General features: G+C 47.3%; 7 protein-coding genes and 1 long non-coding RNA gene across 8 annotated transcripts; 4 read left to right on the top strand and 4 right to left on the bottom strand.

Moving 5' to 3' along the window:
• The first annotated feature begins 5,851 nt into the window (after window positions 1-5,851).
• Window positions 5,852-10,235, top strand: LOC131207898 (thioester-containing protein 1 allele S1-like). The gene is made up of 8 exons (XM_058200532.1): window positions 5,852-6,857; window positions 7,098-7,139; window positions 7,215-7,376; window positions 7,447-7,580; window positions 7,637-7,932; window positions 7,992-9,586; window positions 9,649-9,802; window positions 9,875-10,235. Exons 1-8 carry the CDS (start codon window positions 5,874-5,876, stop codon window positions 9,910-9,912), a joined length of 3,405 nt encoding a protein of 1,134 aa, XP_058056515.1. The 5' UTR covers window positions 5,852-5,873; the 3' UTR covers window positions 9,913-10,235.
• Window positions 10,236-10,656: 421 nt separating this feature from the next.
• Window positions 10,657-11,584, bottom strand: LOC131210156 (probable NADH dehydrogenase [ubiquinone] 1 alpha subcomplex subunit 12). Its single transcript, XM_058203360.1, has 4 exons — window positions 11,401-11,584; window positions 11,138-11,315; window positions 10,982-11,066; window positions 10,657-10,825 (listed from the first exon to the last, which is right to left on the bottom strand). Exons 1-4 carry the CDS (start codon window positions 11,493-11,495, stop codon window positions 10,752-10,754), a joined length of 432 nt encoding a protein of 143 aa, XP_058059343.1. The 5' UTR covers window positions 11,496-11,584; the 3' UTR covers window positions 10,657-10,751.
• A 279-nt stretch (window positions 11,585-11,863) lies between these two features.
• On the bottom strand, window positions 11,864-13,205 carry LOC131210155 (serine/threonine-protein phosphatase 2A activator-like). Its single transcript, XM_058203359.1, has 3 exons — window positions 13,100-13,205; window positions 12,531-13,039; window positions 11,864-12,469 (listed from the first exon to the last, which is right to left on the bottom strand). The coding sequence occupies exons 1-3, from the start codon at window positions 13,110-13,112 to the stop codon at window positions 11,945-11,947; spliced, it is 1,047 nt and encodes a 348-aa protein (XP_058059342.1). The 5' UTR covers window positions 13,113-13,205; the 3' UTR covers window positions 11,864-11,944.
• Window positions 13,206-13,410: 205 nt separating this feature from the next.
• LOC131210152 (cryptochrome-1) lies at window positions 13,411-15,729 on the top strand. The gene is made up of 2 exons (XM_058203357.1): window positions 13,411-13,649; window positions 13,719-15,729. Exons 1-2 carry the CDS (start codon window positions 13,411-13,413, stop codon window positions 15,151-15,153), a joined length of 1,674 nt encoding a protein of 557 aa, XP_058059340.1. The 3' UTR covers window positions 15,154-15,729.
• Window positions 15,240-30,276, bottom strand: LOC131210154 (synaptotagmin-5). Its single transcript, XM_058203358.1, has 7 exons — window positions 30,154-30,276; window positions 18,020-18,287; window positions 17,742-17,923; window positions 17,363-17,673; window positions 17,157-17,277; window positions 16,620-16,810; window positions 15,240-16,535 (listed from the first exon to the last, which is right to left on the bottom strand). The coding sequence occupies exons 2-7, from the start codon at window positions 18,220-18,222 to the stop codon at window positions 16,071-16,073; spliced, it is 1,473 nt and encodes a 490-aa protein (XP_058059341.1). The 5' UTR covers window positions 18,223-18,287; window positions 30,154-30,276; the 3' UTR covers window positions 15,240-16,070.
• Window positions 24,116-25,447, bottom strand: LOC131207897 (proclotting enzyme-like). The gene is made up of 2 exons (XM_058200530.1): window positions 25,444-25,447; window positions 24,116-24,864 (listed from the first exon to the last, which is right to left on the bottom strand). The coding sequence occupies exons 1-2, from the start codon at window positions 25,445-25,447 to the stop codon at window positions 24,116-24,118; spliced, it is 753 nt and encodes a 250-aa protein (XP_058056513.1).
• On the top strand, window positions 28,806-29,489 carry LOC131207896 (protein-L-isoaspartate(D-aspartate) O-methyltransferase-like). The gene has a single exon (XM_058200529.1). The coding sequence runs from the start codon at window positions 28,806-28,808 to the stop codon at window positions 29,487-29,489; it is 684 nt and encodes a 227-aa protein (XP_058056512.1).
• Window positions 30,277-44,848: 14,572 nt separating the features above from the next.
• LOC131211380 (uncharacterized) lies at window positions 44,849-54,309 on the top strand. Its single transcript, XR_009156894.1, has 3 exons — window positions 44,849-44,944; window positions 47,353-47,433; window positions 54,279-54,309. It is a non-coding gene; the product is annotated as an uncharacterized LOC131211380 (long non-coding RNA).
• Window positions 54,310-56,885: the final 2,576 nt, after the last annotated feature.

Below are 56,885 nucleotides of genomic sequence, written 5' to 3'. Positions count from 1 at the left end.
TACTTTAATACAGTTTTCAGCTAATTTACGTGTTCCGGAAACCAACCAGCTGCATAGGCCACTTTCAATACTAAGACATCCACTTATCGCACAAAAAATGAAAACTTGCATTCCCATCACGCGCACCCAGAATATGGATTCGTAATTACTTTCTTACGTTTTAACGATGCTTAAGAACTCAAAGCAGGAAAAACCTGGTTTCTTAGGAAAAAATGGTTGTCGCACTCCGACACGGTTGACATTAAAGGATCTGTTAAGTTTTGCCGTCTCCGTAGAACAAATAATCGTGTTTGGCCAAAGGGACCCTCACTCGCTCGTGTTTTTATTCCGTCGGCCAGAGCACGTGTATGTGTGTATGCACTGCATGGCACCATGTTGTCAAGTAATTTGGAAGTTATTTTAGAACTTATTAAAACTCAATTAATTCCTTGACAGCTTCACGGCTCTAACTCAGTTCACCGCTACTGGCGGATATGATCCCGGCCCAGAGTCAGCAGACACATGCCCTCTCAGACGCGTGTCTAGCAACTTTCGTTGAAAGATATCCCACGAAAGCCAGACCTGGAAAGGGCTTTAAATTTTGCCAGCGACGCACATGCTACCGGGCAGCGGAAAATACTCTTCAAAAGCACATTAGGTCGGTTTTAGTCGCTTAAAGTGACAGGAAATTTCTAGAGCAAATACGAAAATTTCGCTATCGGCATTAAGCTCAAGTGTTTTGAAATAAGTGATTAAATATTTCTTCCGTATCTTGCCACCAAATTCCACTTCAGTTAACCGTTCGTCATCGAGGCATTTCACCAATTTTCCTTCAAGAATCCATTTTAAAAACAACAGGTATTCAAGAGTCTCCTCGTGAAATCGTGCAAGTTTGCTGCTGATCGTGTTATATTTCCAAAATCATACTAATCACACGGATTGAAGAATGCTAAGCAAATTCTCTACCATTATTCTACGGATGATCGTGACCAGTCATTAAAGATTATCTATAACAAAATCGTAAAATCAAACAGAAAAAGCAAAACGTCAAGAAGATGTCTTCCGTCAAGAATCATGAAATGACTAGAAAGGCGATGTTGGGGAAAGCAAACACCTCAAGAGCGAAACCACTGCTTGGAGAAGCAAGCAAACCATATGGCTACATTTGTTAAACGGTTTTTACTGAGCCAAGGGGTGCAAGCATTTTCCGACATTTTCAAGCGTGGAACCATGAGGTAAGCGGAGCTCAAAGAAGCACATTAAGAAACGTACACCGCAATGCTAGGAGGTATTAAATTCATACAGCAACAACGTCAGTCAAGAAGTAATCAGCCAAGAAATACCAAAGTTTTGAGTGTACATATATCTTGTAATTCAATGGTGAAATAATCGCATTCATTACTGAAGCAGACAAACTAATTGGTATTTTTAGACAACCCGTACAGTCTTTTGAAGCATCAGGTAAAACATTTTCCCTTCATTTTTCCCCATTTTCCAATAGTTAGCGAACAACACAAATATAACAATCATTGATACGCTTAGAAACGAAATAGTAATCACGGGCGACCTTTGTATTCGTTCAATCATGCTATTGGACACCTTGTAATGGTCTAATTGCATCATCTATAAAAAACTAAACTATGCAAAGTATTACCCGTGACACACTTAACCAACTCAACAGTTACATATGATTTAAACATGCCAACAGTTCCTTGATTTAATTTCGTTTTAACAAATTCACTACAATTTTAAACACAAACCCCTATGACTAATAATGTCTCTGTAAAGGAATAATCAGCTAACGCCACGACTTGAAAGCGTGAAAACTCAACACGCACTGCAGTTGGCAACTGTGAGGAACACCGAAAGCTATGCTTTATGGAAACACAACGTTTCGGCGAGTTCCTCGTGAACGGGAATAATACGGGCGACCCACACAGAAATCTATCTACCATCTCATTGCGTAATAAAATACAAGACAATAAATAATTTAATGCTAGATACAATATAATGCGGAGTAGTTGTCGAAGACGTGCACTGGATGTGGGATGCATGGGAACGCAATGTGCAGTACAGGTACAACACAGGCGAGCAGAGAGATAGTTAATTGAAAATACCTAAACGATCTATATAGCCTACCGATTAAATAAAAGTATTCATAAGAAAATGAAAACTACGCCTGATTAACAATTTCAAGAGAACGTCTTTTGCCGTGAGAATGGAATAGCGATCTGCGGTAAGTATGTGCCAGATTATGTAGTATATTTATAAATCAAGATCAAGACCTATTGATTTAAAAGGCCAATTTGATTAACACATATCGATGAAGTTACAATGCATCGTACTGTCCATATGATACTTACGAATTATCTGATTGATGTACTAAGCCGGTGCAAGTTTTGTTATGGAAATACATAGAATGCTGTATTTAGCATTTACGAATTCAAACGTAGTGCTTAATATTGTATTTCTCCTGCAATAATTAACCAGAGCTAAATCTCCATTCCTATGTTTCAGTGGTTCAATCAAGCGAATAGAATATATAATGTAAATGTCGGTTTTGCAGTAGTCTGCATTTTCAATTCAATCCAATTAGAGCAAACCGAACTAAAATGGCATTTTGTTTCTTCATTTTTGGTTGATTGAAACTATTGATTCGACTTTCAATATCCGTTTCGAATATGAAAAAAGCAAATTTTGTGGTACCAGTTGGCGAAATAATTAAATATACAGTCAAACATTCTCGTTATGGAAATGCATCTCGTCCACAGAACTGTCCGCGGAACACAGAAGAACCGGAAAAGCAAGGGAATTAGTCATTTTGTTTTACATTTTTTCTTAGAGCTTGCTCTAACATCTCAGACAGTTCGTAACGCTTAATAGTTTTTCAAAAATTGAATTAAAAATCTATTTTGCTGAAATTTTGACCTAATTAGCTGAGTTCGCTGGTGCTTAATTTATTATTATTTTAGACAACTTCAGTTTCAGCGTTGCCAATTTTGGAAAAGATTTGTAATTTAAACATGGTGCTTAACGAATAATGCCCAATTTCTTTCAAAAGGCTGATAAATACATTCGTTATTAAGTCTCGTAACACTATGCTAAGCTAGTCACACCGATTTACAGAAAGCCCTCAGCGAGCTGAAAGGATTTCCTTTGCATTGAGCTTTGCAAGTCAAACTTGTTACTGAATGTTACGGTCTGATACATGCGCTCTTGTAACAAAAGAATCGCACATTACTCCCCACGACAATACGACTTGCGAGGGACGATTTGAAGCATACTACGTAGCACCTACATAAAATGAAATGCTTCCCACAAAGGACGGGTTCTACGCTGACTGGTTTCTACTTAGCTTCACTCATCCATGCGAAACTCTCGTAAAGGATTCCCCAGCCACCAAAGTGCCGCCTTAATTGTAAAATTTTGACTCCTCGTACTTCCTACATTCCAGGACATGAAAATCAACGTATCGCCTAATACAGATGCTATTGACTACATAAACCATACATGACGGGTTTTGGGCATCGACAATAGGTTTATCAAATAATCTGAATTGAATCTTTGATAAATGTGCTTGCATGTGCACATTCGTAAAACCTTAGCAAACCCAATTGAACATATTTGGGCGCGGTTTGGTTCGATATGTCGTTCCAAAAGTTAGAGAGAAACGTTATTCTCATTTGTTTTTATTCGTGAATAAATCTGCCCTCAAAACTTCATTTTTCACTTCGTTCCAAAGCAACAGAAAATAATTTGAATCAATCGGTTCCACTGCAACATTCCAAGTACTGCTCCGTGCGTGCTAACCTCACAGCCCTTGCGTCAGCGATTACCATTTTCGCCGATCGCCGCCCTCGGTCAGCCATGTTCCGAGCAAATAAACTCAAATGGCCGCCAGGCATCGTCTGCCAGACATTCCACTGAACTTCGTCGACATGTTGTGCTAGCACTGCAAAGACCACAGCAAACAGCACAGCCACCACAATCAATAGAACAACTCGACGGTGGAGCGACGGCCACTGTTTTGTGTTGTGTTTTGCCGGCTTTGGGCAACTCCTGGCAACTGCTCCAAATTCGCCAATTCCCATGCACTTTGAACGCCTTCACCACGGTCGAAAACCCGAAAATGATGTACCACTAAACCGCAACGACCAACGTGAGATAAATCTCAGCCGCAGCTAGTTTGCATACGGCAAATCTTACGCAAAGAGCATTAGGATTGATGAGACAGATTTGTCCTTTTAGATTCCCGAGTTTAAAATCGGAATGTGTCGTTTGAAATCGATTGAAAGCCACGGAAGAGCCTGAAAACAAAAGATTCCAAAAGGGGACATGAATTCATATAGGCTTAATATTGTATCGAAACAGTTCTCCAAAGTTTGCGCAGAGTTGTTACAAAATTATTATTTTGCAGTTGCTATTTAAGGAAAGTGATTCAACAAAAGCATAAAAATATCTCTTGAAAATAAATTCGAAACATTGAAACATTAAATTTATAATTAAACAAGTTTACCAGTAAAGACTTCTATTAACAATTGCATATGATTTGATCTGTTTTTCCTTGCCGTCTGAAGCATTCAGAGAGAATTTAATTGTTCTGAAGCGATTGGCGTCATCAACCAATTTTGCTCTGTACTTTCTTCGCACAGGGTAGGTGGTTACGAACACGAAGGACGCAATGTTGGTCTGCGTAAACATCTTAAGACGAGCAAATATTGGATGTTTATTTTACAATTTACTAAATTTGTCGAGCAACTGGACGTTGCAGTATCATGCGGCAGGAGATCGATACGCTGTTCGATGAAGACATGTGCCAACAATGATGCTGCCGTCGCCGCACATGCACAAACATCGCCACATAGTGGTGTAGAGTTCACGTGCTCCTCCGGGTGTCCTCACGACAGCTTGCGGCGTAAGAAAGAGACCGTGGCCGAAGTGCTTACTTCGACGATGATTTACCAGTTTTTGCCATCCCCCGCCAACCATTGGTCGAAGAGCTGCCCAAATTGACGAGGGTGCGTGCGTGATTTATTGTTTGAAGGGCTAATGGGAGCTGTCAATAAATTAGACATGTTCTTTCCGATTCTTTGCCCGAGATGCTCTTAACTTCCCGTGAACTACTCGCGCTAAAGGAATGGGTCAGTTGGACAGAGTTTGGTTCACGGCGTTTGGTCCTTCGTTCAATCGGTTGACCACCGCCAAAAGATAAGTCAAGCATAGTTGTCAACGATTGCAAGCATTGTTCGACAACGTAATTTCTATTCAATTAAATAAACTTGTTTAAATAGCTTATTTAAAAAATAAAAATTTCCTAAAATAACAAAACAACGAATTTACCATACAAATACTCTAAAACGTGTTCCTCAATGGCACAAATACAGTGAAGATTTCTTTTAAGTATTTCTACCGATGATCATTGAGCATTCAATCAACACAGCTTCAGCAGACATGATAACCCCAACCAATGACACCGGGGAATTCCGTGTCCACCGCAATCATGGTTCGACCGGTTCATTTCAGTCTTCATCGTGCAGTGTAACCGTTTAGACCAAAATGTATTTAAGTGTTGTTGGTAGTTCTTTGTTGCTAGTTTTTCTGAACGCAGTCGCAGCTTTCGGGTACATATCGTTCCGGTTTATGGACTGCTCTCTACCAAATCATTAACCCTGCATACCTTCTCCAGAGATTACTTTGCTGTCCTGCCATCGAACGTAAACCCGGATCAGGAACTGAACGTGTTGCTGACAAACTTTGACACACCGGACGGTAGTCATTTCTCGATCGAAAATGTTGGTTCCGAGAATGTGCGTAAGATTACAACCTCCGTGGATGGCGGACAATCGACGACCGTTCCTATCCCTGCCGATTGGCACGCTGATAATGTAAACGTGATGGAGCTAGATATTGTAACGTCTGATGAATCACAACTTGCTGGGCAAATCCAAATGAACTACCAGCCCAAAGTATCGATCCAGCTGAGCCAATCCATCTACAGCCCGGGAGATTTTATGAAGTTTCGTGTTCTATTAACAAACGAGCAGTACAAACCCGTGCCTGGCGCAGAACGATCGTTCAATGCGACCGTGTATCTCGAAGACGATGCAGGTTTTAAGGTACTATCGTGGAGCGTTCCCATTACACCGGGCGAGATCTACTCCAGTGGGTATCTGTTTAGTGATCATCTAAATCTGGGCACCTGGACTCTGGCTGTCACTATTGACGATGCAACGACGTCCAAATCGTTCCAAGTGATGCACTACTCAGCTCCCATCCACAAAATAGTGATCGAAACAGACGGCATCAGTACGATCCAAGACAAGCGACTCGTGATGAACGTGTCGGCTATGTACAGTTTTGGCAAACCTTTGAAGGGGATGCTTACGCTGACGGTTACGGGCGATCGCTCGACGATCGAGTCGAGCACTAACATCGTTGGCGAGGCACAGATCACACTTCCTCTGGAAAAGTTGATTGCCGTAAACGATAGAAGTCAAGCTGTTCGGGAGATAAGCGTGAGAGCGACGCTGTTGACAACGAACCACATCACTAACCGCACCTATCAATATGCCAGGACAATACCAATCTACACCTTCCCCCACAAACTAACCCTGCAGAAGATGGTAGGTTACGAACCGGGACAAAATGCCACCATTCTCGTACAGCTCACGAACGCGATTGGAGAACCTCTGCATGGAACATCATTGCGAAAGGTGTCCATAACGGTGTGGTCGGAAGATGACCAAGATGTTACTTTTGAACAGCTACTGGATGACAAGGGCACTGCCGTAGTGTCCATCGTAACGCCAGAGCTAGCTGATCATGTAACGTTTGATGCTTCCTACGAAGGCGCAACATCATCGCTGACCGTCCATATGGTCAGTTTGCCCGAAATTTATATACATTTGATACCCAGTTCCGAAGGCACTCGACTGGCTGTTGCTTCTTCGTTTGCGATGAGTGAAGTAGTTGTGGTTATTTGCAGGCAGAAGGGCAACGAAATCTCGTCCCGTAGAAGCGAAACACTACAAAATTACGTACTGATTACAGACCTTACTCTGGAAGATAGCGTGAATAGCGTGTATGTGTTTGCTAAATCTTACGACACCCTCGTGCAGGCATCAGCCGCTTTCACGAAGCACCTTATAGCGTCCAATCAGGTGAGAGCTACAAACGATTAATAGCGATTGTGAACCAAATGACTGATCGTAACATTTGCTTTTGTGACGTGATAGCTACATATTGATGCCGTGAAGCGAGATCGACTAAAGTACAACGTAAAGGTACACGCCAATCACGACTTGCTTGTTGGGATAGCCATTTATGATGGGGTTCTGGATCTGAAACAGATCTCTACATATATGGATCTCTCTCATAACTGCACAATTGATCGGCAGGTAACACAAGCTTTTACTGACTGCTATTCCCGGCTGGCACGTAATGATTTGCTTCTGGAACCCATTTCAGCGTGATGATGTATCAGTGGTTTCAAGGTATGATCTGCTGAAAATGCCACCATTGGCCTCGAACACTTCGAGTGCTCCTGATGAGAGTGCAAATGATCTAAGATCATTGCTGCTATGGGAGAGCCGACATACTAGGTAAGAATAGGGTACTGTGTGATTTACAAGAAGCTAATGCGTACTTTTAACTACAGCAATGGGTCGGCAAACTTTGCGGTAAAAGTCCCAACGTACGTAAAATCCTGGACAGTCACTGCTTTAGCCTACAGTCCGACAGAAGGGCTTCTAGTGGCCCAGCCGAAAACGTATCATCGCGAGGACCCGCTCGAGATTCATCTGCATGTTCCCTACTCGGTAACCAGGTTGGAAGTGGTACCTGTGGATGTATACGTGGTCAATAACGATGATAGACCGGTCGACTTGGTATTCATAGAGCTGTCGAACGAAGCTAATGAATTTAGTTTCATGAACAACTCGGGCCGAACTGATGGTAAGTGCCTTGTAACTCGGATCGTTGAATAACACTAAAATGCTGCCCTTCTTTAACAGCCATATTCAAAACCGTTCGAGGACGGCTCGAGCCAAACTCAGTTCAACGGGCCGAGTTTCTCATTAGGCCCAAAAAGTTGGGTTCCATCATTCTCAAAGCCAACGCGTACGCCAGTAACGGCGCAAACTTCTCCTCTGAGACGATCCTACGCGCGGTGCCGGAAAGCGTGCAGCGATCTGGTCGTATAGTGCGGTACTTTAATCTTGAAAAATCGGACACAGTGTTCAAGAAGCTCAAAATACCAATTCCGCGTACTGCAGAATCGGGAACGGAGAGGATTATCGTTTCGATACAGGAGGAACAGAATCAGGTTGTTTCATTATCCGTCCCTATGCTGTTGGATACGCTCGTCGAAGCGGATCCATTTACGATGGCCACGAAAGCTGCGTTAATGCAGGACGTACTACTCGAGGGACAGGTCCAATGGACCGAAAGGTGGGCGAAGGCTAGCGAAATGATCCGCAGGTCTGTTCGAAAGATCGAGGCACTTGCCAGTCAGGACGGTTCTTTCGCCATTCCGGACATTCATAGACCCCAGTCAACATGTTGGGACACAGTAATCGCCACCCAGGCATTGATGTTAGCGGCTCGCAAGCAGCACAGTGCCGCCCGAGAAGAGGTCCTAATAAGATCTTTGAATTGGCTAAAATCTCAACAGGCAACGGATGGTTCATTTTGCAAAGATACCGGAGTACCGGATAGTACCGGAGATGAAGCATCAATCGCCGAGCTAACTGCTCATACTCTACTACTATTGGCTAGCATGGAAAGCTTATCCTGGCGATACGTGTCAACGATCGACCGTAGTAGAAGCTATTTAATTGCCATCTCATACAATCTGGTAGATCCGTACCAGCTAGCCTTGGTAGGGTACGCATTGCAGTTCACAAAAAAGCAAGGTAGAGACGAAGAGAAGGACAGTGGTCAATCGTTGGGCTTCATCATCAACCAATTGCTGGCTCAGAAAAAGAGGAGCCCTTCGCAAACGAAGCACTGGTGGCGCTCCAACGTGAGCACGGATCTGATCGCAACATCCTACGCGCTGTTTGTTTTCACCCAAAAAGGACTTCTCCTCGATGCCGGCCCGATCGTGAATTGGATCAAACAGCAACAGTACAGAGCGGAGACACCTTCCATCACACCAAACACTCATATTGCTCTACGTGCGTTGATTGCCTATGCGAAAAGAACCATATTTCTTACTCCAACATTCGTCGGGAATGTGATTGCAGAGGGCACGAATATGGAGCCCTTGGAAATCCCTTTCGATCATCAGTCAGACAAACGAAGCATTACGCTATCGCCAACGACAAGATCCGTGAGCTTCACCATTAACGGCACCGTAGCGGGTTCCTTTGAAGTGGGCTATAGCTACGCGGAAAACATTGTAGTACACGCAACGAAGTTCGACATAAAAGTGGTCAGGCTTAGTACCTCATCCGACGACTACACGGACTGGAATGTTTGCCTACGCTTCCTGCCGACAGGATTCACCGAAAAAACCAATATGGTTTCGTGTGAAATATCCTTCCCTACCGGCTACATTGCGCTTGATGATAGTGTCGCTGAGCTCCAACAAATGGCCAACATTGTCGTAAGTCGTTGGGAGATCGTCGCATTGGGCCAATTTTAAACACATTCTTTGGCTTTCCACAGACAACTACATTAAAAAATGAAGAGACGGTTCTCCTCGTCATCTTCGAGTTGATCGGATTGGACTGGGAGTGTTTCAACGTGACAGGATTCCGTCAAACGATCGCCCCTCGACAGCTGCCCGGAACGATCAAGGTGTACGATATTACGGATACCAGTAAGTGTGATCTTGCTAATGCGCAAGAAGATTGCAAACCACATTCACAACCTTTCATTTTAACGATTTTAGGTAAGGTTGCGTTCCAAAACTTTGATACCGTTAGTTAAGCAATACAAACGAATAACAAGGAGGTAGCTACGCTGCAAACGGTAAAATTAGTATGATGAAAGACATACTGCTTTGGGAAAATAGTATACCAAACTAAAAGGAAAATCAGAAAACTTACATTGTATGATGACTCATCCCGTCCTGGTGGTCAGAGGGTGCACTCTGGTATCCGATGGAATTCAGCGTATTCAACTCCGCTAAGTATATTGTAACATTGATTGTCTCTTGGTACTTTGGAGTATGAGCATTTTATATGACTCTTCCTTCGCTGCATTCTCAATCTCATAAAAGATCAATAAAACTTCTTTTATCAACACCATTCTGATCACTTATCTGTCAACGACCATCATTACTTTGTCTTTATGCTTTACCGTGACAAGTTTTCTAAAACAGAATTCTTGATCTGAGTAGCAAATGGGACACTGCACTTGGCTTAACCTAGGACTTTTGGAAAACGGAGCCCTTTTCTCCGATCGTTTGGCACCGTAGGTTTTGCAAATCAAAACGTTGTGATTCGCGACTCCGAAGATCAGAGAATGTTTACGAAACATTCGCACACGATGTCTACTGCGATGCGAACGTAATCAGTCATAACGGTGTGGCCGTACCTCGTAATGGCTCACTAAAAACTGAGATGATTTGTGTGATTTGTTTTTCGGATATCACTATCCCATCGAAAACCGAGCTTCCACTTTCAACCTTTTGGGCGTTATTCAGAAAAGATCCCCTGAAACAATACACTACCGCTTTATGCCATTGGCAAACATCTGTATTTACCGTTGGTTCCGGTTGCTTCTAACACTTATTTACAATCATCTCCTTACAGACTGAGACAATTTTAGTTTGACTGCGGTTTTTTGGGATCCCATGCCTCAACTTTCGGGCGCGTTGTTGAATACGGCATGTAGGCCTCTGTAAGAAAAAAAATAAAGATTGTAATTGAGCGATTGCTTATTGCATATTCAAACATCTTGGGCCTGGATTGATGCTTTTACAATTCGGTTTAAATCAATCTTTACTTTAAATACTAGCCCTGCCTTCAGATCGAGAGTCTCGTCGGTTTCATACCTTTCCTTCCCGACACGTTTTCGCTGTGATCCAGCATCCAGGCATACTTGGGACGATTGCCGTCTCGATTCGGAGGAAGATCGGTCTGAGACGAGACAACAGATCATTAATTTCTTACGATCAACAATGCACAACACCATCCCTTAGTCTGCGTACCTTGTAGTGCATCCATCCGAACCATTCAGCCGGGATTTGCGAGCCGTCGTACTCCATGTTGAAATGCGGCGCGTACTCCACCCAGCGGTTTCTGCCGTAGAATTGCGACGGATCTTCGTAGTATTTGTTCCCGTACTTGTCCTCGCCAACCATTCGTCCCGATTTCATTTCGTCCATCCTGCGAAATAAACAATCTAGTTTGTTAGCTTCATGCCACACGCAAGGATATTGTTACATAAGTTTGTTATCGACAGCGTACAGACCTGTAAAGTTTGTACAAACTGGCCCGAATACCTCCATTATCGCGGACATAGGTGTACAGCTTGTTGAGTTTATCTAAACCAAGGTAGCGGGCCATTATTAGTAGAAAACCGGAACCGAAAGATACGGATTCGATCGATCGCTGAATTCTCCACCGAGAGCCTGTTTTCACGACGACGATATTTTGACTGGGAATCGGATGAGAAACGTCAGTCTGACAGCGGAATGTTTTTGTTTCTCTAAGGGTGTTTTCTACTTGATTCTTTACAGGGTGCAACTTTAAAATTTAGCAAGATAGCGCAATGAGACTTTTTCATTTTTTGTTTCACTTATTTATCTTGTTTATCTTATTTATCTTAACTTGTTTTATTTCTTATGGTTTACATTTAGTTCACACAAAAGCAGAAAAGCCCCGAAGCCTAGCTTGATACAATATCATGGATTTATTCTTAAGATATCTTCTACTACAGTTCTGTACGATTGTGTTAACCGATGTTTTGTTTCCGTTCATGCTTCTAATGCGTGCATGCTGAACGCACACATTTATCACATTCCATCTCCGCTACTAAATTTCGGTGGGGGTGGTATTGCAGGTCCAGACGACGCACCGTGCCTGGGAATCATGCCCAACCTGGGATTCGGAAGGACGGTACCCGGTTTAACCGGATCCAGTGTAAGTATAGAACCGAAGAATACGTGTTGGATAACGGGAAATTTCGACAGCACCTCCTTCTGGTACATCTTTAGCAGACCGGTACAAATTTTCGACCACTGCGGAACCGCACTGATGCTCCAAAGCTGATTGGAGTGCTCAGCGAAATGGCCAGTTTTCACCTGCCGTATGTAATCGATACAACCGACAAACATAAACTCCTTTCTGTACTTGTCGATCGATTTATCCTCCACAAACTGGGGAGGTTCAATCGGACTGTTAACGGCCAGTTGAGCGCTACCCCATATGAAGGGCACGAACTGAAAGTCGTCCAAACTCCAAACGCCATGGCTGCCGGCCGGTTCCATCCGGTACGTGACTTGCAGTTTCCGAACCAGAACGATGTACTTGTCGAATAACTACGAAGAAAAATCATTCTGTTAATATGCTCAGTGTTCTTACTCAAACCTGCTGCTCTACCTTCAAGCCTACAGCCACTTCATCTTTCCGTTCAATCGCTCCAGTTTTGAACAGACACATAAGGAACATTACGAAAGCCAGCTCGTGGCCGGTACCGTAATCGATACGCGTCGGATTACCGAACGATTCTTCGAAGTACACCTGGAGCTCCTTTGCCGCGTCCTGGAGCGTATCTGGCAACGCGTCCTTAATCAGTTGCAAACTTTCGGTGCGCATCTTTTGAAACCAGCTCTTGAATGCTGCGTTTCCGAACCGAGCCGGCTGATCGATCGGCGGAGTCTCTATAGCCAGCTGCTCCAGGCGATCTATCGCTTTCAGCAGTTTCTCAATTACAGGGCTAATTTCCACATTTTGGCTAGCTCGTGTTCCCTGCAGCGCTACGGACATGCTACTTATAAAGCCCATCAAGTCGTAATACGCTGTGGACTTCTCCCATGTCGCCATATCCATAGCGGACTTGATTTGCTTTTCCGGCACGACGAAGGTCCGTTTCGGCGGGCTTTCTGCGTCTAAAACGTAAAGTACAAAACTTTTAACGCATTCCACAAAACAAATTAACCTCAACGTACCTGCGTCAGACATCTTAAGCAATTAATAATGAATTATCAAAGCAAAAGAAACTGTATCGGCGGCGCGCGTCTGTAAAAATAAATTTTTTCGTGTTCTACTCTGTTTTGGTTTGGATGTGTCATATTTCGTGCAATAATGTTGACACTCTGCTATAATGTTACAATTCTGCTATAATTTTTTATAGGTTCTGACTTCCTATATTGGTACTGTGCGAACGTACTCCGTTTTGTTTTGCATCGTGATTTTGTTATTGTTTGTGTGTTAAAATTCAAATTGCGTATTGTGTGGCCTCGTTTGTTTGGGTTTTACAATGGCAAAACAGGAAACAATAGTTCACTGGTTCCGCAAAGGATTGCGAGTCCACGATAATCCCGCTCTTTCCATAGCAATCGATAAAGTGAGGCAAAGCCCACACAAATATTGTTTACGACCGATATTCGTGTTGGATCCGCAAATACGGAAATGGCTACGCGTGGGACCTAACCGATGGCGATTTCTCCAACAAACGCTGTGCAATTTGGACGAAAACTTAAGATCACTCAACTCTCGGTAAGCGTAAATGCACCTGTGTGGGATGGATTGATTTTAACTCAATAGAGTTTTGTCTTCCTTTCTCAGATTGTACGTCGTTCGAGGGAATCCAGTGGAGCTGTTTCCCCGGCTTTTTGACCGGTGGAACGTATCGATGCTGACCTACGAACTCGATATTGAACCCTACGCCGTAAAGCGTGATAAAACCGTCCAAGAGCAAGCTAAGCAATTCAACGTGACGATTCACTTCGAAAAAACTCATATCATTTTCGATCCAGACATGATTGTCAAGCGAAACGGAGGAAAGCCTCCACTAACGTACCAAAAGTATGGCACGCTTGCTTCAGCATGTAAAATACCGATTCCTGTATCAGTACCTCACAAGCTGCCCACTGAAGGAGTAGAACCGGAAGCAGATACGCAGGAACGCAAATGCGCTTCATGTTACGATCCACCAACGCTGCAGGAACTGGGTGTAGATGAGTGCTTACTGGAAGAGTGTAAATTTCCAGGCGGAGAAACAGAAGCTCTCCGCAGAATGGAAGAGTGCTTAAAACGAAAGGCGTGGATTTGTAGCTTTGAGAAGCCGAATACTTCTCCCAATTCACTGGAACCGTCGACCACCGTACTGAGCCCGTATCTAAAGTTCGGTTGCCTTAGCGCCCGCCTATTCTATAGTCGGCTTCAGGACACTATCAGAGGGCAGAAGCACTCGCAACCTCCCGTGTCGTTAATTGGCCAGATGATGTGGCGCGAATTTTACTACTGTGTTGGGGCCGTCACCCCAAACTACGATAAAATGGTTGGAAATAGCATCTGCCTACAGGTAGATTGGGACACAAACGAAGCCTATCTAGAGGCGTGGACCCACGGCAGAACGGGATATCCTTTCATAGATGCCATCATGCGGCAGTTACGGCAGGAAGGATGGATACACCATCTTGCTCGACACGCAGTGGCCTGCTTTCTGACCCGCGGAGACCTATGGATATCGTGGGAAGAGGGTCAGGCCGTATTCGAAGAGCTGCTGCTTGACGCCGATTGGGCACTGAACGCCGGCAACTGGATGTGGCTTTCCGCGTCCGCTTTTTTCCATCAGTACTTCCGCGTGTACAGCCCGGTTGCGTTCGGCAAGAAGACAGATCCGGAGGGAAAGTACATAAAAAAATACGTTCCAGAGCTGGCACGGTTTCCTGCCGGTATCATCTACGAACCATGGAAGGCGAGTCTGGAGACCCAGAAAAAGTTGGGGTGCGTAATCGGGAAGGATTATCCAAAGCGGATCGTGGTGCATGAGGAAATTTCCAAAACCAACATCCAGCGCATGACGGCTGCGTATCGAAGGGGCAAAGCTCTTAAGGAAGTTGGCCATTCGGACACAAGTGTAAGTGACGGTGCACAGCCGAGTTCAAGTAAAGCAGTTGGCAAGCGGCCCGGTTCGGGGGTTTCCAGCAAAACAAAACCTTCACCCAAAAAGCAAAAACTTGAAAATACGATCATGAGGTTTCTCACCAAGAAGTAACTAACTTGTAACTAGTTTGTGGTCAAACCATGACTTAAACTTGTCTCAGCAGTTAAACGATCGCAGAATTACTGTCACTGTAATAGGTACACAATATTTATTCTGAATTTGATAACATCTATTAAATACATATCTCTCTTTGGTTGTTGTATAAATACTTATACATTATGGTTCCTGCCTTACTTTTGATGATTATCGTTTCTTCCTCCTTTTGATAGTCCGCTTTACAGTGTTACATATAAATCTGATGTATATCTGATATATTTTGTCCTTCAGAAGGCGTAAAAGTAGCATCTGACACTAACTGGCCAGGCCATGCTTAGGATATAATTGGGGTTCATAAATCTTTGTAGATACAGCCTATTAACATGGTAAGACTGGAGCTTTCCCTCTCCCTGTCTGGTGGGATAACACTATACAAAGGAAACCTAAGGTACTTGTAATATGTAAAATGTAAACTCGCTGGACGTTGCAAATTCAGTTCACTATTACTTCAGTGTTGAACCAACTTTTTGAATTATTATCTTAATCAACGAACGAATTGTAAATCAGCGAACGAATTGTTTGCCTCGAAGTTCAACACGTTACATAAGCTACGTCACATTGATTAAAATATATGGTTTGTTGTATAAGAAACATTTGTTTTACGTGCACGATTTTTCGTTTGGAATAGTGATTGTGCTGTCAAAATAGTAAAATCTCCCACCAGGAACCGCATTTCGTTTTCATCTTTCTTTTTCATCTCTTTTGACTTATAATGTAATATGATATTTGCTTAAGTTTGCTTACGTTACTTGCGCAAAAATAAGGATAATGAAATACACGAAGAAGTAGACTTACAGAATATGTTCGGCTAGGGTCTGGCGTGGTTGCTGTAAACTTCTTCAATGTGCACGTGACTATTTGAGCATCGGTTATTACTTGGTCGTATCCGATTTCAGCTTCAGCTCGGACAACGCAATCCACTGCGCCGTGGCGGCGCGCGTTCGAAATAGTTCATCGAAGAACTTCCGGTTCTCCTCCCGAAACTCCGGTCCGGCACCGACCATCGCTCGGCCAATGGTTTCGTTCCGGCCCAGCAGATTATCGTGCAGAACCTGAAACTCAATCGAGCAGTCTTTCAACGTTTCACGGCTAATGTCGAACGAGAGGGCCTCATTGTAGACAGGAGCGGTCGTGTTGCGGGCCACGGTGGTCTTGCGTTTCTTGATGCGCCTCCCGTCGGCATTGTAGAGGCATACTTTTACGTACGGATCGGACGAATTTCGCGTCCCGTCCACCACACGTAGGTTACGGGCTTTAATGATGACGACCGTTAGCTTCTCGCATGGCGGCTGGTACGACAGTGACACCATCAGATCGCCCAGATCTTGCTTGTTATCCTAAAACGAACGTATGTGCGCGACGGATCCATGGATCCATGTTTCACTTTAAATCCATGTAATGGGCATTTGCCTGCCACTCACCTGCTCGGTGTAGGGTAGCAGCGGTCGCCAAACGTCTATCTTCTCCGTCAGACATACTTGGCCCAGAGGAAATTGAACACCGCCGATGCAGACATGCCGCGAGTAGGCATCGAAGTCGAACAGCAAAATTTCCAGCGTGCGTCTGCCGATGGTTGCCGAGCGCACCTCAAACACAAAATCTTCGTCAAATACTGGGGGGGAAGAAACATTAAAAGTGTTGTGAAGCCAAACTGGAAGAAGTGTAGCTTAGAGTGGGACATATTGAAAACCCGTTCGATTGGTGACATAAGCTAGGAGTTACATGGAACCGTTTTCTAACCACGCTGAATGCAATGGTAACACAGATGTAAACTCCTTAGTGACTCTAAGTTGAGCATATCAATTTACAGAACAGTACTTCGCGGCCTGCGAATATGTCGACGTTGCTAGGCAACAATCGAATTCGGTGTACCAGCCTTCCGCAGCAGCCGGTAACGCGAAACCCATTCCCAACTCTTGTCTGTCGGTTCCTGGACCGAAATCCTTCCACGAACTTACCCGGGTTAAGTGTCTTTTTATGAATTCTCGTTTGCCACATATTGTTTCGATCCGGCAGCAGTCGTATCTTGGCGTACGGATCCGCCGTTCCGCTGAAGTCCTGTGGCTGCAAATCCTGGGCCTGCGGAAAACACGCATCACACAATGTGCCAATGAATCGAGTGCAAGTAGTTTAGCGAATAGCTGCGCCTCGAGCGCCGGATTACCTCTGCGAGCCTCACGTTCAGGATGCCGGCGCCTGGATCGTAGCTCAACGTCAGGCGAATGGCACCGCGGGCGTCCTCACCACCCAAGTCGCCCCGACTGAGCGTGCTGCAAGTGCTGGCGGAGTCCACCATATCGGATCCGCTGCCTTGCCCTTTCGGAGCCACCATCGAGGTTGTAGGCTTGGCCGGACTGGATGATACGAGCACTACGTGCCGGCTAGTGCTGGCGATGGCGACAGCGCCGCTGGGTGCCGCTATAACTGACCTACTGCTGCTGCACGCCGAGTCTCCACTGTCGCCGGTTGTCTCCTCTGGTGGCCATGGGGACGGAGGGTAAATATTATACTCTTGTCAAAATCGGGCACGCCAATGTACCCACCATCCGACGTGTCAATCAACTGGCCCCGACTGTCGCTCTTCCGGTACAGGCCCTGCGACGCCCAGAACGGTGGATTTTCCGCCTTCGCCTGCGGACTCCCGTGGGGCCGATTGAGATACCGTGAGGTTCCGGCGACCGCGTCAACGTTGTACGCAATCGGGCAAGTTATTGGTCCTCCGTGGCTGTTAAAGGAAATCGGTGAACGCAGTAAAACCATTAGTTATTGCTCGTGCGTGAAGCATAAGCGGTTGGTCCCGGGGCAGCGAAACCGGACTCACCTGCGCTGCAGGGCGGCCTCACGTTCGTTGGCTGATTCGAGAAGGTTCTTCTCGTACCAATTGAGGCGGTAGCGTTTGGAGCAGGTGATGTAGATCAGCAGACCCAGCAGCGAAACAATCAGAAAGGATATGGATCCATAGATAGCCACCTGGGCGGGGTTAAAGGTCTCCGGTTGGCCGAACCAGCTCAGTACCGACTTCATCCTTAGTTATGTAATTTTGTGTGTGGTTTTTCTACTATCTACGAGAGTGAGTGTAACTAACGAATCTGAAACATAAATGAAGTTAAAGGTGAACTTATATTGTTGGACGTTTAGACTTGGGAATTACTTTTCAATGTGTTTCTTGAGTCCCATTGTGGCCACTTCTTTTCTCAGCCATTGAGAGGTAGTACCTTTTATGGTTGCTCATTGAGCATCATTACGTTTTTATGAGCTAACTCATCATTACATCGCACTTTTCGGACGGAAAACGTCCCAACGACAATTACGGTGGGTGAAGTGATTGAAATTCAATTTGAAATGGATTATTTTCTTTGTTGGTAGCTAGGCAGAAGGCAGAGCCCAAATGTCCTTAACGCTTCGCCTATTTCAATCGACTCACAGCCAAGACGTGCCCTATTATTATCGGTTTTTTATTACTCGTGGCCGGAAGTTGGTTGTGTATAATACCGAAAAAGAATCCTTTGGCCTCGGAGCATCCAATTTCTCTAGAGTTACCGGCAAACAGGAAGATCTTAGTGAAATAAACTGTATCACTTTTTAATTACATCAAATTGAATAAGTGTTGCAATTTATGAGATACATTTATTTTTTCCATCGGCTTTTTCTTGAATCAGTTTCAAACATTCTCTGGCACGATACTGTGGGTTGAAATGTGTGTTACCGGTAGCCAGTTTTAGTCAGAAATAGGATATTATTAGTCGTTTGAAATTTAACATTTGACGCATCACTTCTTCACCATCTACAGGCTTCCTGTTTTGGACAAAATTTGGGCGACCTTTCCAAGATGCTGACGGCAGTGGAGTTTCATATTTTATCCCTCTTAAGAGGTATAATTGAATCATAAAGCCATTTCTAACGTGATCCGAATAGCAAATTAATTCCGCTCAGCCATCGTCCCAGTGTTCCACAGGAAAACGTTCAGGAATGTCCAACGATGCTTTGCGAAGTTTTGCGACAAAAAACCAACGCTTTCCTCTTTAAGGGGCACTTTCTTTGGAGCAAGCGGAAAGAACTTCTTCACTTCATTAATAGCGTCCTTTGGGGACCGGCGACCGCAAAGTGATGCCGTGTGATGGCTGCAAAGTTCCGGCAGTTCCGTTATTCATCCTTTCAACTTCCTCCGCGTTCCTTCGCTTGTTCCATCATTATTGCATGTTATGCGTTAATACATGACCACACGACATCGGGCGGCACGTCATGCTATTCCAAGTGTGGTGCTGCAAGGAGCAAGGGACAAATCTTTCGACGGATCAACGATAGTACGCGATCCAACATATTGTGAACAACCAGCGACCCTGCGCTGCTGAACAGCTGGAGTTTTAGACAGTTTTTCGAACAAAGTTGCCAAATAACTAAAATAAATAAAAATCAATCAAATTTCAATAAAATAGTTAACAAAATATAAAAAATAATTTAAATAAATTACAAAAATAATAGATAAATGAACGAAACAAAAGTAATTGAAACCGGTTTCACCAAATATTGATCCCAAAATGGTAGTCTGTTCGTCGTTCGATGCTATTTCAATTATGATGAGAAAAAGTTAAATAGGCATTACGCGTGCAGAACGCGAAGCAGCAGCAAAGCGGTACATCAACCTGCCTGCAACTTGCGGAGCAATATTTGCGCCGCATTCTTTCCCCGCTCTCCGCAAAACTTTTCCTCTGCGTCATTAAACATCGATTTAAGTCCTGAATGGGGTTTAAATTCCTTGCGTGCCGTTGGCGTCGAGAAACCACGGGCCTCTGGTAAACTTTTCCCGCCATTCGTCGAGGGGTCTGATTTTTTCTACACCCCTTTTTCCAAGACTTTTGCTGCTGCAGTCGGCCGGCCGCAGCTCGACCGCCACGGGGTGACTTGCTGTCAGCTTGGCACCGGTTTCTTTTCAGCCCCAATATCAGCTGCCCGCTGTAGGACGAACCGAAAAAAGCTCCCGACGTAGGGTTGGAAGAAAGCATATTTATTTTCTCAAGATGATGGAATGTGGAAAAAGTATAATTGAAAGAAAAAAACGGGAAAAATAACGATCATGAATAATACTGTACAGTGAAGGATCATTGATTAATGATGAAGATGAATGATGTGAACCAAACGATTTCAATGTGTTTTTCATAACCCAACGAAATGCTAATTAATTAATGTGTAAAAAACGTACTAGGCGAAGGAAGTTACGACTTAATTAAGGCAGTCTTGGAGGGTTTCGTCCTTCATTATGTCGCCATGTATATTATGCGGAGTGTTTAATGTCACTACGTTATTTCGGTTTTGTGTGCATCATATTTGATAAAAATTCATATAGATCATTGCTTAAAATGAGAAAAACTGTTCTTAACTCTGTACGGTAAACCAAATCCTTTTGATCACATAATTCGCCGAAATTCAAAACAAAATACAATGGGAAGCATGTTTGAAGTTGATGCCCACAGTTCTCACCTCTAGCACGTGGCTATAAATTGTGATTTACGCTCTTCTGCCCATGAGTTATGATGCTCCGGATCTACTTCGGCCAGCGGATGACCCGGAAACCTGATATATTTATTTTTCCCCAAAGGGATTTACCATTTTTGTTACCCCAAAACAGGGGAGGATCAAATAAGAAAATATTCCATTATACTGCACAATGTTCTGGCGATACCATTAGCTGACTCGGACCGGAGCTTCGGAGTGTTCTGGGCACAAAAGATACAATACTCGGTTATTTTTTGCCACAGTCCAGAAGGATTTTTGTAGGATTTACTAGATCACGGCTTCCAATCTGGCTGTGGCGAAATGGAACGTCCTTCCAAAGGCAACAACCACCACAGCACAACGTGTGCTACGTGACCCGAGCAGCTCCCGGAAGGTCACTTGAAGCAGACTTTAATCTTGAGAGCCATGACAGCGGCTCGGTTCCCATCTCCAGGGTGTATCTCAAGACGCGCACTGTAACCGAAGACGAGCAGAGTAGCGTCAAGGGCCTGCATGTGCCACAATCCTTATTCTTCCCAGTGCTAGGAAAACTTTCGCCAGACTATTAACGAGCCACACAGTGTTTCAATTGCAGTCCCTGTAAATGGACCGTTTCGGTGCGGTGGAGTTTGGATAAACAGCACGATAGAAACTATGGTTTTTGGCATTCATTTATGTACCGTAAAGATTCTATTGAGAAAAAAAGTGTTGCAGCTGAAAGTTAAACAAACCGTCAAAAATCTCTTTCAAATATTAAAAATATCCCAGGCGGGACCTAGAGAAATGCCAGAGTAAATGTCACCACCGAATCCATGGCATAATGAAAGAGCATTAGTATGAGTGTCTACTTCGTTTTCCTGATTAACTCGGACATTCAATTAGAGCATGCCGTCAAAGTTCCTCACATAAGAAGAAAGTAACTTGATTAAACTTTGACCAAACACCCTACTGTCCTCAGCAAGTGTTTCAGTGGCATCAAAGGAGAAAGGAACGTCGTTATATGGTGCCTTCTAGGGGCGAGAAGCTTCATCTCAAACGGGCGAGAGGAGTTGGTCGGCGTGTCAACATGTGGCCTGCCTCTTTTTTTATTTGCCCCACACTCCCAACAAGTGAAGTCGGTGCTGGTCATTAATGTTTAATTGGTACTTTCGCTTTAGTGTAGCGTGCCTTACCTTGGGCATGTTGGCTGAGCTAATCCAGATGATCAATCGCACCACAGAAGCACCACAGTCCTCAAGCGATCCTCAGACCGTGCGCCGGACGAAACGGAACCATATTGCACCCCACCCGGCTTTATAATATCCGACCTTCGTCCTTTGGCCAGCCAATCCAATTTTGCACTTTCTCGGTGGTTCCAGGCAGTAAACGGGCTGCAAGTTTGTGGCCCGGCACGCACAGTCCAGAGCACAGAATTTTATACGATGCACACGATTTTTATATCCGCTCGTATCGCCTACATTGATCGCTGGATGGCATCATCACCAAGAGCAACTAGGTTACCGGGCAGCGATGGTGATGATGATGATAACCCGCACCCGACGGAGTGCATATGCTGCACAGGAGCACATTAATGTAGATGAAAATCGATCGAAACGGAAGTGGTCACTTCGTGGGGAACGCGACCTCTTGAAGGTTGCTAGGTTGCTAGCACTTGCACCCAAACTTCGACAAGGATTTCACTGACCCCACAACTTCACTAACAACGTCCTGGGCAACGTGTCCACTTGCCAACTGTTGGAAATTGAATGCCACCCAAGCAACGGGAACGACGACCTACGACCTGGCACTTGTTGCCACGGTTCGTCCCGAAATGACGAACCTCCGTGAGGTTAGAAGGCGCGTCTCGTGCCAATTACGCCAAATTCCCCACCAGCCACTCAGCACGAGAGTGACTTCCAGCTGGAGCATGCGTGGAACTAGGCGCTGGTACGAACCCTTCGTACGACCGCAGGCCAGTAGCAGACTCGAAAGTTTCGCCACCATCAAGTGGCAGCCTAAACAAAAACAAACCTCGCAGGACTTTCACGCACCCAGGCCCCACCGCGGTGACGATGCCTTCCGGCTTGGAGTCCGGCCTGCGCCAAGTATCCGTTTTGTGAAATGAAGATTAAAGTTCCATTCCGCGGAGCGAAAGTCAAACAACGGTGTTGTTTACCGTTGGTACCCTCCGCTGGCGAAGCTTTGCCGGGCCAATTGGGAAATTTAAGCGCAATTGTGCCCACAATGGGGGGTACCACACCCGGGACCCAGCACCGAGTGATGCTGGGCTCAGGCCCTCCTCTTGTAAGGCTAATAGGTTTCACTCGTACACAAGTCTGTGCGTGCCTGTGTCCTTTGCCGGCGGTCTGTTTGTCGGACTGCCGTCTACCTCTTGAGCTTTTCCAGCTACCTCATCATTTGGGGTGACTCACGCTGAAGCCTTAAAATGGGTGGTGTTGGCTGGCATATGGTTCACCGGCGCTACCGTTGGGACTTTTGAAAATGCCAAGATTATTGTTAAATTTTGTTCGTCAGGTAAATGTAAATTGCTCAACTATAAAAGCCTTTTCATGTCTAAAAAAATTGACATTTTGTAGCGAGCTTTTATTCCAACTTTTACTACCCATTAACTTGATTTTAAACAAATCTATGAAACAGAGATATGAGTAGTTTAAGAAACAAAACAATGATAAAAAAAAATATTATGTCCAAAGCATCCACAACAATCATTTGCAAACATCATCTGGAAGCTAATGTTCCGTTTTGTTCCAAAATAATTTCCGTCAATACATTCCAACAATTAAGTTGAAACTTTTGGGCAATACTTTTACTCCAGATGTCAAATGAGCGCCACATTCACCAGTTAGTACGGTCACCAGTTACTTTTTCCTACAGTCATAAATGGTTCTTCGAGGACCACATGTCGTGTCAATTAGAGAAAATTAGAGTCAATAAATCTGCAGAGGGAACTGGCCCGATAACTGCCGTAGCTTATAGAAACTATGTGGTTGATTGGAAAATTCGTTGCCGAGCGTATATTATTTCAGAGGAAGCTTACTTTGAAGCGAATAAAAGAAATTTCAGTGATGAATTTGAATTGTATTTTTCCTTTAGAAGTTCCCATTATTTTATTGCCAGAATCTAATACAATTGGCAATAGAAATCGATACGAAACGACTAAATTCATCTGTCTTTTCTCAGCCGTTCATTAAGCATGGCAATGATGGTACCTCTAAGCTGCGGCTCGGGTACCAGGCCGCAGATAATATCCTTCACCTTGGTCTTTATCATGGAGATTCGGACGCATTAGTTGTACACGGGCTTAATTGTTCCGTGCTGAGGTATTTATTCAAATGATGGGCCCCCCCACTCGCTGCACCAGCCTCTTCACCACGGCCGTGGCCGCAACCTGGTTCTCTAATGGCCGCACGTGCCATCGATTGGTTCAGTCACACCAGCACGCCCCTCGACTGTGACTCCGGATCCAGCTGGTGAACCGGGTCACCCGAGCGTATACCCCCGGATAGTTACGCTGGGCACACTCGTTCCCCCAGGACACCACGCCGACTATCTGTTGCTTACCGGTCGGACCCACCGGCAGCTGGAGCGGGCCCCCACTGTCGCCTTGGCAGGAATCCCGGCCACCCTCCAGATATCCGGCGCACAGCATTTTGCTGGTGATCTGAAATCGATAGTAACCGGACCGCCTGCACTGCTGGTTGGTCATTATCGGGACGGTCAGCTGCTGCAGCGTCTCGGAGAGCTCCCCGTCGGCCGTGGTTCCCCAGCCCGTCACGGTGGCTTCGCGCTCATCGAAAGCCTCGCTCCCCGGTGGCAGACAAATCGGTACGCCACCGTCACCGGGAGTCACGGGAATCTGCAGGAGCAGCAGCGCCACATCGTTATTAGTTCGCAGCTCCTGGTAGCGGTTCATGACGATGCGTGCAACGCGCCGCTCGATGGCGTCCTCGTTCAAGGTGACGATGTTGGGGCGCCGCAGGAACACCGCGAATCCGGCCGCACTCAACCGGGCCACACAGTGGGCCGCCGTGAGGATGTAGCGATCGTTTATCAAACTGCCGCCGCAGGTGAACTTTCCCCGGTAGAACAGGGCCGCCATCCACGGGTATAGCCCTATATCGGATGCGTTCCCACCGATCACGCGCAACGTGTTCGAAGACGTTGTCCCGCAAGCTGTCGGAAGGAGGGCCAAACAGTGAGGTGAGGTGAGCAAGCATTAAGTCCACAAACACACTCGGCACACTAACCACAAACAGGACATCCACCAGGGTGCTGGTCCTGGGTATCCTGTTTGGCCTTTGCGGAACGCTCCACGGCCAGGACCAATGGCAGGCAGCAGCAATAGCACCCAAGGACTAGCACCGCAAAAACCCGATGCCTTGAGAGCAACATTATGCGCTTTCTTCCCGTGCACATGCACCACCGGTGCAGCTGCAGTTTCAACTGGCCGCTGCAATTTCTTCCTCTTCAACTTCGACCCCGGTGTCTGCGAATGCCCTGGACGATATGGGGCTAGCTCCGTTGTGCCCGCGGAATGTGAGATTATACAGTGTTCCATACTGACCAAAAACCATGTGCGGAATTACCTCAATTTAGAGCACTTCTTGAAGATGGATAAAATTCAAAACTCACGGCTTTGGTTTACAACATACAGAGAAAATAAGATTTCTCTCAGGACCACCACCATTTATAAGCAAGAGTGAAACTTTAATATTCCGATTGCTTTCATGTTTAGCAACGATAACTCAGTACCCATTGCTGGCCCATAGTTAGACAGGAACCAGTTTGCTCGCATTAACGGTAAGACGATACGAAAAATGTGTGTTACGGTTGCAGTTCGGCTTTACGCCCCCGCCGAGGGCAGGGTGGCGCATAAAAATTTCTCTCACTGCAGTGCATTTTTGTTGGTTTTTATCGTACGCTTTGTTGGCGAACACTCTTGCAGCATCACAACGACGCGCTAAATGTGCTCGCGGAAAAGAGCTGCTCTACTTCAGGGACAAAAGGGGCTACCTACTTCTGCTTCTGTGTTTAAATTTAAATGTGTGACTACGTTTTAAACAAAGTACCAAAAAAACACTAAGACAGTGTAGTGAGAAACAAAACCATGCGAAAAACTCACTAAAAATGTGTTTTGTGTAAACGGTTTGCATGCTTTATACATTCAAAATGAAAATAAAATACGTTCCAAGTCTCATTGACAGGGAAGTTCTAATCCGATCACCGATAAGCTTTCGGTGTATGAATTTAAAATTTAAATTAGTCAGCTGAACTCAAATGTTGTCGAATGTACAAGGTCGTGCCACTATTAGTTCGTACAAACAATTCAGAAGGACTGTACGTAAAACTGATAGTACAAATAGTTTATTTTATACAGCCAAAATTCAGAGGGTTCAACAACACAAACAATAACCATCGTAATTTTAAACGATGCTAGCAAAATGACCAACGTATGCAAAGTTTATGCTTTCGAACGAATGAAACGCCCGAGGTTTGTTTTCGAGAACTATTCGCTTTTTCTCATTTGCATCTGTAAATGCAGATGTCTAGAAACAAACTGATGGCAAGCCAAAACTGACGTCAAAACATAGATTTAAAATTTAGATCCACAAATTGGCTTTAGGATTAAAATATACAAAAACCAATTCGAGTCACTCATGCGTTAGCAACGTTACATAGAAGTCCCAGATGGATAGAACATCTTTCTTCTGGCTTTCATGAAATGCCTCATTAGCATCAAATGCCGGTAGGGTCTTATCGAAGAGACTCTCTGGAGATAAGCCTGGCAGCATCAGCATCGAATTTGTAGCAAGAGCGTTTTATTGGCATTCACGTGTCATAGCAGCCCAGAATCCCATCTAATCTTCTTGTGACACAAGCCTGTCCCATCTGAAAGAGGAAGCCCCTTTTGAATTCATCCACGCACACATCTTACGACAGTCAACGTCAGGCGGGCATCACAACAATTTAAAACAGACGACCAGAATGTCCATAGAATGTCTCCAAACCGTCATCGTCGTCGTCAAAAGGTTTTGATCTATATATAAACCGTCCTTTTCTTTGCTCTCAACAACCCACAAAACATTTTGTGGGTGCTCGTTGGGGTTTTCTCGTTGTCAGGTAATTTCGGTCACCACCGATACCGGCAGCTCTATGTCTTCGTCTAACCGAAAGCGAAAAGCTCGTTCCGGCCGCAGGCCCGCATATAAATCATCAGCAACGCCTTGCCATTTTGGGCACCTAGAAAATTGAGCGCCCGCCTAAAAGGCAGGAAAATAAATTAAATTCTGGGCGGAAAGGCGGATCCTCATCCGGTTGCGACCGTCCCACCATAATCAATATGAATATCACTTTCAGACTGGCGGGTAAAGGTCCGGTAACTGGCCGTTGGCAACCACCGTCCACAGAATTGCGGCCAGCTTCGGTGTAACGATCTAATAATGTCATTCGTTGTTTTTTTCATCAGAAAACGAAAAATGTATCCATCTTGTTAGCTAGATGGCCTTTTTCCAGTGCCTCGAGCACAACCGATTCGTCATAATAGTTAACTTAACGCTTGATTGATATACTGGACTTCCGGCCGGAACGTGCCTTAAAACATGGCCCAACTTCAACAGCAAAGTTAATTTTAACAATTTCTGCGAAGTGCCCCAGTTTCTCCGAACGTAACTCTAATCTACTACATCACGGACCGAGCGACGGAAAACTTTCACGATATGTCCCGAAACGAAGCGGAACCCCGAAGGAAATTATAACATTACTTTCTCTGTTGTTTTGCCGCGTCGCATCTAGCAGCATTTGGTCTTGGCCAGGTTTGGTTTTTCTCCGCTTCTACAGGGCCACCGGGAGCGTGGAAATCTGATCAACAGCTTATGATGGGAAGAAACATGCTGTGAATCTTAATGTCCTTGGCCACCGGAAAATGGTGCCGGCGGGTATCAAATATCGTGTTGCCGGTGTCGCAGCTGGGTCAGATTGATGGGCCACTGCGCGGCTTCGGGCACAGGACCAACCAACGAGCGCTTATAACTTTCTCTGCATGACCAGAAATATTTATTCGATATCATTGCAGCGCGTGGTGTGTCTAAATTGTGTTGAAAATCCGTTTTCCAAGTCGATGGCCAACAATGGACGACGGAAGCGCATACCTCTCCCGTCGATCCGAAGAGTCTGCCGATTTGATAAATGAAGGTACCACCGCTGTGCGAAAAACGAACCTTACTATGGGCTTATCTTTGAATTTCCAGGCCGGTAATCTGCACCAAAGAAGGTCTCCAAAAATATGCATATCATCTTGACATGAGTGCGCATATATCGGTGTCATGATTTACGAACATCCCTGACGGAAAAAAGAGCAATAAAAAGTTTAATGTTTGTCATGCATCATGCACACGCAAACACATTGTGGGAATATCGTGAAAATCACCTTACGTATCGCCGATGGTGTTTATTGATTTTTCGAAAAAGAAACCCATAAAGACACGTATGCAAATGAAATGCAAATACACCGTTGGCTGCGAGTAAACTTATTGGCCTCCACGGGGTGCCGAAAGCCATTCGTCGAGGATTTTCACTCTATTCGTCTCACCCAACGCCGGGACACTTTATTATGCAAACTACAAATAAGGGCCCACGACATATCGTCCTGTTATGATGCTTTCGCCTACTCTGACAGCATTCCCCGGCGTGGTAATGTCATGACGAGGGTTGCATATTCGGCATTGGAAAGAAAATGTTAAATCATGCATAATTTAACAAATTGGACACTAATTGCGGTCTCCGATAAGGAAAAATGTAGGAACTTTTCCTCTTGTAGGAATTTTTCCTCTTCAATCTGTTAAAATTCCAATAAAAGCCAAACATTGTCACAAAAAATGCTGCACATTTGGATCACTACTTTTTCTTTACTCTGAATACCGCACGCACAGGCTAGATCGTAGTAACCTATTAAACTCTATGTGCCGTGGGCTATATTTTTCGATGTTGTCTGGTCTTCGGAGCTCGTGGTTGTTGCTGTCAAACAAACCGTTTCATTTTCCGTTCCTCGACTAACTGGCGAGAAAGTAAATTTACGTTGTAAGAGAATATTATTATTTTTCATCATCAACCATCAGATGGCTTGGACATCGAAGGGCATCAACAACGCCGATCTTGTGCGGCAGCTGCAAGAGTGTAAAATAATTAAAAGCGGTTCAGTGGCACAAGCGATACTTGCGACCGACCGTAGGTACTATGTGCCCCCGAATTTGGACCCTTACGTAGACTCACCCCAGAACATCGGCCACGGAGCAACCATCAGTGCACCGCACATGCACGCCTACGCACTGGAGCTGTTGGAAAAGCATCTGAAGCCGGGCAGCAAGGTGCTAGATGTGGGCTCCGGATCGGGCTATCTAACGGCCTGCCTCGCACGGTACATCCATCAACAGCCGAACGCCACCGGAGTTGTGGTTGGCATCGAACACCACCCCCGTTTGGTGGAGTTGGGCCGCAGAAACGTTGGGGCGGACGACCAAAAATTGATCGACACGGGCAAAGTGATTCTCATCGAGGGCGATGGGCGGCTAGGGTGCAAGGACTATGCACCGTACGATTGTATCCATGTTGGAGCCGCTGCTCCGGGAATCCCCAAAAAACTTATCAATCAGCTGAAACCGGGCGGCAGGCTGGTGGTTCCCGTTGGTCCCGAGGGTGGCGTGCAGCACTTGGAGCAGATTGATAAACGGCTTGACGGTACGGTACGCCGGAAGCAGCTGATCTACGTGGCGTACGTACCGCTCACAGACCTCCCGGCGTGATCGGGTGTCAGAATGCTAATTTATCGGTTCCGAAAATTGTTAGTTATACCGTCTCCTCGCTGGCAGCAAAGTGCCGGGGCTTCTCTTGTGGCAGCCGGAGCCAGCGTCGGCCCAAAATCGAGAAGATTTATACAACTGAAGTAAGTTAAAACCGAATAAATTGCCCCAGCTTTATCTACCTTTGCTTCGGGTTGCCTTTAGGGGCGTGGCGTGTATACCAGGTATCGCTGGCCTTCGAAACAAACAACTTCCAAAACTCCGACAGAATATTTTAACAGTTAATAAAACAACTCAGTATATGATTACTCAGTATTCCGTTGGTCTACTGGAAATTTGTTGGAGAACGTCGTTATCGCATGGAAAATGAAGACTATCAATCTCGATTAATAGTACGCCGTTCCATATTCCCCAGGTACCACAAATGGCGATGTTGACGATTGAATTTTGTAACCATCAACGTCCACCGTTCCGTCATCCCGCCAACAACCATTACTTTAATTGGACGCAATGTATCTCTGAGGCAGGTCACTGTGACGCGTGCCGATGAATACCTATTCCCGGCTCAGAAGCGGTCATTTGTTTTCCCTTTTCCCTCAACAAGTGTCCGAACAAGTGGTTGGTCCTGTCGCGACAGGGAAGAAACAATGGAAATCTTCGTCCTTACCTCTGGATGGATGGAAAGCGTCGGTGCTTTCGTCGGTGCCGTCACAATGCTATCCCTATATTTCACGCTTCATAGCGATGCTCGCTCTCTGCGCTTCCGTCGCAATTACGGCCGAACAGGCTCGGCCGTCACACGAAAACGAACTCCTGCCTTTTTTTATCACCTGCCCGTTGTTTTGCAACCCTCGGGCATCACACAGACGCGGCCCTAACAACGATCGTCCCATCTATTCCCATTTCCGAAACGAGGCCCACATTTTGCGCCCATTTATGACCATTGGGTGATGGCGACGCGTGGCCCCTCCGGCCGCAGCATGTGCGAACGCGCGTCACCAACGGTTAAACAGCTCTTTTTGTTTGTTGCGAAAATCGATATTTTTTACGCACTCACGCACCTTCCGACACCTTTCACGATTCACCGATCTCGGGCTAATGCTGGTGGTGGCTGCACACCGACCCAAGATCAGCACGCTACTGATAGCAACCGGTCGTATCCGACCGTGTCATCAAGCTAATGGAAAAGCCGAGGTGCCTCAGAGGTACTCAGGGAAATGAGTGCCGCTTATCTGTGTCACTCCCAGATAGCGGTTCTCGCTGGACGCGGGCCGGAAAAGCGTTTCTGTGAATATTTGCTCTCCGCCTGGGGAGGTCGAAGCGAAAACGTTATCAATATTTTATGTCCCTGCTCGGTACACGAGTGCCAGCCCGCCCGGCACTGAACCAAATCGCTCATGCATATGGCCCGCTGCACTGAAATACCGCGGTGCGTGATAAAAACGCAAAAAAGAATTGAGCAGATGAAATCCCAAAAGAAGCTTTCCGCTCGATGGCACGCTACGTCCGGTGTGGCCCGTGCCACGATGCTGCTGTCAATTAGATTTTCATCATCCCACTCTTTGTGAGGGCAATTAAATTGAAATAATTTGCCCTCCCCGAAGGGCCATCACACGGTTTTGAGAACAATTTAACTCCATTTGGCCAATTTCCGAAGGGTCCCTCAGTCCTTAAGGACTGCTCCGGTTTGTAGCAAATTTAGTAAGCAGTTAAATCCACGCTGGAACAGCTGGAACGAAGTAAAATTTAAATTCTGCACTGGCGCGTGCGTGCAGTTTATGGCACGGTGCACCATAAAAAAGCTCACTCGAATAAGCTTTCGGTTGCGATTCGGGATTTTACGGGAATTTGTTTAAATTTTGCAATCGCTCGCAGAAACGTGTTCGAAAGAAACAGAAAGAAACAATACGTTTAAGGTGTGTCATTTGACCCATTTGGGTCCCATTTGCCCAGAGATGGAGAGATATTTTTGAGCATTTAACCAACAACAAAATAAACAAACAAACCAACGCACTATGGGGATTTTGTATGGAATAGGCGGACATGTTTGCTTTTAGGAAGAATCTACGAACTTTTTCAATCTTTTTTTTGTTTTCTTTGCATGTATTTTGATCAACATATCAACCTATTATATGTAATACACGCGTTCAAGTACGGTAAAAACCTTTTTTCAATATGTTAAGGTATTTGAACGCCAGAGCTATGAAATGTGAAACTCTATCTTCTGAAACAGGTAAATATTTATAACCTACAAAGGGGAACAGGCGGTTGTTCGAATACAAGACGGACATTTTACCTAAATTATCTAAATAATAGAAAAGCATAAAGTTCATAAAGCCAAGATGTTTTGTATGGCCATTTCATAGACTGCATAGAGATCCACTGATGCATAGCAGTTTTTTCTTCTAAATAATCCTAGCGAAAACGGCTGGATTGAGAAATGCTAATTCACGTTTGATTTTTTCATATCAAAGAAGTATCCATTAGCTTTCTAATGATGTACATTACCTTTGCAGAACCATGCGAAAATTCGCGTTAAAGCAGCTGATAAAAGTTGGTTTCGAAGAACCATTTTTATCACTTAACATGAAAGGTTGAAAATTTGAATCACTCATAGCTAACATATCTATTTTAGGAAAACCAAAATCCCGACTTTGGTCTATGACTGCCTTTTCCCCATAGTGCAACGTGTTCCCGATGCAGGAAAAAAGCTCCCTTCATACAAGCAAACCCTTCAATCCTTCATACACGCAACAGGTAGTAGTCGAGAAACAATAATAGTAATACAATACATTATTACACATAAAATGTTGAGTTTAATCAAAACCCCAGAAGAACGAAAAAGTTGAGAAAAGTCCGAGTCCTAAAACCAAATATGTCCGCCTGTGCCATACAAATTCCCCACAGTGCGCGTTGGCATCGTTGGCTTCGTTGGCATCGTTGCTCGCTTCGGCGGAACAGAAATCTCTCGACAGTTGATTCGAACGGACGCGCACCACGGGACTTCCTGCTCGCGGACGCCGGTACTCCCGCCTGCCACACCAACGTATAACGGCCACAGGAACCAGTGCGGTCACATCCAGCGGGTGGCGTTTGTGTCTGTGCAGTGCTTCCCGCTCTCGGGCGCGCTCTCCGCCGCGGCTCTTTCGCTCGCGTCGTGACGCTGATTATTGTTGTTATTTGTTGATTGCGTCCCATCAAAATCCCGGCGCACGTGCGATCGGGTTGCACTTCCTTACGCGGTCACGCCGTTGCATTGAAATTGTGTCAAAGGGGATAGAGTGCAAGGGAACCGCAAGTGAAACCCACCTGTTGGCCGGTTGCCGTTAATGTGCGTGTTTTGTGATGTACATTGTTAAGAGTGTGTACGTGTGAGTGTGACCCAAAAATCAAAGTCCGCCACCCGCCAAGAATCTGGCTCCTGAGGAGTGATCTGGTGCAGGTTGCAGTTGCGCTGGGTGAGAAGGAAAAATCGGGAAAATCCCGGATGCTGAAGCAGACTGCCTGAAGGCTGGCTGATGAGCCATTATTTTGACAGTTAGCAAGTGTTTTGCTCCGGGCCGTGGTTCCCCTCAGGTGTGGCTTAGAAACAGATGCGAAACTGTTTGTCAACCACCTTCAAATATCGCGCTACGCGCCGTTTGCTCGAAGTCCGACGCCACGTTCGGCACCACCACCGTTCGAACCCAAGATCGGATCAGCCTCCTGCTTGGCCATACCAAGCGATCATCGAAAGATAAAAAAAAGAAACGTCTCCCCGAGAGGGACACGGAAAGAGAGAAAAAAAACTGCAAACACCGAACCACCCAAAAAAAAACGACGCCGGCTCGACGAGACGGCTCATTAACTCTTTCGCGCAAAAGGTTCGCGCAAAGGCTTTCTATTGTGACGCAAAGCGTTGCCAAACAATCACACGGCCGCGGAGAGGCCCGGCTTTGTTGGGAGGGTGACCGATCCCCTCCCGGTCCATTGTGTCGGAGCTTTTTCGCAAAACAAAACGACATTTTAGGACAGAGCTTTCGGCGACAGCCCAAAGCCGAACACTCGCGCCAAATCGGGAGCCGTCACGCCGTCACGGCCAAAGTCAAAGGTAATGAAATTAATGGCGCTATTGTTTGATGGCCAGGCCATGCTGCCGGAGCTTATCGTGCAGTCGGCCGTTGAAAGTGTTGGAAAATTGTAGAAACGTGGGACGTGATGACATGTTTTTTAGGGGGCCATCAACGACGGTTGTTATCAACCGAAATGCGTCACCTGGGCCCATTTAAAGCACACACCCGCGGGAAGGTGTGCGCCAGTGTTGCTGACTGTGCGAGGGTGACAATTTGAATGCGAAGTGAGGAACAATTGGCAGTGGTCACGGCATGCATGCGTCACTCTGTGTGTACGCGACGTAGAAGTGCAAATTTGTACGCCGAGCCGGTGATCGGTCGCCCCACGGTGGAATTTCCACCTTTTTGTCCTCATCTTTCTCTCTCTCTCACACACTTGTTGCTGATGCGCACCACGCGTACATTTGGATCGTTTCCGACCATCTTCTGCCAAAAACAGACTTCTCTAGACGTTCGGAAGGTTTATGAAGGCAGTGCGACTGTCCACAGCGACCTGCAGCCTGCACACCCGAGAATCCGCCAGCAATTCGCTTATCGCTGGAGTCGAGCCCACTGTGTTTTATTGCGCCCGCTGGTAGTGCGTTGATAATGTCGCGGATGTGTTTTCCAACGTCCCAACGTTCCTATCGCTGCCATCTTGGCGTCGCGTGCAAGGCAATGCAAGGTTTGTTAAACAATATTGGAACGCATCGCAAGTGGTACACGCAGCCACTGCACCGCCCTGGCACAGCTTCCAGGGAGCGCACTCCAAGAGATTATTATTCAGTTCTTTATATCTGCTCTCCAGTTGCCTCCTGTTGCTACATAAACAGTCACCGAGGTCAACGAGAGCCACCACTCTCCGAGGGCGCGAATTGGGTTCGGATGACCGGATTGTGCAAGTCACGGTCCACGGCTGCCAAACCGTTTTCCAACCTCTTTACTTTTGTTTGACAATCCTTCCTATCGCCAATCGAGCCATTCGGAGCGATGAGCTGCGCGAGTGCGAAATCACTACGTCATGGTAAATATTATTATCGAGTTGCGCCTGTTTTGTGACCTCATCGGGTCCCGGGTTTTTGCGCTGTGACACACGGAGCAGGCCACGGACCGCTCTGTTGCCACGAAATAGTGCAACTTTCACCAGCCCAAAACAAATATAAATCTTGACCTTCATCAACGTCACGCCGGCGAGGCGACGGTCGTGTCGAGAACGGTCACAATCTCCGCCGACCGGTGGCTGGAGTTTTTCGGCAATGACCTTCGCGGGACCATTCCGCGGCCCTTTTTCTAAGGGCCTTCCAAAGTTTGAGAGGTACAAAAATGGCTGCCCTGTCTGCAAGAGCCCACTGAAGAGGGCAGCTTTCGGGCCGACGCGCTTCGCCTGCCCGAAATCCGCTCCGATCGCGCGTTCCGAGAGCGGCGCAAACAGGTTTCTTGAGTTCCCCAGCCGCCGGCTTCGGGTGATTGTCGCAGTTCCGTCGCAACAATTTATATTTTATTTCATTTCAACCGCAGCCATCGTCGTCTTGCGCTTCAAGGATAGGCACCCGGCCGAACCCCCGAGCTGACCGTCTTGAGGGACACACGTGTGTGGCCTCTTCCGCTGAGGACGCGCGTCCGAGGCCGTGCGCCGCGCTCTTATGTCATCGCGCTTTGCCTTGCGCTCCGATGATGCTGATCCCGGTGATCGGTTATGAATTCTATTATATTTTTATGCAAATCGCAGCGCGCGCGAACCGCGGTTCCTTCCCGCCGTACCTGATACCCGGCACCCGGTATTCCGTGTAACTTCTGTATTTCTGTATCCTCATCGGGGCCGCGGAAGGTTGCCGAAATCGTCTCGCTGACCCCTTTTCGCGCCAATCGTCAGGCACTGGCTACGTCCACCGGCGGTACCGTATCTCCGTGAACGTTCCGTGCCACACCGGTTCCCGTTCTAAATCGGCCCAACTCGTTCGCAATAAAACAAAGCAGAATCCGAACCGGCAACGTAGCCGTAGCTTGGCTTGACCCGGCGATCGTCCGCGGTTTTGCTGTGACTGAGGAGTCCGTCTTTTATGTAACTTTACTTGACGCATTAGCAGTCGCCTGCTAATTGCGGCGGTCCAGTTTAGTGCGGTGCGATTCCCGTGGCACCGGGTGTCTCAGGGAGACGGCATTCTAAGCAGTGCGTTCGCCTGAGTCCGCGCTCTGGGCTGGCAAACTCCGCAGTTTCTTACGTTTCGAGACACTTTGGAGCGCCCGTTGCCAGTTCCATTATTCCGTGGGTTGGCATCACCGATCCCGAAACAAGATGGGATAGGTCGGGGCATTTGTTGCGGGAACGATTTGTTGCAACCACGCTACTTCTTTTTAATAAACACTGTCGATTGAACATTGTGTCCCTGACAGAGCAAGTTGGTTACTCACAGGTTGTGTTACTTATCACACCAAAGTGCTACTCGGGTGACAAAGTTTGTTTCACTTAAGTTCCGACATCTGCCTCCAGGGAATTCCTTATTCGCCGGGGCCACGGCTTCTGTTGCTAGCCGGTCATCATTCACCGTTGATTCAAACTAGGCATCAGAGTGGAGTTTTTAGTGGATTTATATTGCCTATCCCTCTCACAGCCATAAACAAATTATTACCATGTTAACCAACACTTAATGCAATATCAGTGAAAGCCGATTGCACTTCAACTTCAACCATGGCTAAAATCCTTTCGCCAAAAATCGTTAAACCATAAGCAGTCGATCCGAAGCCCCTTGCACGGGCTATTTATTTGCGGACTGCTTCCGAGAAGATTGCAATAAAGTCCGGATACCGTGCTCCAAGAAGGACACTCGAGGGTGAATGGGTTCCGGGGGTATCTTGTTTGTATCTTTCTCCGACGGACGACCGCTCGAGGAAACCCTTTCTAAACGACCATAATCCGTTCCGTGAAAGTGGGGTTTTTCTTTCGTAAAATACTTGAAAAAAATTACTTGCTAATCCTATTTTTCGGCTTATTCAACCGGTTTAATGCAACATGTTTTTCTCTTTCTTTTTTTTTCTCTCCCAGCGGCAGACGACTACGCAGTCAGTCCATCTTAATCGCCGACCAGGGATCGCCAACGCGCAGGCGCACGCCCTATAGGGCGTGTGTGTTTGTTTGTGTGGTTGTGTGGTGTGCGTTTAGCATCATCGCGGCTTATCGCCCCCAAAACGCCAACTGCTCCTGCTGCTGCCGCTGCCGCTGCCACTCCGGGACCGCCGGGTGATTGATTTATTTGCGAGGTAATAATGATTGTTTACTAACGCTCGCGCCTTCCAAGCGGAACTGACTAACACTTTCGGTTCGCTCTGTGTGGGTGTGCGGACTTCATTAATCTAATTGCATTTGCGCTCTGCAAGCTCATCAACCACGCGACCAACAGAAACCGAAACAAAAAAAGCAAACGACAAACGGTCCAATGGATGACAAGCCTGATAATGGCTATCAACCGAAGCCATCGACCAAGGTTGCTTCACATTTTTATTGTGGCAGCATTACACAGTGCACCCCCGGCTCTATTGCGACGCTCAATCGCGTGTTCCGAGTGCAAACCGGGTTCTGGCGGGGGGGCATCGGCGTTCGTTGCGCCGCGTCGTTGCGTTGCAAGTGCATTCATCCGGGACGGTTCCCGATGCGCGCCATTGTCTTGTGTCGCGTCCGCTTCTCGGTTTCCTGATGCTGTGCAATAAACAGTGACAAGCCCCACGGGAGTCGTCAACCCGAATGGCCACCCCGACCGGCAGATCAGCGGATCCGACTTTTCTAAGCCACGACGACGCCAGAAAAACCGACCGTTTCTTCTTCTGCATTCCTGTTCGCTGGTATGTTGTAGGTTTCTAACACGCACACAAACTGGCCACAGGGCACTCAGACATGGCCGGTTCGTTTTTCTTACGGAATTGAAGTGGAAATCGCCAACGAAAGGCAGTCGGTCAGCTTGGTTGGGCGGTGTGGTGGTGTATAGATTTTACGACCTTCCCCGTTTGATCTCATGGCTGTCCGAGCCGTGGGGTCCAGCAGATCTACAGCACCACCACCCAAAAACTAGTGCCCCTCGCCGTTCCCTCTTCCGGGAGCATCCCGTGACACGGATATAATGGGCCAAAACACACGTTCAAGTGCTACGGCGAGTGGACCGCCACCGAATGACGTGAAATAGATTTGCGATGAGACGTGTACTAAATAGAGTTTTCCGCACCACGACACGCCATTGACGTCACTCTGGCCTCTGGCCCTATTTTTCCGACTCATTCCTCCAGCATCGCATCGCGGGCGGGAGGGTGGAAATTTGCCAGACGCCTTCCAAACATCTCCCGGACACCCGGTTTCGGCGCCGGAGTTGTAGTTTTAGTACAACTTTCACGACCCGTTTTCATTGTGGTCTGTTGTGACGAAAATCGTCGGTCACTTCCTTAGCCGCGATGAGAAGTGGACCGGGAGATGAGGTTTCATTTGTCTGTCGTTTTGTGAGCCTGTGTGTGCGTATATGGCAGGGTATATTGCGCCGTAGCTCCAGTTACAGTTATTGTTGTGCATCGGCTTGATTGCACAATGGGGAAAACGATGGTCATTAATGGGAAACATCATTTCTCTCGAAAGGTGCCAAGCCATAGTTTAATAATATTGCTTGTCTAAAGGCTACCTTCCGATATCCTTGAGGAACGTCTGGGACGATAACGTGAAACACAATTTTCTTTAAATTATATATTCGGCGGGGATATTCAGCATTACTTTTGAATGGCACAGAAATTGTAAAAACAGTTGCTAAAAACATATTTTTGGCCACCCTTGCATGCGATGTTGCCCCAATGTTTAACGACTACAGTCGACTCATGAGTTTGCGTCGGAGATCACTCCAAATTAGTGCTGTGGTAACAAAGCCACCCTTAGGCACAACGAACCACAAACCGAGCACATTCGATACTGACACGGAGAAATGATCGAACATTATTAGATGAGTGCTCCGCGTAATCGAAACCGGAATTTAATGAATCGCGGCGCGTCATCGCCGGTCTCAGGTGATGTTCGATGGCGCAAGGAGGCGAAAGATCTTCGCCAGCCCGACGCTTAGATATTAATAGACGCGCTGTTTTCCCGGCTTTCCCGCCGGAAAACACGCACATATTGTGTTTCGCACGGCGCGGAAAACGACACAAATTAATGGATGGGCGCGAAGTGTATGTTAAAACGTGGCGTCAATTCGAGCGATGAACACAGTTATGATCTACTCGATCCAACTGGATTTGATTGCTTTAGCAGCGGGCATAAAGCTCTAACTCCAATAGTTCCGATTTCGCAGCGGTTAAATCGTATCATCGAGCGTGTCAGACCCGTCGACGCCCTTCCGTGGGCGAAATGTCGTTCGCTCTATTTCACTTTCTGCCATTTGGCAGCTCATTTACGGACGCTGTGTCACTTCAGCGCGCACCCGGTCATGATTGTTGACCGACCTGCCAGCGTCGGACCGGACAAATATTCATGGAACTTCCATCGCCATAACTTCTTGCGCGCGTCATAATCTACGCTGCGCCACCGGAAGTGATGGCAAGGATCACGGACCCGGCAGGGGCTGGGCAACCGGAATTAATCCTTCACATCGTGGCCCACATTTTTGTGTAACGTCCTTCGCAGGGAAATATAGTTTTGCCCCGTTCGAAGGAAAAAGCTCTCACTACCGCGCCACGTCGGTCGGTGCGCAATGTTGACAGCGTTTTCTTCCGCCCTACGCAGAAAAGGGTGAACGAGAGAGAGAGAGAGCAAGAGAGAGCCTAAACCGTTATCTATGGGTTTATGTTATGCCTGCAACATAACGAACCGTAGGTTGAGGCGGAACAGGAGGATGTAGAAAAAATTAGATTCCCTGCCGGTTATTTTTAGCCCAAAGGACGACGCATCGCACACAATCACGGCGACGGCGATGATGATGACGTTGATTGATACTTTTGATGCGTTCGCTGGAAGGATCCGTTCGCTCCGATGGGCCAAACAATGGAGTGTAAAATGCACTCCACAATCCACCGGCCGGCCAGTACACCACGCTGCGAGTGGGTAGAGTTTTCCAGGACCCACTCCCTGGCGGTGTTATGGAGTCATAACTTATTTTTATGCAATCACACAAGCCTCGTAGCGTACGGACAATGGTCGGATCCGCTCGGTGTTTGTAGGCGGGTCGAGGTTCACTAGAGTAGATTGAATTATGGGCCGGATTCTACCGATGTCCTTAAATCAATAAACGCACTCCACAGCCAGCCGATAACCGGGTTATGCCAGGAACAACAGTTTCTGATGGCACACTATATCTAAATTCAATTCCGAGTGCGTTATAAAAATATCGCAAACTGCAACAATGGATGGTAGAAAAAATAAAAACCGGTTTTAAAAGAAGCGCCCAACTCGCGAAACCTGCCTTTTGTGAAACCGATTTTCTCCGAATTCTCTTTCCGAGGATTAATTTTTCATATTTCAGGGCTGTCAACATCAGCCGTGCGAAACGTGCCAACGCCCCAGCGGCCTTCAGTTAATTTTATTTAACTATTTTTTTGTTGTTTTATTTCTGAGCTTCACAATTCATTTTATAGACCATCAAAGGCGAAGCGGCTGTCAGAACTGAATTGAAACAAACGCCGCCACCGTGAGTCCTTCGCCGGTTTAAACCATGCACGAGATTGCACGGTAGGTGCGTGCGATTGCGTCCGTCTAGCGGACCGGTAACAGGTGGAGCAATAAGTGGCTAAGTGGAGAAATGTTAATGTTGATTGCTGGATATTTATATCGGACCTGCTTGGAGATCGAAGAACTCAAATTTCGATCGTAGGGGAAATTTGATTCGCTCTGCCTGGAGAAAGTATCACAAAAAACATCTAAATCTACCTATGGTTTCGGAACATTTAGTACGCTGCGAATTGAGTTCTAAAAAAGTTAAGAGATGTTAGGTGTTAAGAGCTACGAGTGTAAGTTGAAAAGATTTTTTTTTTTTAATTTAGCGTGATTCCTTTCTGACCGACCGGCCATCGAAGCTTTACTTTCACGATCATCTTCGTCCATTATTGGCCCACCGACACCGACCGCCGTGGTTGGCGGTGCGATGTTTATTAACTGTTTTAGAAACATCGCACGTCCAGTCGCAGGGCCGTAACCTTGACAGCACTCCGATGTCTTCGATTGAATTAAACATGAACGACGGCGGCGGTGGTTAGCCGTTCGATACAAAAGAAACGTAAAATAAAACGTTTGCCAAATGATTTGAAAGACGCGATTGTTCCTTTGAGCGGCGTACCGCAGAACAGCCATCGTCGCTATAATGTCCTTCGGCGGAGGTGAACTGTGTCCTTCCGCCACCCGGTTGATCCGTTTGCGTACCACGTCCTGAGAATCTTCTTCGACAAAATACGTCCTCCGGGAAGGATGTCGGTCCCATGCTAACCATTGTTTCAGGTGGCATTGCAATAGACGATAGAAGCAATCAACCTGGTCCGCTGGCGTCGTATCTAAATGGCTTTATTTTGCAACAAACCACATCGCGCTCCAATGTCAAATGGAAACGGCACGTGGGTGCAAGGAATTGCGGTTAGACTGACGCTTGAAGGAATGAGCAACGGTTGCGATGGCTGAAGGAGCAAGCGATCCTTAACATTGAATGAAGTTGTTTGCAGCTGTTAAATGATTTTTATTTTATGCTTTTAATTTAAAATAAAATCATTTGTTGGGTTTTTCTATTTTAACGGTGTTTTGACGCTTATCATTTTTGCATTTTGAGAAAGTGGGAATATTCCAAGCCGCTGAAAAACTTTAAATTTGGTTTACTCCCATTCCTTAATATTTTTGAAAACCTCCCAATATCAATAAACTTTGACGAATAAGAAATGCTTCCAAGTTGCAAAACATGAGCAACACATAAAACTACTACTTCACACCTCTTCATGTCAAAGGCCGAACCATATGCCACTAAACCAAAGAGATCAAATCTCACCCAGCGAAGGCGCACATCCGTTTTCGTTGCACTGTCGTCCTGGGTGCAAATCGAAACATAAAACATACCGTTTACAGCACGTATCCTGCGCTGCAACCTGCGTCAAATCGGATTTAGCGAGGAACGGACAAAGATGAGTTGAGGACAAAAAAAGGCGAAATAGATTGCCCCGGGATCAAGGTTTGGGTTTCAAATTTCATGTCCAACACCATCGGAAAGAAGGCGATAGCGAGTGAGAGAGGCAGGAGCAGAGCACACAAAATGGATACCGAGTCGCGTCAGGGTGTGTAATCTGACCGGAAGCGATAGACTCTTCAGGAGTGCACTCACGTTTTCCAGCTGACCAACCTTCCCAACCCACGGTGGTCAGCAAGCATTGTTGCCGCACGGCATCCAGACGACTTTGTGAAGGCGAAAGGTGTAAGCTATCAGTATTCAAATGAGTGCGATCAAGCGCAGTACTATGCTGGCCTGGCCACCGTACACCCAGAACAAGACATGCAATAAAAAGTCTGTCCCGGTGGCTTTAAACAGTTCGTACCAGGCCGCTAAAAACACCCGATGGGAAATTCCGAACACCAAAGGTTGCCGCGTGAGTTAGAAAATAAAACTGTTGGCCCAAACATATGATTTATACAGTACAAACAACATTGTTTCTGGGCCAACGCATACAACTAACATTTTAATCAACGTCGAAAGCTGCTCGCGAGGAAAAAAAAAACCGGATCCCGGAAGTGCCAACAGCACTCGCGGTGGGTGCGACGCCGCACGGCGCGTTAGCTAATGAAATCCGCCGGACTTTGGATTGTCCGTATCTTTTTGCGGTGTCTGCAGACTGCTGGCTGGGTTTCCAATTCATTTAGCTTTCCTATCTCACCAGAGAGACGGGGCGCCCTTTAATTTCAAGGCCACCACTGTGTGAGGTGGGTACGGTTCCATTCCATTTCCTATCTCTCACACCCGGGAATCTGCCTCTGATGTCCTTTTAATTGTCTTTCGCACGCTAGCCGCGCGCATTCGTTGCTTCATCCTTTATCCCGCGGCTGCCCCCATTTTCTGTCTGTATCGAAAGTCCGGCGAGCGGTTTCGAAAAGACACGCAGCGAGCTTTACATCCATTGTTGTTGAAAAGACAACCACTAGAATAAATTTACTACCGCTGGTGTAAGCTTGTCCTCCGACCGCAACACTGTTCTAAGAAATTATTGGAGCCAAAGAGAGCGCCAGAAAAAGTAGAAATTTGTAGTGTTTTCTTGGAAGTTGGTGTTGCTCTTGAAGAATGATTTATACATGCCGGGCCAGCATGGCCTTTTCAGGACAGCATAAGGATGCAAAAAGTCAAATTATGATCATCGCGCGTGCCAAACTTCGGGGAATCAAGTCAAGCGAAAGCTTGCGAAATCGCACCGCTAAAAAGCGATTAGAAAGCCACGCGTCACGCTTTTCGAAGCAAAAAGCGCCACGCTGCTGCCCGTGCTGACATCTTTATGCAAACGCATGAACGATCCGTCTGAAGCGCTTCGCAGTGCGTGGAAAAAAAACGGTTAGACTCTTCGTAGGGTCGCGCTAGCACTTTTTGGATTCCACTAAAGGTAGTAACAAAAATTGGCCAACGCAATTGGCATATCCGAAATGTGATCGTCGGTACCGCGAAATATTTAAACGCGGTCATTTCGGGAACAGCGCGCCCTACCGCATGTTGTTAGTGCCTTATCAATCGATAACCTACCTGCTGAACGGTTTTCGGTCCCGCGACGACAAGCGACGAGCTCGTTTGTGATCGGAATCGATTCCTTATCGCCCCCACCGGGCGTACGCTGTTTCGGAAGTGTGCGTTTTCTGGCCACACTTCTGCGGTCGATGGTGTAGATAAGCGCAGGTTTTTCGGTCTCCAAAGCAATCGCCGCTTGTATCCGGTTCCACCGGGCACCGGGAACCGGGAACATTCCGGTTGACGCAACCGGCGCATGATTCGTTTTGTCATTCTGACGTAACCTTCGGAAGAGTCCATTTCTAGTTGGACGGCAATTCTGTTCGCCAAATAAAAACATTGCGACTACCGGGTGGCGGCCACCCCTTCAGCCAGCCCCGTCTAGGTTTGCTTTTCGCGATGTGCGACTGAAAAGAAAACAGAAGAAGACAAAACAATGCAATGCACAATGTGTCCGGCACGCATACTTACGACTCTGCGGCCACTGCGTGTGGTTGTGTGCGCGGTTTATTTGGCTTAGCACTCGTGTGAGTAGGTCAGCGCTGCCCAGGAAGCGGCTCCGGCGCCTGCGCCACACAACCCGTTAGCGCCGCGAGTGTGATGAGCTGAACGCCAGTTTGCCGCTGTGTTGTTGCCATTGTGCACGTATGTGTATCTGTGTGTTTGTTGGGTTGATGGTGGGGGGGTATGTAATCTGCACCGCAACGGCGAGCGGTGAAGTTGATCCAAGCAAGCCCCAAAACAACAAACCGCTCCACGAACCGACTTTTTGACACTTTCCTGGGTCCAGCCGTGCGCTGGTGTGCGTGAGAGAACGGCTCGCGCAGTGACAGTTCTTCTGGTGCTGCGAAAGGGTTCGTTGTGTTCCCGTTCTTCTTCCGTCACCTGTGTTTGTGAGCTGCGCGATGATGGCGCATACTTGTTGTTGATGGTGTTCCCGGCCGCGGAGAGTGTTCGGAACTGTATCGGTCAGCGATCGCGGGATTGTGCCCGTGCGCTTTGTGTGCGATTTGTGCGTTCTGCGTGGTGGCAACGATTAGAGCCCCGAGGGTAAACACGTACGCCGTTGTGTGTCCCATTGTGAATCAAGCCGTCGATCGTCGGCTGCTGCGATGCAAAGTGTCCTTTCGTGCGGGAGCGAAGTAAAAGTGTCTCCTCGTTCGCACGGGAAAAGTCGAAAGTAGCCCGGTTTTCGTTCCCGCGGCAGCGGTCATAATGTTCGTCCGGAGCAGCACCCAGGCCTGGAGATCCGCCACGATCCAGTAAACAAACACGAGAGCGTCCGAAAACCCGCTGCGCATTGGATAATGGTGTTACCAACGGCGGCGAGCGGCGAACAACGCGAAGCACCGTTTCAACATAATCTTTCTCGGGACCACGTCGCGTAGGATCTAAAAAAAACCTAGCGGGAAACAGATTTCACCACCAACGGGCTGGCGGATTTGATACACCCGGGGGTGGGCTGACGAGCGGCGGCCGGTGCGTTACCGTTAGATAGCCAAGAAAGTGAAAATCTCCTTCCGTGCGTGCCCCAATCGATGCGGTTTTATCGGTCTAAAAGTAGTGCGATCGGGAGGTTCTTCTGGCGGCGGTGGAATCCGTGAATTTGTCGTCCTTTCTATCGTCGTGACTGTGGCTCGGTTGTTTTGCTTCTTCGCACCCAAAGTGCCATGTAAGTTATGCGCCAATCTACATTTGTTTTGGTTTGCAAAATTACTCTCCTCTTGAGGGGGGACAGCAACAGCAATTGACTACGAGCGTTCGTGTCCCGGCGGCAAGGAGCGCGCGAGATCGTATCTTGAAATTCCCCTTTGATATGTGATTGAAGCACATTCAAGTCATAGTTAAGATGGATTAAAGTAAACACATCAAAACAGCGCCCGGCCACAAACGTTAGGATAGAAATCAACGGTAAGGGCCCTCTCGATTGTTTGACGTTATGGCGGACCCGGCGGCTCTTTATCGCCGTTGCGTGTTTCTAAATTATTCGTTTTGCGTCAAGCGGACAGAACTGCGCGATCGATTGGAATCAATTTGTCGAATCGCCGATCTTACGCCGATCGTTTCGCGGCGCTGGGCGGAGATGGTCAAGGAGAAACTGAAGCCTGTTGGGTGCGGGCACGCGGGCGGGCGTATGCTCGCCGAAAGGGTGGCCGGGTAGTGTGATCGACAGACGGCGGTGATCGTCGGCGATGCTTTGTTATTCAGGTCACCGCTTCAATCGTTGGTTTATTGCCATTCGCTTTCCGATATTGAATCGGGTTTCGGTTTTAATTTTCATCCTTTTAGGCCGTTTCACAGCCCGCTGGCCATATTCCGCCGCCTGTCGACAGGCATTCACGCCCCGGGACGTCTTAACGGCAGCATAAAAGCGTAATGTTGTGCGTTGCGCCTTTGCCGAAGCGCCTTAACTGAATATTAATTCGCACGCTGATTGCCGTCCAATTTCGCATAAAGATCGATTTTTTGGCAGTCATAATTTGATTCAGCTCCAAACAATTGATGCAACCAATTGTGATACATTTTTCGTTCAATTCAATAGTGCTTTAATTGCAAGTTCGAGGAATCAAGTTCGAGGGAAAGCTATCCATAGCTAAGTACTATAATGCTTTGTCTTCATTTGTAACTTTTTTGTTGGTCGTGGTTTTGCACATTTTACATGCGTCGATCCTTTCACATTGTCCATTCATGTTTTTGGGGGCCCACTTCACGTTGCTTCGTGCGCAATCCGATGTCCCAAATGTGATGTTACGCAATCGAACACCGATACCGCGATACCGGCAGCGAACGAAGCATAACATCGGCAGTGTACGCCTGTTGAACGCCTTTAAAAATATATTTTTTATTATTGCAGTTTCGAAACGATTTCACGAACGTACCAGTGCGCCGAGCCGTTTTCGCTCGTAACGACCACAATCGCCTTTATAAGAAGATTAAGGTACCATATGTAAAGTTCGAAGGCGTTTTTATTTTTAACTCATTTCTTGCAGCTCAGACCGACTTAGGTACGGCCGGTTATTGCCTTACTGTAACGGGAATTAATTCCATGGCCTCGAATTTTTTTTCTATTTAGGTTGTCGCATGGCAACATTTTTCAACAAATTTTTGCACCAGAAGGAATTTAATTTGTGTGCAACAAAACTGGCTTATGCAGCGCTACTATCAGTGGTTTGGTATTTGGTGCCATTGAATGGGGATATGAATTCAATTCTTGTGCCTTACTTAAAACCGGGAGCCCCATTTATATTGGTGCACTTCGAACTTCACGTGGCATGAAGTGCACTTTCGCTGGCTGAAACCCTGTGCAGTTTTGTCGTTGCACACGAGGACTCATTTTTAACTCCATTCGCTCCCCTTTTGATGTTGGTGGCAGTGTTAATAGCTGTCGGTGGAGATAGTAAGTGTTTTATAGGTTCAAAACGTTTACGCCATATACCGGGAAAATGAATGAGCGCTGTAAACGGCGCGTCAAAACAAGTGTCAATGAAATGCACCGTGGCCCCAGTGCATGCATCGTGCATTCCGTCAACAAATCAATAAAATCTGTGGAGCAAAAAATAAACCCAGCCCAGCACTATGCTCCGCCGCCGGGTAGCCGCTCAATTAGCTAAGGGTGGCGCTTCGTCGATTAATCGACTTTCAACATGTCGATGCTTTGAGATCAATCATCCGCGTGTGGTCAGATCGTACGTGAGCTGGGCGTTGGAGAGAGCACCTCCCCGCGGACCCGGGAGGGTCTGGCCGGCATCTGAAACTGGTTTAACGATTGGTTCCGCCGCTGCTCCAGTGTTGGTGAAATAATTTGCAAAATGATCGCGCGGCGCCTCGTGCGATCCCGCGACTGATGCGTGACCCTGAGCCACACGGTAGTGGATCGTGACACATTCCGCTAGTTTCTAATTGACACGACGCTCAACGCTACCTGATTTGGTTTCGGAACTACCACACCTGAGCCACTTGCCGCCCATTAATCACTGGTTTAGCCATTTTTCCCACGTGTGGCTGGAACGTGCTGCAATATCTTTTGCCTAATAATGTTGTGTAACTCTGTTTTTTTCTTTCTCTCTCCCTCTCTCGAAGGAATCTTTTCAAAGACTGTCACACTGGCCTCCCCGGGTGAAACGGTACCGCCCGTCCTGTGGCGCTCCCGTCGAAAAGCCGGTAAGTAGTGCAAGAACGCGCATGCCTTCATCATGCTTTCAGATGTTTTGACTTATCAGAGAAAACGAAGATAAAACTCCTTTCGATGTCTACACACCGAGTAACTGAATCGTGCTTGCACAATAACCATTAATGTTCTGTAACTAGAAGATCCATCTGTGTTATTGACGAGCTATATGTTTTCATTTGCTTTGCAAAATTTATTGTATAATTTTTGTAATAGTTTATTATAATCTCTCATGTTATGTAACTCTATTTCTGTTTTTTGCATTGTTTTCATCAAAGGGCGTGGCTGTGTTTAAATGGGTCCGGTATCGTTTTTCTTTCATGTGACTCTACATTGGCAATCCTTCCGATAACTGACCTTTTTCGTGTGCGTACATGATGCAATGGCAGTGGTTTCGGTCATCATCGGTTATTTCAACTGTAAAACAAACCAAATGCACCCATGGACCACCCCGCGGTGCAGCTCACGTTGCAGTCGGTTCAGCGAAAACAAAACTGATTTGTCAACCCATTGTTTATAACTTTGGTGTCTGAAATGCGTAGTGCTTTATCGCGCCACGCTCACCGTTACCTTCCAGCGTGTAACTGGATACTGATTTGCCGGTTTTGTTAGCTTAAGCAGTTATTTGCATTTGTGCCAGTTTGATGTGTACGAGCTGAAACGGACTTCAACCTCCGCTCGCTCTATGGTTTGAAGACCCCTTCTTGGCTTCCCGTTTCTTCAAAGTGTAACGACAATACTATTTCCACTCTCCCTATGCAGACCATAACGATGGAATCGTCCAATTTAAAAAGCATTTGTTTTTGCTTTCTAAACAGATTGGTGCTTTAGTTCATCGACACTTCACGTTTAGATGACAAACCCTATTATTTAGAGTTAAATAAACGTAGACATATCAGACTACTCATCCGATTTTTCCACACGTCGAGCTCGATGGAGTCGCCTTGTACTTATTTGGGTTGGAAAAGTTTAATAAAAACTGACCGGAAATGGAACGGTAATCTTCGCTCCGGATCTGCCGAAAATGTGTTCCCAATTTTGTTGCCGACCAAAAGTTAGCGGTCAATTACATTTTCTGCCCAAATCCTCTAAACAAAACTGTCTCTCCAAACACAGCACATTGTTTCTGGTGCTCCATTTTCCAGGTCACCCAACGGATGGTGAGAAAAGCTTCAGCGTCACTTTCACGTGCGTGAGTTCACTCACCACCCAACGCACCCGGTGAACCGTTTCACTCACCCCGTTTCGCATTAACGGATGAACGCCAACGGATTCGCGAACGTAAAGCCATTCGCTAAAGTTTCATCGGCACTTCGGGTTGGGTTCGGGAACCGAAACGTGAGAGGCACGAGAAAAACAGAGGCCGGGAACGCCAAACGCAAAAAACAGAGTCAGGTTGGTCAGAAAGTATTTTCCGAACGAGTTATTTCAAACAAAAATGCCGGACGTGTGCGTGCGCGTGTGAGAGATAGAAATTTCCCGTCGAATTTTACGCGTTTTCGGTTAAAGTAATCGGACGTGTTTTCCCGTTTCCGGTTGGAAAATAGAACGGTTTGCACATTCACGGTGTTTCGTCCTTGGCCTCTTATTTGCGCATATTTCCGACGGCGTTAATTAAATATTATCCGTATTATCTTTTAAAAGAAACCGAGATCGCACCGATCGGGCTGTGAGGTAGACGATATGCAAGATAAAGTGCAGCAGAGGAAGAGTGCTCGCCTTGGGGTCGCGTTGTCGCTTACTCAGTGACGGATCGGTTTCGGTGGCCCGTTGTGTTCCGGTCGGTCGCAAGGAAGAACAATAGATACAAGCTGTGCGATCGCGTATGTGCTGGTTCGTATTGACCTTCTTCCCGACTGGTCTCTGGGTTAATTGCGGCACAAGTGAGAAAACCGGTCCGGGGTGCAGTGAAGAGATGCAGTTCCGATGCAGTGCGTGTTCGGGCTGCCCTCAAGACACTCTGGCGGTAGTCGGCAATGGCAGCAAACGGCTGGTCCCCCAAAACGAATAACCAGAAGAAGAAGTGAACCGAGCTGAGCGGTGGCTTTCAAACGGAAAAGCCAAGTGGTGTGGCCACGGTGCTGAGCAACAAAAGGGAAAACCCCCCGAACCACGGCGAGCGCCCCACTCGTTCGCGCGAATCAACATTCATTCCGCCGTTGGCTCGAAGATTGTGCCCCCGAGCGGCCAGCCGGCATTTGTTTTGTTTACTCTCTGCGTCGTTCGAAGTGTCTCGTCGGCGGCGTCGGCGGTCAAATCGTGTCGGCTTTCGGCGATTTTTCCGTTTTCACCGGAAATGGCGTTGATCGCCATGCTGTGTGCCCGAGCCGGCCCGGCGCGCAATCGTTCGCCGCATGCACTGTCACCGGGACACGCACATCATGGGCGGGAGAGAGAGAGAGAGAGACAGAGAGACAGTGAGCAACACACACAAACACACAACGAAAAAGCGAGGAGATCGAGTGGGAGCGACTACGCGCACTTGGCTGTGCAGCGGGTGTGATGTTTATTTATAATTTTCCTCAACTTTATGCGATTGTTTCGCCGCTTTCGGTGGCGGCACCGTGGTCCATCCCGGTCACGTCTCTCTCTCTCTCTCCCTCTGGGGAACCGCGTGTGGTCACCGGGAGTCTGAGGGCCCAAAATATCGAGCAAGTGATTCAAACACAGCCAGCCTCCATCTCTCGAACGCTCATCTTTTCGGTAGCAGAACAAAATTTGAATCCATTGGGTAGCGACAAAAGTAGTGTGGTCTTCGTCGGTGGCGAACATTCCCAGTAAATTCACTTCGGGTTGTGGGAACTTCCCTTTGGCAATGCAAAAATGCTCCGTTGAGACTAACTTCAACCAGCTTGTAGTGGTAGACTCGACATATGGTAGACTCGTACGTTCATCAATTCACAATTAATCGGCGCACTACTAAATTGGTGTTGAGTTGGTGAAAAAAGGCATCTTTATTTTCGGATCGACCCACAACCTGGATTTATCTTTCAAAGAGATTTTACCATGCCAGAGTCTAGACCAGAGCCACAGAGCACCCGACCCACAACTCATTTTCACACCCCAAAGACGGGCACACACAACTCAAAACTTTGTTCAATTCTTCACCCACAAAATGCGCCAAACGCGCTGGGAAATGTTTGGAGGGTAAACTTGGCCAATGGAAACAGCAAGCGTTGGCATCCGGTCGGCAGGAGGTAGCTCTATAATTGATCGACCGTCGAGAAAGGTTCGTGGCAGGCAGACACCGGCTGGAAGATGCGCACCGCTGGCCAGGGGTTGCTGCAGTTGCTCCATCATCATCGCCGTTGGCCGCATCGCCATCAGCGCTGTGTGCTGTTTCCATCAACGGCGGTGAGCTAATTTGAGGACGAGCGTGCGGTTCCGTGGGACCGTTTGAATGCACTTCCTGCACGCGGGGACGGGTTGGGTTGGGTTGATAACGAAAATAAGTTTCGACGGATAAACATTTGCGCTGCCCTGCGCGCCGTGGCAATTATCTATCACAGGCAAACGCACGAGGGTCGTCGCGAGAAGGTCGCGGTCCTGTTCGTGGTCCGCTTTGAGGGTGCAATAAGGTGGCATTTTTTTAAATATATTAATTGTTCTTTTAATATTATAAGTGTAGCGAATCGATACCGGGGTTCGCTTGCTTGGGCTCGTACAGTGCGCTCTCGGTCGGCGCTAGAGAAAATTCAGCCAGCCAGCCGGTAGGGTTCACTTCTTCATATGGTGCCTGTCGCACTGTCAACATTAGCGATGCCACGAACGGCACGAACTGGCTACAAATAAGCTCTAATTACGCTGAACTCGCGGAGCACACCGGTGTGAGCGCAACCCGGCCGGGGTGCCTTGCGGTTCGAGAGGAGGCACGGTTATTGATTAGTTCACCGGGGCACCAAACATTTCCCCAGCCAGTCGCTGTTTGGTGCAGGTGCAGTCCGGCGCCAAATATGGGGCCCGCAAACGCGTGTCTGCCGCCACGATCGGCGTCAGGACACAGACAGGACCCGGCCTGGCCCGGAGCTGACCGAAAAATACATGGGTTTGTTAAAAAATAAGCTAATAGATTTACAAAACAAACATTTCATTATCCTCGTCGCTTCCAGCGAGGACAAGAGGACGTGGTCTCTCGAATGCCACAAATGGCACATTTTGATGCTACAAAGTGTACCTTCCAGTGTGGGTGCTATTTTTGGAACGAAGCTAAAAATAGCAACCCGTTTTGGTCCTATCACGGTCGATCGAAAGTGATTGGGCGCTAGAATTAGAACTGATTTTTGGCATCGAATGCGAAGCTTTTAAGTCAGTCACGACGTCGCCCACTTCCGGACCTGGAAATCCGGAACCGGGCCACAAACCCAATCGAGTGCAGTGTCAGAGTTCCCCCGAAAACGATAAAGCCTCTCAGACAGTGGACCTTTTTGGTTAGCCCTCAAACAATTCAGGTGCAGTCTGGCTCCTTAGTCCTCTCCCACCGGCCAACCAGCTGGCTGGCCGGCTGGCTCGTCGCCTGACGCGAAGTCTTGGTGCGTCGCGTCGTGTAAACGTCAAGAGTGTCCTGGTCCGCGTCACGGATCAATTCGTCACCAGCGCTGACAGGGCACGTGCGGAGAGCGCTTCGAAGGGCGATAGCGGGGCTCCGAGCGGGTGGCGGCTCTCTACATATTCATCAAGACGGGGAGCGCGTTGGAAAATTATCATTTTCAACTCGTGCTGTCCGGGACGGGGACCCGGGACGTCGTTGGGGCCATGTTGGGGATGGCTTTCGGTTGTGGTCGTTGCCGCTGTCATCGTCGTCGGTCGCCGGTCGTCGTCGTGCCTCGTGGCCACTCTTGACCCTCTGCACCCTCGCGCCCGCGAGATGAGGGGACCGATGGCGCTCGTGTCCGCGTTCGCCATTGATGGTTGTGTGCAATCAATTGACACGTTTGTGCGTTGTGGCCGCTGGTGTGCGAGGACGGCTCTCATACCTTCGTTTTTATTTGCACCGCCCGGCTTGACGAGGCAGCCCTTCGTCGGGCTGCATACCGCTGTTGCGCCGCTACTGTTGTCACCCGGGACTGCCGTGGTCGTGTTATCGCTGTGAATTTTTAATTGGATTACTGAACCGATCCCCCGACGCGCTGATGGGATTAAAATAATAAATAATTCGAAGAAAGTCCCCGTGCACTTGTCGGGAGGCGCGCGCACACACTGTTAGGTGGCCGACCGTTGCCTCGTGGCTCGATGATTCATGGCACTCGGTTTATTGCTCCGCTGATAGTGCGACAGTAGGATCCGGGCGAAGGCCCACCCACTGCAGGCGCATTTCACAAGAGAGTTGCATCCAAAGTGGGTGACTTAGTTGTGGGAGACTTGCGGCGAACGCCCTCCACCTTCGTCCGGCCGCTCGAGTGCTGTGCAAACGTCAGGGACCGACCGTGTGAGAAGGTGGACCGGCGCTACACGTGGCTCGATCCAGTTCGGGTTCCGGTAAATATTGGGAACCTTTTGCGTGACATTTCCGTAATTTGAGTTCACGAAGGTTTTAAAAGACCAGCTCCCCAACACCACACCAGTGGCCAGCTCGCACTCCAAGTGGGCGAAATTATGAATCACGTGCATCTCCATGTTTGCTCTTCGACAACATCAGAAATGATAGCAATACCAGGAGCCTCCGGCCTTTTCTATCATCGGTCTAGGGTTATTGTGCTGAGGTTTATTCACTGCGTTGGAACTGACACGTCTCGATCGCACTGGAACCCATTAATCGGCGCGCCGTAGACGGTTGAACTACGGGGGGCGACCAAATTCCCACAAATTACCCCTCGCTTGGCCGGTAGCTATCACTACTAGTTGCTCCAATTCCTATGTACCGAAAGCTATGCGGGAAACAGAAAATCAATTGTTCCCATTTTCGGGTGAGCGACCAGCACCGACCCCGTTCCGGTGTGGCGCGTGTGTCGTGCCCGTAAATTCTGTACCGGTTTAATTTATGCGGTTTTTCCTCTCCCGGGGCTAACGTCGAAAGACGTAAACACTGCGCCTGATTCCGTGACCAATGACCTCGTTAGTCGAAATACATGTGGGACGGAGACGGAGCAGCACCAGCAGTAAGCGATGGTCTATCGATCGATCCTGTGCCGTCCGGCAGGACGGTTGCCGGTTAAGAAGGAACTCTTCCTTCCTTGTGTTCTGAGCCCCCGTTCCATTTTGCGCCGCTCCACATTACGCTAAGCCAGTGATGGATCCTTGCGAATCGCTACGCCCGCTACTTGATGGCACTAGTTTAACCGTCCTTTTGATGTGGAACCTTATCCTCCGGAACGTATCCCGTATCCGCACGCCGTAACAATATTGTTTGTTGCCCAGAATTCAGTTACAAGCGAAGTAATCCCCGATGCATCTATGGACCGACAAATTGAATCCGTACGATGTTTCTTAGACCCCTCGTATACGGCATCTGCATCTTGTGTCGGCTTTGCGGCTTCGAATGTAGCAATTGAATACGATGCTGCTCACAATTATCTGTCGTATGCTGCATGTGGGGTGTCCTTACTGTGTAGGGACACCAGGTACGATCGGTCGGTCGGTCGGCCGGTGTTCCAGTGGAAATTGTGTGTCATTCATCCCTCATCATTGCTTGCCCGAACTAATTCCTTGCCAGCGCACAAAACTCGATGTCATTACTGTTACGTTGCCCTGGTCTGAGGTCGTGTGTAGGTGTATGTATCACTATCCTTTCGATGTTTCATCCTCACTTTTGTGTACACACATACACTCTCGCACACACAGAAACCACGCCGGAAGCCGAGCCGGTTCCTTCGGTATCTGATTCCGATATCTTTTCTTTCAGATATCCACAAACTTTGGAGACCGAATGACGCTGTCCGTCTGCTGGGTACCAATTGGACCCTTGCACGAAAACTAGGTAAAGTCATTTCGCATCCATCCGTGCCCCCCATGAGCATGTGTGTGTGCGTGATTCGTTTCCGTTGATCGTTCCGTCCGTGACCTAACCGTTCGTGGTGGCAGGATCCCCTGAAGGATTAGATTTTTTGACTTCTGCCACGTGAAAGGTGCTCGGACCGTGTAGAGATTTTTTCCGAATTTTAGCTCCACAGCTTCCGCCACGAACGAACATTCCGGTCGGATGCTGCACAGGATGCACACAGCACAGGTTGCAAATACCGGGTGCCGCTGCAAGGGGTCGTCACATATGCATATGCTCGCGCTGCTGCTGCAACCACCGGTATCCGGAATGTGCAGCCACCGAAAATTTGGGAACTATTTTCAAACTAGACATCACCTAGAGCGCCCCGGGCGCGACCGAGATGAGCACCGAGCGTGCACTCGACGGGCACCCAACTTAATTAATTAAAATTGTTCCCGGATCCGTGGTGTGTCTGTCGGTTGGCCTCGACGCGTGCAAAGTATGGAATGTTTTGCGACTCTCAAGTCCCGATGCGGAGCGAACGGAACGGCTACCGGTTTGCTGATGTCAACCAAATTTTTCTCTGAACCCCCACGGTCTGGTCGTCAATATATTCGTTTGAAGTCGTCCTGGTTGCTGCTGTGCGCGGTTTCGTGCCACCGAATCCGTGACCCTGTTCGGGTGGATTTTCGGAATTCACTCTTGTCAATGCCAATCCTCAGTTTGGTTAAATAATTCAATCACAGGCTTGGTAGGTTCATGTGACGAAATGTATATCACTCCACTACTAAGTCGATCAATATTCGAGTATTTCGGTAATTCGTTTAATTACCTTATCGTTTCTTAGGTTATCTCTTGATTCCTCAATCTCTCTATGAAGGGCCGCTTTAAAATCAAATGTCAGTAATTATTTCCGTAGTTGTTAAACAATTTCCTTCTTGGGAGCATTACTTCGGCATGGTGTTTTTTGGAGAAGCATACACGGGCCATACGATAGCTTGGGTTTCGGAATTCAAACTCGTTGATAGCGCAATCGTTTGTTCGAACGAAATTTCCGTTCCATAAAACACGATGAAACTGATTTTATGATACCATGAAAAGTTAGTTATCGCTTTGTACCATTTTGCTCGTCGTTTTGCTCATCGCCTAACGAACGGGCAAACTTTTGTTTCGAAAGAATTCCCAAGATCCTGTGGCAAACGGTGTGGCGGTTGCCGCTGGTTACTGTGCTATTCCCGAAGGTGGCAAGCCTTTCACACCCCAGACGTGGCTGGCAAGAGTGTTGGGAAACTGTGACACTACTCCTCGCACCAGCGCACCCGTCTGTCACTCGGAGAGGATATTCGAACGCAATTGTTGAGATTTTTCTCCCGGATACTCGGACATGTCATACGCGGGCGGGCAAGTGAGCGTTAGGAAAGATCCTGGTCCGCCCCTGTGAATTCTATTTCCGTGTGTCAGCATCATGAGCTGCGACTTTTATGTTCCCACGCTACACACAATACACAGTTCCGGAACAAATACTCAGTTGCACAAGAAAACCGTTAACATCCTCTGCACCACCCAACAGGCCGTTGGCAGCGAATGCATGGAAGGATCTTGGCGGAGGTTTGTGATTGGAACACTTATAGACGTGTGTATGTGAGTACTTCGAGTGATCGAAAGTTAGAAAATAATAATAATCCCTCCATCGAGGTTGTTGCGGTATCGCGAGCCGAATTCCTTCCTGCGGTGAAGGAACAGGCGAAAGCCTATCTCACGCTGACGTCGGCGAAAGTTTCCATTTAAGCTGCTTCCGCCCGGAACGGAAGTGGCTCCCGGTGTCCCGGTGTGCTCTCCGCCGACTGCTGTTGGGTGATAAATTATCGAACCCTGACAAGGATCGGTCGTTTTGGCGAACAATGGCGCTTGACGAGGGTAGCAGCCTCTAAATGGGTGATCGGAAGACCAACGTGGTAGCAGCGGCCTAAAACCAACTTCGCAGCTTCGGTTTTTCCTTTCTCCGCTTTACCGTTCCGATAGTGTGTGGGTCCCGTTCAACCGATCTATCCGGGATATTCGGCGATCTGAAAAATAATTAACCATTAATTAGTGCGATGCTACCCTTTCGTACTGCTGCTCCCGGGCGGACCATAGTTTGTGCTACTTGGAATGTTCGGTTCCGTTTACCTTTGTACCTTTAAAACTAGTTTGAAATATAACACAAACCGCGATCGGAAAACTGCAACGTTGGCCTGTAAGGGGTGCCAGTTTCCGGTACCGTTAAACCAATTAAATCCTTGGACCCCGGGTGCTGTTTTCGGTAACTCGTAAGCGGGACCTGGACCCTGGACAAACGTACAGATGGAAATAGCGAAACAAAAGTTCACAGTTCCAATTAATAAGTTTGCGAAAATGACAAGTGGTTCGAGAAGTTCTGCCACGTCTCTGCTATCAACAGTTTATCAAATTCAGTGCAAATGTGTAAAGTTGAATCGCGCCAAATGCTACATGGTTTGAAAACTCCAGAGCGCAAAATATACGCATTCG

Source organism: Anopheles bellator, chromosome 2 (assembly GCF_943735745.2).
Source record: "Anopheles bellator chromosome 2, idAnoBellAS_SP24_06.2, whole genome shotgun sequence".
NCBI classification, from domain to species: Eukaryota; Metazoa; Arthropoda; class Insecta; order Diptera; family Culicidae; genus Anopheles; species Anopheles bellator.
Note: the sequence above shows the minus strand (reverse complement) of the source record. Positions and strands in the feature narration are given on the sequence as shown.

Coding starts and splice junctions, on each gene's coding strand:
- LOC131207898 (XM_058200532.1), top strand. CDS start 5,874: ATGGAGCTAGATATTGTAACGTCTGATGAATCACAACTTGCTGGGCAA. Junction 7,140..7,214: donor ACCTTATAGCGTCCAATCAG/GTGAGAGCTACA, acceptor GTGACGTGATAG/CTACATATTGATGCCGTGAA. Junction 9,803..9,874: donor GTACGATATTACGGATACCA/GTAAGTGTGATC, acceptor TAACGATTTTAG/GTAAGGTTGCGTTCCAAAAC.
- LOC131210156 (XM_058203360.1), bottom strand. CDS start 11,495: ATGGCCCGCTACCTTGGTTTAGATAAACTCAACAAGCTGTACACCTAT. Junction 11,316..11,400: donor AGTTTGTACAAACTTTACAG/GTCTGTACGCTG, acceptor TTTATTTCGCAG/GATGGACGAAATGAAATCGG. Junction 11,067..11,137: donor TCGGATGGATGCACTACAAG/GTACGCAGACTA, acceptor GTCTCGTCTCAG/ACCGATCTTCCTCCGAATCG.
- LOC131210155 (XM_058203359.1), bottom strand. Junction 12,470..12,530: donor AAGTGGCTGTAGGCTTGAAG/GTAGAGCAGCAG, acceptor TTTTCTTCGTAG/TTATTCGACAAGTACATCGT.
- LOC131210152 (XM_058203357.1), top strand. CDS start 13,411: ATGGCAAAACAGGAAACAATAGTTCACTGGTTCCGCAAAGGATTGCGA. Junction 13,650..13,718: donor TTAAGATCACTCAACTCTCG/GTAAGCGTAAAT, acceptor TTCCTTTCTCAG/ATTGTACGTCGTTCGAGGGA.
- LOC131210154 (XM_058203358.1), bottom strand. CDS start 18,222: ATGAAGTCGGTACTGAGCTGGTTCGGCCAACCGGAGACCTTTAACCCC. Junction 17,674..17,741: donor GTTGATTGACACGTCGGATG/GTGGGTACATTG, acceptor CATGGCCACCAG/AGGAGACAACCGGCGACAGT. Junction 17,278..17,362: donor TGAACGTGAGGCTCGCAGAG/GTAATCCGGCGC, acceptor TGTTTTCCGCAG/GCCCAGGATTTGCAGCCACA.
- LOC131207896 (XM_058200529.1), top strand. CDS start 28,806: ATGGCTTGGACATCGAAGGGCATCAACAACGCCGATCTTGTGCGGCAG.